The sequence below is a fragment of the Ovis canadensis genome, chromosome 9, assembly GCF_042477335.2.
Source record: "Ovis canadensis isolate MfBH-ARS-UI-01 breed Bighorn chromosome 9, ARS-UI_OviCan_v2, whole genome shotgun sequence".
Classification (NCBI taxonomy): Eukaryota; Metazoa; Chordata; class Mammalia; order Artiodactyla; family Bovidae; genus Ovis; species Ovis canadensis.
In genome coordinates this window covers 60300409-60372497 of record NC_091253.1, presented here as the reverse complement: position 1 = coordinate 60372497, position 72089 = coordinate 60300409, and the positions used below count along the sequence as shown (strand labels likewise).

General features: G+C 40.8%; 1 protein-coding gene across 1 annotated transcript; it reads right to left on the bottom strand.

Moving 5' to 3' along the window:
* Nucleotides 1-35983: 35983 nt before the first annotated feature.
* On the bottom strand, nucleotides 35984-71163 carry LY96 (lymphocyte antigen 96). Its single transcript, XM_069600328.1, has 5 exons — nucleotides 70588-71163; nucleotides 52642-52731; nucleotides 47732-47860; nucleotides 37036-37088; nucleotides 35984-36115 (listed from the first exon to the last, which is right to left on the bottom strand). The coding sequence occupies exons 1-5, from the start codon at nucleotides 70697-70699 to the stop codon at nucleotides 36017-36019; spliced, it is 483 nt and encodes a 160-aa protein (XP_069456429.1). The 5' UTR covers nucleotides 70700-71163; the 3' UTR covers nucleotides 35984-36016.
* Between the last annotated feature and the right edge of the window lie 926 nt (nucleotides 71164-72089).

The following is a 72089-nucleotide window of genomic DNA, read 5'->3' as shown; positions in this document are numbered from 1 at the left end:
GCATATTCAAAAACAGAGACATTACTTTGCCAACAAAGGTCCATCTAGTCAAGGCTATGGTTTTTCTAGTGGTCATGTGGGGAAGTGAGAGATGGACTGTGAAGAAAGCTGAGTGCCGAAGAATTGATGCTTTTGAACTGTGGTGTTGGAGAAGACTCTTGAGAGTCTCTTGGACTGCAAGGAGATCCAACCAGTCCACCCTAAAGGAGATCAGTCCTGGGTGTTCATTGGAAGGACTGATGCTAAAGCTGAAACTTGAATACTTTGGCCACCTCATGCAAAGAGTTGACTCATTGGAAAAGACTTTGATGCTGGGAGGGATTGGGGGCAGGAGGAGAAGGGGACGACAGAGGATGAGATGGCTGGATGGCATCACCGACTTGATGGACATGAGTTTGAGTGAATTCCTGGAGATGGTGATGGACAGGGAGGCCTGGCGTGCTATGATTCATGGGGTCGCAAAGAGTCAGACACGACTGAGCAACTGAACTGAACTGAACCTGGATTAGAACTGCAAAGTCTTTTTTGCCATGTGACATAACTTATTCACACGCTCCAGGCATGAGAGTGTGGACACAAACCATACATGGTGTGGTTTATACGTGTGCCACACACTGTCTTGGTGTTTTACATACATCAACTGATTTGATCATCACAAAAACCAGACGATGTGGCACTTTGAATATCATAACCATCTTGAAGTTGGGGACTAAGGAAAAAAGGTTAAATAACTTGCATAAGGTGACACAGCTTGTCGGTGGCACTAGTGAGTCTAAAACACCAGGGACCCTGACTCCCAAGGCTGTACTCTTTACCTGAAACCACATTCCCTCTATATGGGATATATAAATGTATCCTCTCTTTGGGTCTACATCCATGAACATGTGTTGTCACAAAATGTCAGAGGACCACAGGGATGGTTCAGATTTCTAAAATCATCCTGGGCTCAGCCAGTCTCCTGTCTGGCTTTTCTCGGTATATTCGACAAAATTATATTTTTCCTAAAATTCTTAATACAGTAGTTGTTTAACTAAAACTATTGTACATCAAACTTACATTTACAAATAGCCAATTTGCCCAGAATGGCATTTATTAAAAAGCTAAATAAGGTAATTAATCGTTTGTGCTTACTGCATGCTAAGTCACTTCAGTTGTATCCCGCTCTTTGTGAGCCTATGGACTGTACCCCACCAGGCTCCTCTCTCTGTCCATGAGATTTTCCAGGCAAGAATACTGGAGTGGGTTGCCATTTCCTCCTCCAGGGGATCTTCCTGATGCAGAGATCCAATCCGGGTCTCCCACATTGCAGGCAGATTCTTTACCATTTGAGCCACCAGGCAAGCCCCAACTAATCACTTACTTAATCTTAGATGAGCAATTTCCTAAGAAATATGTGCTGATTGTAAAGAGATTATGAAATTTGGCTTTTAAATACATGTATATTAAGGCTTCCCCAAAATTAAGGAATCTATTTCTAGTGTCAAGGAAAAAAGTTGTCTAAGGCTTACATATGGTCATAAAAGATTCCTGGATGTCCTTTCAGTGGAATTCTGGTGTAGCATATTCTTTTCATTATCTCTTAGTGAGTAACACGTGACCCCGGAATTTAGCAACTTAAAACAACTATTTTTTTTCTGTGGGTCAGGAATCCAGGAGAGGATTACCCAGGTGGTGAGAGCTCAGAGTCTCTCATGAGGGTCCAGGCAAGATGACAGCCAGGACTTTGGTTATCTAGAGACTTGACAGCAGCAGCAGATCATTTTAAGATGGCTCATCTACAAACCTCCCTTTAGAGCTGCTTCAGCATCTTTATAACATGGTGGCGGACTTTTCCAGGAGAGAGTGACCTGAGAGGGATAGAACCAGGTAGAAGCTGCAGCTCCATGAGAGAAGCATTACGACTCTGACTACAGGAGACTCCCGGAACAGGCATATCCACAGAGACAAGAAGTAGCTTAGTTGTTGCCCGGGGCTGGGAAGGTTTGAATGAAATGGGGAGGGGAGTGACTGTTAATGGGTACAGAGTTTTTTTTTATGGAGTGATGAGTATGTTCCAAAATTTATTTGTGTAATGATTGCACAACTCTTGATATAGTAAAAACCGCTGAACTGGATATTTTAAATAAGTTAACTGTATAATGTGTGAATTACAAAATTATATGTAAATAATGCTGAGAAGGAGGAAGAGGAGGAGGAAAAGAGACAAAAAGAGGAAGAAGAGGAGGTAGAGGAAGAGGAAGAGGAGGAGGAAAAGGGAGAGGAAGAGGAAGAAGACAGCTGCAATGTCTTTTATGTCCTGACCTCAGAATCACTTCCATCATGTTGCTGGTCAAATCCAGTCCACACTCAAAGGGACAGGAATTAAGCTCCACCTCTTGAAGGAAGGAGTATCAAAGAATTCATAGGCATATTTTTAAACACTATATAGACCCTCCCTAGATTATTGATTCTGTATGGTCATCTGTCTATTGATTCATCTATCTTTCAACTCTGTAGAAATAAAAGTTAAGATATAAGGCACATGTTCCTGTGCATAGCAATGCAAATAAATTTTGCCAATAGAGGTACAACTGATTTCCCCCTGTAGAAAGGATGACCCCCGATTTTTTCAGTTTATTGGCCTTTAGTTTTGCATCCTGTACTATGTTTACTTCAGAAGTCCTGATTGCCTCTACATTTCTGTCCTTCAAATTCCCTTTGAACTGGTTACAACGTCTTACTGATTCTCTCATTAATTAATGCATTGAATAAAATGTCTGATGTATTTATTTTACATTTGCATAAAAGCCATGTCTTGTAACCTTTTGAAAATTATAATTTAGTTTTACTATTCATGTATGTACCCTGCTCTTTCTGCCCAAATTAGCGTGGAGGGGCAGAGACTGGAACACTCTCAACATTACACAACACAAAAGAAAACAAGAACATTACCTTGGCTAAGAGGTTACACATGTCCAAGTTCCTCTATTCCTAATCTTTATTTAATGTGTATCCAGAGCCATACATACTTTCAGAGCTTATCAGATGTTTGGGATAATAAAATTGCTGAGAAAGAAAATATAATACCCATCTTAGGGTCTCAAGTTTGAGAGGAAAGGTAACTTACCACAACTGTTATTTTGTCTATAATTTACTTCCAAATGCTTCAGCATAAACAAGGTAAAATATGAGTGTTTTTATTATTCCTATTAACTTTTACTAGCTATTATTCTTGATTGTTTCTGTATCACATGATTTGCATTTTGAACAAGCTCAATATATGAAAATCTAGGTTTTTCTGAAAAATAAATGGTATAATGAGAATTTGAGATTCTTCATTTTGCAAAGGATCTCACAAGATTTGATTCCCTTCAAAAATAAACTCTAGCTTCATTTAAAATGTGATTAACTCACAAAAAATTAATATAAAGAGAATATGAGCAAAGAAAAGAAGTGAGAAGGACGAAATGTTCAAGGAATGATGAGTAATCCAATTTGGCTGGAATGAAATGTGTATGTTGGGGAGTTATAAAACTACAATGAATATACGTCTTTTCTCTGAGCTAAACATTGATTTGTGTTGGGTATATACCCAGGAGTAGAGTAGAACTGCTGAGTTATAAGTTGTGCATGGTTAGCTTTAAAGGTATTCTTACAATATACTCTCCCACCAGTAATATGAGAATTCCAAGTGCTTCATGTCTTCCCCAACAGTCATAATTGTCGATTAGTTTCATTTTAACCGTTCTGGCGAAGCTATAATGGTATCTTATTCTGGTTTCAATTTGCAGCAAGCAGAGGTGGCAGCCGGCCAGCGCACTAAGCGCTGCCGAGAGCTACCCCACGTACGAGGTCAGGGGCAGCGGCCTAGAGTGCCAGGCTGCGACGGTGCAGGAACAGCCAAGAAGGTCTACCCCGCATCCGAGGTCAGGGTTGGCGGCTGAGAGAAGCGACCCCGCGTCCGAGGTCGGGGGCGACAGCCGGGAGGAGATACCCTGCGCCGAGGCCAGGGGCTGCGGCCAGGAGGAGCCACCCCTGCGTCTGAGGTTGGGGGCGACGGCCGAGAGGAGCCACCCCGCGTCCGAGGCCACGGTGGCGACCAGGAGCAGCAACCCCATGCCCAAGGCTACGGGCGGCGGCTGGGAGAAGCAACCCCACATCCAAGGAGTGGTGGCTGTGCGGGCGCAGGAGGGCCTAGAAGAGCCATCCCATGTTGAAGGTCAGGAAGGGTGGCGGGAGGAGAGACCCCTCATCCAAGGTAAGGAGCAGCAGGTGTGCTTTGCTGGAGCAGCCATGAAGAGATATCCCACGCCCAAGGTAAGAGAAACCCAAGTAAGATGGTAGGTGTTGCAAGAGGGCATCAGAGGGCAGACACACTGAAACCATACTCACAGAAAACTAGTCAGTCTAATCACACTAGGACCACAGCCTTGTCTAACTCAATGACACTATGCCTGCGGGGCAGCCCAAGATGGGTGGGTCATGGTGGTGAGGTTTGACAGATTGTGGTCCACTGGAGAAGGGAATGGCAAACCACTTCAGTATTCTTGCCTTGAGAACCCCATGAACAGTATGAAAAGGCAAAATGATAGGATACTGAAAGAGGTACTCCCCAGGTCAGTAGGTGCCCAATATGCTACTGGAGGTCAGTGGAGAAATAACTCCAGAAAGAATGAAGGGTTGGAGCCAAAGCAAAAACAATACCCAGCTGTGGATGTGACTGGTGAAAGAAGCAAGGTCCGATGCTGTAAAGAGCAATGTTACATGGGAACCTGGAATGTTAGGTCCATGAATCAAGGCAAATTGGAAGTGGTCAAACAGGAGATGGCAAGAGTGAACATCGACATTCTAGGAATCAGTGAACTAAAATGGACTGGAATGGGTGAATTTAACCCAGATGACCATTATATCTACTACTGTGGGCGGGAATCCCTCAGAAGAAATGGAGTAGCCATCATGGTCAACAGAAGAGTCCGAAATGCAGTATTTGGATGCAACCTCAAAAACGACAGAATGATCTCTGTTCGTTTCCAAGGCAAACCATTCAATATCACAGTAATCCAAGTCTATGCCCCAACCAGTAACGCTGAAGAAGTTGAAGTTGAATGGTTCTATGAAGACCTACAAGACCTTTTAGAACTAACACCCAAAAAAGATGTCCTTTTCATTATAGGGGATTGGAATGCAAAGTAGGAAGTCAAGAAAGACCTGGAGTAACAGGCAAATTTGGCCTTGGAATACAGAATGAAGCAGGGCAAAGACTAATAGAGTTTTGCCAAGAAAATGCACTGGTCATAGCAAACACCCTCTTCCAACAACACAAGAGAAGACTCTACACATGGACAACACCGAAATCAGATTGATTATATTCTTTGCAGCCAAAGATGGAGAAGCTCTATACAGTCAACAAAAAAAGACCAGGAGCTGACTGTGGCTCAGATCATGAACTCCTTATTGCCAAATTCAGACTTAAATTGAAGAAAGTAGGGAAAACCGCTAGACCATTCAGATATGACCTCAATCAAATCCCTTATGATTATACAGTGGAAGTGAGAAATAGATTTAAGGGACTAGATCTGATAGATAGAGTGCCTGATGAACTATGGAATGAGGTTCGTGACATTGTACAGGAGACAGGGATCAAGACCATGCCTAAGGAAAAGAAATGCAAAAAAGCAAAATGGCTGTCTGGGGAAGCCGTACAAATAGCTGTGAAAAGAATAGAAGTGAAAAGCGAAGAAGAAAAAGAAAGATATAAGCATCTGAATGCAGAGTTCCAAAGAATAGCAAGAGATAAGAAAGCCTTCTTCAGTGATCAATGCAAAGAAATAGAGGAAAGCAACAGAATAGGAAAGACTAGAGATCTCTTCAAGAAAATTAGAGATACCAAGGGAACATTTCATGAAAGATGGGCTCGATAAAGGACAGAAATGGTATGGACCTAACAGAAGAAGATATTAAGAAGAGATGGCAAGAATACACAGAAGAACTGTGCAAAAAGGACCTTCACAACCCGGATAATCACAATGGTGTGGTCACTCATCTAGAGCCAGACATCCTGGAATGTGAAGTCAAGTGGCCCTTAGAAAGCATCACTACGAACAAAGCTAGTGGAGGTGATGGAATTCCAGTAGAGCTATTTCAAACCCTGAAAGATGATGCTGTGAAAGTGCTGCACTCAATATGCCAGCAAATTTGGAAAACTCAGCAGTGGCCACAGGCCTGGAAAAGGGCAGTTTTCATTCCAATCCCAAAGAAAGGCAATGCCAAAGAATGCTCAGACTACCACACAACTGCACTCATCTCACATGCTAGTAAAGTAATGCTCAAAATTCTGCAAGTCAGGCTTCAGCAGTATGTGAACCATGAAATTCCAGATGTTCAAGCTGGTTTTAGAAAAGGCAGAGGAACCAGAGATCAAATTGCCAACATCTGCTGGATCATCAAAAAAGCAAGAGAGTTCCAGAAAAACATCTATGTCTGCTTTATTGACTATGCCAAAGCCTTTGACTGTGTGGATCACAATCAACTGTGGAAAATTCTGAAAGAGATGGGAATACCAGACCACCTGACCTGCCTCTTGAGAGACCTATATGCAGATCAGGAAGCAACAGTTAGAACTGGACATGGAACAACAGACTGGTTCCAAATAGGAAAAGGAGTACGTCAAGGCTGTATATTGTCACCCTGCTTATTTAACTTCTGTGCAGAGCACATCATGAGAAACGCTGGACTGGAAGAAGCACAAGCTGGAATCAAGATTGCCGGGAGAAATATCAATAACCTCAGATATGCAGATGACACCACCCTTATGGCAGAAAGTGAAGAGGAACTAAAAGGCCTCTTGATGAAAGTGAAAGAAGAGAGTGAAAAAGTTGGCTTAAAGCTCAACATTCAGAAAACGAAGATCATGGCATCTGGTCCCATCACTCCATGGGAAATAGATGGGGAAACAATGGAAACAGTGTCAGACTTTATTTTGGGGGGCTCCAAAATCACTGTAGATGGTGATTGCAGCCATGAAATTAAAAGATGCTTACTCCTTGGAAGAAAAGTTATGAGCAACCTAGATAGCATATTCAAAAGCAGAGACATTACTTTGCCGACAAGGTCCGTCTAGTCAAGGCTATGGTTTTTCCTGTGGTCATGTATGGATGTGAGAGTTGGACTGTGAAGAAGGCTGAGCACCGAAGAATTGATGCTTTTGAACTGTGGTGTTGGAGAAGATTCTTGAGAGTCCCTGGGGCTGCAAGGAGATCCAACCAGTCCATTGTGAAGGAGATCAATCCTGGGATTCTTTGGAAGGAATGATGCTAAAGCTGAATCTCCGGTACTTTGGCCACCTCATGCGAAGAGTTGACTCATTGGAAAAGACTCAGATGCTGGGAGGTATTGGGGGCAGGAGGAGAAGGGGACGACCGAGGATGAGATGGCTGGATGGCATCACTGACTCGATGGACATGAGTCTGAGTGAACTCCGGGAGTTGGTGATGGACAGCGAGGCCTGGCATGCTGCGATTCATGGGGTCGCAAAGAGTCGGACACGACTGAGCGACTGAACTGAACTGAACTGAACTGAATTGAAATATGGCAAGCACTCTTTTGTGAAGTGCCTGTTCGTAGAATGTGGATTTTACCCAAAGTTTCCTAAAGAAATAAAGGTGTGAGCTATGTTTTACAACATAAAGGTAATTGACAAAGAGATGAAAAAACAAATGTTTGTTAAACCAATATTTGCTGGGCCAGGCAGGGATAGTGGGACTCAGAGAGGAATTTTAACGACCTTGCTAGGTTCCTCCCTGTAGATACACCTAGTTCATATATATATATTAATAGTTATCTACAGTGATGGCTCCCCTTTTTGGAACAAGTCCTCTATCCACATTCTCTAGGCAGTTAGAAGGAAGGTCAAAGTTTCTTCTTGAGTCCATTGAGTCTTGATTGTTCACAGCTTGAAATAATCTACATATCAATACAACTTTTGGGGGCAGCAAATTTTGCTCCCCTACAGTAAATTGATAGCATATTAAAAAACAGAGACATGACATCACTTTGCTGACAAAGGTTTGTATAGCTAAAGCTATGGTTTTTCCAGTAGTCATGTATGGATGTGAGAGTTGGATCATACAGAAGGCTGATCGCCAAAGAATTGATACTTCCAAATTGTGGTGCTGGAGAAGACTCTTGAGAGTCCCTTGGACAGCAAGGAGATCAAATCAATCAATTCTAAAGGAAATCAACCCTGAACATTCATTGGAAGGACTGAGGACTGATGCTGAAGCTCCAATATTTTGGCCACCTGATGTGAAGAGCCAACTCACTGGAAAAGACCCTGATGCTGGGAAAGATTGAGGGCAGGAGAAGGGAGTTACAGAGGACTCGATGGTTAGATAACATCACTGACACAATGGACATGAATTTGCGCAAACTCTGGGAGATAGTGGAGGACAGAGGAGCCTGGTGCACTGCAGGGGTCTCAAAAAGTCAGACATGACTTAGGACTGAACAGAAACAACAGTAAATTGTAATTGTCCTTGTGTGCTTCTATTGACAATAATCATACCACTAGCTGTTATTTTACATGCTACAGGCCCTCTTCAGGATCTGAATTTGCAACGCTTCATGCTGATGCAATTGATGCCAGAGAAGGAAGTCTCACATGAATCAAGCTCCCATCACTCCCAGGTGCCTCACTTTCTAGGTGCATTCCTAGAACCACTTGGAGCTCTTGCTACCACTCTTTCCAATCGTGGTTGAACTTAATGCTTCAAGTCTGTCCCAGAAAGAATGCCTGGTTTCCAGGTCCCACTGCCTAGAAACAGCATTTTCCACTTCTTGTCTTTTTAGCTCTTCTCCCTTCCAATACCTGAGGAGTAGTTTTCCATCAGACTAGGAAATGAAGGGTCAGAAATAGATCAGCCTAGTCAGGGCAAGCTGGGCTAAACTGGAAGAAGCTAGTTACAGCTTTCCAGGTACATCTCTCTGCTTATGAGGGGCTGCAGCCAGTGCTTTAGCAATGTTGTGATGGAGGCAGATATGTCACAAGTCTCTTTTCTTAGCCCCTTTTATCTGCTACCTCCACTACCCCCTGCCCTGGTGTACCCCACACACGTTCAGACGCACATGTTCCTGTGATAATCCTCTTATTGGCCAAAACTGCCCATCTACCAAAATTTCCTCCCCGTCTCTGAAATGATCTTCTCTCCCCAACCATATTACCAAGTATTTTTATTTTCTTTTCCCTTTTCTGCATATTCAGCCTCTCTAAACATCCACATGAGTAAACTTTACTCAGTCAGTAGTTGAACTTCAAAACTCAGTTATTTGAATGGAGAAGTGAGCAAAATTGAACCCTGCTAAAGATTTTAACATTATGAAAGAGAAGCTTCCTAAACTACATGACTAGTGGGAAATACAGGCTCACTGGGTCATCTACAGTCAGGCACGTTTCTGAAAAGCCACTGAACAGTTTATTAAGAGGTCACTCTCTGTGGTGCCCAACTTACAGCGGGAGCAAACTGCTGAGTTCCTGCGTGCTGATGTTGTACTAGGTATCTGCACATAGAAGCCTGGCTCCTACTTTTTGTCTGAAAGCATGCTGTTCTCATCAGCAGTAATGTCAATATCAGACCTGCTCCTGAACACTAAGCAAAGAGAAGCCTGTCACTTCCCTTGCATGAAATTATCGCTTCCTCTCTTGGCCTTCAGAATTATAATTAAATCTTATACAGGAAAATGTGTCTTCCGCACATCAGCCACATTTGTACTCATGTTTAGAACAACCTCTCTTCTTCTCTCTGTTACCCATAATATCTTATAAGTCTTGTATGTGTGTGTGATTTTTGTGGCCGTGCCACATGGCTTGTGGGATCTTAGTTCCCCGGCCACAGATTGAACTCTGACCATGGCTTGAACTCAGGCCCTGACAGTGAAAGTGCCGAGTCCTAACTGCTGGACCTCAGGGGATTTCCCAGGTCTTGTGTATTTTTAAAAGGACATTGCTAATAGAATTAATGGTGGTGGTAATGTTTTGGTGATGGTAATGGTGCTATGATTTCATTAGTAATTAATAATTAGTAATGAAATTCATATTTCATTAGTAATAAAATGGCAACAATATTTTTTAAATGTTAAAATAAGGACTTCCCTGGCAGTCCAGTGGTGAAGACTCCATGCTTCCAGTGCAGGGAGCGCCAGTTGGAACCCTTATCAGGAAACTAAGATCCCACATGCTGAGCAGCCCAGCCAAAAAAAAGTTAAAATAATAGTAACAAAATCTAAATCCCACCATGCTTGATTATTCCCATTTTTTTCATATGGCTTCATTCACTGTGTCCATATTAAATATAGCATTTTATATTGTTAATACTTTCATTATTTCTTAATAGATGAAAAGTAAAACATCTGTATCTATTATTGGGTGGTGTGGGGATAGGTGATTATGGATGAGTTGGCTGTCATTCACACCATGTCTCAGACTTATTCAGTGATCAGTACAACATTTATTTTTACTGACTGCTGAAACACATGGATATTCCTTCAAATAGCAACTTAAAATACCATCCCCAATGTGTGTGTTTCTTCCACACAATCAGAAACTAATTTAATTCTCAGAGGACACAGACAAAGTAGCCCACAAATTTAATTCAGTTCTAACACTATCTGCCTGGAGACAGCATCAGATTCCACAGGTTAGTAGCCAAGTCCAACCAAACTGCACCCACTTCATAGGCCACTTGTAAATCTAGCTTGTTACCTGTGCTTCTGATCAATGGCTGTAAATCAGAAGTTCCCACAACCTCCTCCTCAGTTTGGATTAACTTGCTAGAGTACCCCACAAAACTCAGGAAGCCAGTCTATCTACTAGATTACAAAGGATATTAATGTATATGAATGAACAGCCAGATGAAGAGATTACATAGGGTGAGGTCACCAATCCAGGAGCTTCTGCCCCTACAGAGTTTGGAACCTGAAATGTAGGTGAGTTCTGGTTCAAAAACCTAAAACCTCTCTGGAGCCCTTCCTTTGGCATTTTTATATGGTTTCATTACTTCAGTTCACTTCAGTTCAGTTCAGTTGCTCAGTCTTGTCCAACTCTTTGCGACCCCATGAATCGTAGCACACCAGGCCTCCCTGTCCATCACCAACTCCCAGAGTTCACTCAAACTCACATCCATCGAGTTGGTGATGCCATCCAGCCATCTCATCCTCGGTCGTCCCCTTCTCCTCCTGCCCCCAATACCTCCCAGCTTCAGAGTCTTTTCCAATGAGTCAACTCTTCGCGTGAGGTGGCCAAAGTATTGGAGTTTCAGCTTTAGCATCAGTCCTTCCAATGAACACCCAGGACTGATCTCCTTTGGAACATGATTAAGTCACTGGCCACTGGACCTTGGCCAACCTCCAGCCCCCTTCTCCCCTCCTTTCCAAAAGGCACTTCATTAACATAAGCTCAGGTGTGGTTGAAAGGGGCTTTTTATGAGTATCAAGACACCTTAATTGCTCTTGTTGTGTTGTTCATGTCTGACTGCAACCCCATGAACTGTGGCACACCAGGCTTCTCTCTCCTTCACTATCTCCCAGAATTTGCTCACATTCAAGTCCATGGAGTCAGTGATGCTATCTAACCATCTGATCCTCTGTCACCCTCTCCGCTTGCCTTCAATCTTTCCCAGCATCATGGTCTTTCCCAGTGAGTTGGCTGTTTGCATGAGGTGAGCAAAGTATTGGAGCTTCAGTTTCGGCATCAGTCCTTTTAATGAATATTCAAGGTTGATTTCCTTTAGGATTGATTGGTTTGATCTCCTTGCAGTCCAAGGGACTCTCAAGAGTCTTTTCCAACACCACAGTTCAAAGGCATCAATTCTTCAGTGCTCAGCCTTCTTTATGGTTCAGCTCTCACATCCCTACATGACTAGTGGGAAAAAAACCATAGCTTTGACTAGATGGACCTTTGTCAGAAAAGTGATGTCTCTGATTTTTTAGTGCACTGTCTAGGTTTGTCATAGCTTTCCTTCCAAGGAGCAAGTGTCTTTTAATTTCATGGCTGAAGTCACCATCTGCAGTGATTTATTTCTTTTAATTGCTCTTTACACTTGGAAATGCCAAGGGTTTTAGGAGCTCTGTGCCAGAAATGAGAGGAAGACCAAATATATTCATAGATTTCTTATTATAAATCATAACATCACACCAACTTTCCAGATTCTAAATGGGAAATGTAACCTTTAACTCTTTGCTACTCAACTCTTGTGGAAAGCTCAGATTTTAGAAATAGCATTCAGATAGAATTGCATGAAAGCATTACATTTTACTCCTCATCAAGCGAGTGCCTGAATCTGCTGCCTAACTTTGACTAAAATCTACTGTGTTAAACTTATAGTGCACTTCAAAGGATATTGTTAGAATTTGTCATTTCAAATCTCAAAACAGGAAGTGTAAATGGAAATACATAAAAATGCATGTAATCTCAAAAATCAGAGAAATTTCAACAGTGAGATGAATACTTTTACTTACTAGATTAGCAAAAAAAAATTTTTTTTTAAGTAGAGAATGAATTAAGGAAATTACAAGTGGTTTGGTCTGGCTGGAGTGTCAGATGTGACACCGGAAATAGCAAGAGGGAGTCAGAAACCCAATTTCTTCATTCATGCAGGCATTCAACAAATATTTATTAAGACCTTACTATATATCAAACACAGGGATAGAAGAACAATAGTGAACAAAAATAGATACGGTCCATGCTCTTCTAGAGATTATGATCTGGTGGGATAGACGTCAATCAAATTGAAGTAATTAACGTAGCATTGAAGTCAGGGTTGGCTGTTATGCCATGGGGACCACTAGGTGTCCCCATATCCATTCACTCCATCTGTAGGAACAGATCTCCAGGTTCATCACCAAAGCATATGGCAGCCAAAATAAAGGCTACCTTCCCCAGCCATCCTTACACCTAGGTGTGGCCACATGACCAATTCTGATCAGTGAGAGGTAAGGAAAAGTACCAAGGGCAACTCCTGAGTCATGCGCTTAAAAAGAGTGATTGTACCCTCCCGGCTTTCACCTCCCTTCCAGTAGCTGGAATGTGAGATGGTGGTGCATCATCTTAGAGCAGGCTGGTAGCTAACATTCTAGAGACATCGGCACAAGGAGCTAGGAAGACCCTGGGATCCCGAGAACATGGAGCATCTAGGCAAGTCCTGGGCCACACAGGCACACGCTGTATTGTAAGCAAAAAATAAACTTCTATCATGTTAAAGTCTTCAGAATCTCTGTTTCAGCAGCAGATCTTCCGAACAAATATGTGTTCTAGAAAGAAGAGACTTCCCTGGTGGTCCAGTGGTTAGGACTCTGCACCTCCACTGCAGCGTGCATGAGTTTAATCCCTGTTTGGGGAACAAAGATCCCATGTGCCAGTACAGTTCGGCCAATAAAAAAGAAACTAAAAAATAAATAAAAGAGAGTTCTCTGAGGAGACATAGCCAGGACCTCTGCAGGGTCTGAGAAGATGGGTTTATCTGAAGAGTTGAAGTGAGAGCTTAGGTTGATGGATGGGTAGATTTAACCAGCTGGGGTGGGGTGGTAAGAGTGACCTGGGCAAGGCTTGTTTAAGACACTGAAAGAAGACCACTGTAGCTGCAGAGCCTTGAGAAAAAAAAATGGGTAAGAATGATGGCAATAGCTGATACTGGGTTTTATAGGGCTTGAAAGCTGTATCAGAGATATTGATCTTTAGCCTAAGAACAGCTGGAAGTCATTAAAATGTTCTAAGCAGGAGAATAAGATGATCAGATTTGGGTTTCAAGCACATTACTCTAGTTGGGATTTGTTAGTCTTGGTGTTTGGGTAATATGTTAACGGTTGAGGGAATTCCCTGGTGGTCCAATGGTTAGGACTCAGTACTTTTGCTGCCGTTGCCCAAGTTCAGTCTCTGGTTGGGGAACTAAGATCCTTACAAGTAGTTTGGCACAGCCAAAAATGGGAAAAAAAAAATTGCAATAGTTGAGAGGGAAATTATGGTGCCTTTGCCTAGTGCCCTGTGAGCCCAGGGCACACACACAAGACTGTTTATGGCAATGTTGTCTGTAGTATCCAACATGAACAAGTTACAGTTGCTGGCAGCAACGAAGTGAAGGGGTCTCAGAAACATCCTGCTGATCCAAGAACAGACAGAGGTAAAAGAACACATACAAGGGAGCTCGTGGTGTGTTCTGTGATGGCCTAGAGGGGTGGAATGGGAGGGTGGGAGGGAGGCTTTAGAGGGAGGGGTTATACGTATATATATGTGACTGATTCACAATGTTGTACAGTAGAAACTAACACAACATTGTAAAGCAACTATATTATTCCAATAAAAAATAATAAAAATGAAAAAGAATACACACTGTATAATTTCAATCATATGGTTCAAAAATAAGCAAAATTAGTCTACATCAAATCTAAGGTGCCACTGATGGTAGTACACACCATTACTTTATACTTTTGTATTTATATTTTATATTTCTTCTCCTAGGAAAGAAAAAAAAAGTGCTGCCAATTAAACCTTGCCAGGGCATCATTATAAGCACATCTCCACTTCAGATATTCTCAAATACTGGATTCAATAGTGTGAGGTATATGGTCTAGTGATTCATACATAGGTGGCAAAGCTAAAAAGAAAAGCAAAAACATTATCACAGAAATCAGGATAGTGGTTCCTTCTTGGAGAGAGGGTGGGGTTTGTAACCAAGGAAGGGCACATGGAAGTGTGGAGGGTGCTGGAGAGCAACAGCACTGAATTTCTTAACCTAGAGAGTAATTTATGAGCATTCCTTAAACTGTGTACAAATTTTATACATTTTCCTGCATGTGTGCTGTATTTCACAAGCAAGAAGGAGGGAAGGGAGGGAGAAAGAAAAAAGAGCTAGAAAAGTGGGTAAGACAGATGGAGAATTAGAACTACATTGAAAGATGCAGTAAGTAGGAAGGGCATAAGAACAAAAAACCTGAGGCTGCAGAGCAACGGGCAGGTACGAGGGGTCAAGTCTAGAGGCAGAAGGACCAGTTAAGCAGAGAGAGAGATTTAAGCTTGGTCTAAGTAGCAGCATGAGAATAGAAGAAAGGGAGCAAATGGGACAGATGCCTGAGATTTAAAATGGACTTGACTCTGACTCAATCAATATATTGGTTGACTGAATCATCTTGATTATCAGAGCCATCCTCACAGCCATCATTTGTGGGAGATTACTGCATCTCAGACAAGGGCCCTTTACATGCACTGCTTTGTTAGTCGTCACCACCACCTAAGCTGGTCAATATTATTATCAGCTGTATTTCAGAGTTGAAAATGGAGGCATTTGTCACACAGTTAGTGGCTGAGCCAGGATGCACAGCCAGGCCTGACCAGCACTCCCAAAGTTAATTTACCAGTTCTCTGTCATTGGACTCAGGTCGCAGAAAGCTTTCCTCTTGTGTCTTGTGCACAAAGATTGTGTTACCCAGCACGATCCTTTACTCGGCTTTCAAAACGAGGCCAGCAATTTGATCCACTGAGATCGTCCATGCTTCAGTCACAACACTGAGTCTCTCTACTATTTCTAGCGGAGAAAGGCTCCTGGTCAGCTCTGTGCTCACGCATAAGCTATGGGGCCAGAAGCACTTGTGAGGGCAGACTGTTTGACTTGCCTCTTCGGCTGTGTGGAGAAGTCAAATGGTAAAATACAACTAACACATCTAGACTTATCTAAGTCATGATGTATAAGCAATAGTGAGTATTTTTAAATGCATGGTCAAAGTCAAAACTTCAATGAGATACCACCTCCCACCAGTCAGAATGGCCATCATTAAAATGTCTACAAGTAACAAATGCTGGAGGCGGGGAGGAGGAAAGGGAAGCCTCCTACACTGTTGGTGAGAATGTAAGTTGGTACAGCCACAGTAGAAATCAGTATAGAGGTTCCTCGGAAAACTAAAAACAGAGCTACCATATGATCCAGCAGTCCCACTCCTGAGCATATATCCAGGCAAAACTATAATTCGAAAACATACATGTACCCCTCTCTATGTTCAGAGCAGCACTATTCACAACGGCCAAGACATGGGAACAACCTAAATGTTTATTGGCAGGTAAATGGATAAAGAAGCTGTGTTACATATATACAATGGAATACTACTCAGCTATAGAAAGAACAAAAAAATGCCATTTGCATCAACATGGACGGACCTAGAGATTATCATACTAAGCAAAGTAAGTCAGAAAGAGAAAGACAAATACCATATGATATGACTTACAGGTGGAATCTAAAATACAACACAAATCAACGTATCTACAAAACAAACATAGATTTATAGAGAGAGAGAACAAACTTGCCAGAGGGGTGGGGAGATGGGAGGGAAGCATTGGCAGTTTGGGATTAGCAGCAGCAAACTATTATATACAGGATGGATAAACAGTAAGATCCTACTATATAGCACAGGGAACTATATTCAATATCCTGTGATGAACCATAATGGAAAAGAATATGAAAAAGAATATACATATGTATAACTGAATCACTTTGCTATATAGAAGAAACTGGCACAACATAGTAAATCAACTATACTTCAATATAAAAACTTAAAACATAAAAAATAAAAATAGAATGCATGGTCATAGTCAGTGGATACTCATTAAAATTAAAAAAAAAAAAACGAAGCCAAATGATGTTGTTTGAACCCTCTGATTCTGTGCTGTCATTCCAGGGGGCTCCTTAAGGACGGAAACTGGGGGAGGAAACTGGTTCTTCCATTAAATTAGAACAAAAATCTTTTCACATAGAAAATCCCCAGAGGATGAATGGGTCAGGAAACATGCTTACCAACCCCAAAAGTCTGTGAATTTCTAATACACAACAAACACACAAACAGCCATGTAGGAAAGGAGACAGAGGATTGCTGAAAGAAAAAGTTAAGGGTTCTGAAGGCAAATTTGTAACTTGCTCTTCACGATTTAGCAGAGCCTTCTTTAATAACAGGCTTCCCTGATGGTTCAGGTGATAAAAGAATCTGCTAGCAATGCAGGAGACCTGGGTTCCATATCTGGGCTGGGAAGATCCCCTGGAGAAGGGAATGGCTACCCACTCCAATATTCTTGCCTGGAGAATGCCATGAACAGAGGAAAGAGTCCGCACAGCCTGACTTTCTTAGTAAGGGTTTCCTGGTCTTGTACCAAAAATATATTCAGGAGAGCTTCCTGTCTACTGTTGGTATGGAAGTGGTTTTTCTCACATGTTCATGGAAGATACAAATAGAAAACACTTCCTTGGCTGCCACATCTTCACAGGCTTGTTGGTTCAGAAATTAGGATAAAAAAGTGATGCAAGTTGATGTGGTTAATTCATGACTGTTAAATGGAGTCTGTGCATCCTTTTTCTTTAAATCACACTGCCTTACTGACTAGGGAATTGTGCCCCTAATACATGGCAGAAGTTCAGGTAGATGTTCTGGCAAGGTGTGTCATCCAAATTCAGTAACCATGAAATGACCCATTCTATTAATAGGATTTTGTCAGACGTTGGCTGGGAAGGTGATCCCTGTCTTTGTCAACGCTGACATTCAAGTTCCTATCATGGGGTTGTTCTGGACATCTTCCGCTCACCTCTCCCTTCTCCACCCTCCTCTGTGTCCTGGGAGCTGACCTGTAAGGAGCTTGCTTCCTCGCCTTTTGGTTCCTCTGTGTTCAGCCATCAGGGAGCCCCACTGGGATCTGAGGGAGGTAGCAGGGTGCAGCCTCTCCGTGTGGGGTTACTTCTGGCTAGTCTCGCTGCAGAAAGGATGTAGGGGAATCTCAGCTTCCGTCAGACAGAACTCTCCCCCTCATTTCCTGTCCCTGGTCCCCTACCCTTGACCTAGAGCTGTAACAGAGCCCATCTTCTTCTAGCCCTTGAGTCCTGCACTAATCTCCATGGTCTCCCCACACCTGGGCCTCTGTAAACTGTTTCTTTACTAAATTACCCTAATTCAAATGTGTCAAGTTTTTCGCTAGGACCCTAGCATATGAGCTAAAGGCTTTTAAAGCTTCTCATTAATTTATTCACACTTGGATAACATGTTCTGAATAATAGACCTAGAAATGCAAGTGTCTGTTTAATTTCGAGTCACTGTGCTACAAATAGAAAGGAACATTCTCTTTATCCTTGTCATCGGCATTTTTTGTAGCCTTTGTGTTTTTATTTGTTTTCATTTTCACCTGTTGTTCCCCGAGGGATTTTTATTTTTAGGTAGTGTTAGTGCATCAAGCCACTCTTTCCCATTTGATCTTCGCTTGATTCACTTTTTATCCTCTCTAATTTCTGAACTGACAAGACCTGTGAAGGCATGGCAGCCAGGGAAGTGTTTTCTATTTTTATTCTCCATGCACAGCACCTGGCACTGAATGGAACTCAGGACAGATATTTTGAATGAATGGAGAATCATGTCTATTCCTGATAGCAGTTATTAGGGAACAAAGATCACCAGACAGTACTCTTCTTAAAAAGATGAAGAGGTGTGTCTGGGTAGAGAGCAACAAGCATATAAGAGCTTGTTCAGGGACAATCCAAAGCTGAGACACTCATAGACTTATGCAACTCTGCCTTGGCAGGCGGATACTTTACTGCTGAGCTACCAGGGAAACCCCATTGCCTTGTAATTCCCCTTTAAAAATGCAAAGATGACCACTTTTTCCCCCTCTTTGCAAATTACGCCATTTAAGCAGTCATGAATTAACCACATTAACTTACTTTTAACAAAAAAGAAGAAATGGCTTCTGTCTCCTGTATTTCAGCTGTCTTGCACTCGGTGGATTGTCAGCTTGAAAAATTTCTCTTACATTCTTAACATTCTGCTATTCTCTATGAATAAAACTTTACTTTAAAACGCAAAGTGAGGGTTTGGGTTCATCTCTAATTTTGATCCATATTCCATAAACTCTCTATGCATAAGAACATTTAATACTCAAGTTAAAATTAGAAATGATACAGTTCTTCAAGAGGGTAAATCATGTTTTAGGTTTTCCTGTGCATCAAGCATACTCTACATATGCTTAGGAACTTGCTTCTTTTTAAACTTTCGGTTGCCCTGGGTCTTCCTTGCTGCACCTGGATCTCCTCTAGCTGTGGTGAGTGGGGGCTACTCTTTGTTACAGGCTTCTCATTGCAGTAGCTTCTCTTGTTGTGGAGCACTGGCCCTAGGGGCCTGGGCTTTAGCAATTGCAGCACACAAGCTCAGTAGTTGTGGCATACGAGCTCAGTTGCAACTTGCTTTTTACACTTAATATATCCTGCGAATCCCTTCCTTTCAGTTCATAGAAATCCCTCTCATAGAATTCCATCATGTGTATATACCAACGTTTATTCAACCAGTCTTCTATGTTTGGTTACTGAGATTGTTTCCAATATTTTCCAATTACAAAAAATGCTGCAACGAATCATCTTGTGCATTTATTCTTGTATTATTGGAGACATGTTTATATTGAATTTCCAGAAGTAGATGGCTGGGTGTGTTTCTCCTGTGCTCCGTTGCTAAGTCATATCTGACTCTTTTCAACCCCATGGACTGTAGCCTGCCAGGTTCCTCTGTCTTTGGGATTTCCCAGGTAAGAATACTAGAGTGGGTTGCCATTTTCTCCTCCAGAGGATCTTCCTGACCCAGGGATCGAACCTACATCTCTTGCATCGGCAGGTTGATTCTTTACCACTGAGCCACGAGGGAAGCCCCTGCTGGGTTTGTTATTGACAAATTTCCTTTTGTAAGCCTGGTATCATTTGCCTTCCCAGCAGCAATGTTTCCTCCTAGCCTCACTAACAGAATATATCATCAAGCTTTTGAATCTTTGCCAACCTAAAAAAGGGAGAAATAGTATCTCAATACAGTTTTATTGTAGGAACGGAGACCCCTCCCAGGCCCGAAACTGGGCTCTTGTCTAAGACTAGGAAATGAACTGTCCGAGAAGACACATGTGCTGACAAAGCAAGGGATTTTATTGGGAAAGGGCACCGGGGCAGAGAGCAGTAGGGTAAGGGAAACCAGAACTGCTCTGCCACATGGCTCGCAGTCTTGGGTTTTATGGTGATGGAATTAGTTTCCAGGTTGTCTTTAGCCATTCATTCAGACTCAGAGGTCTTCCTGGTGGTGCATGCCTTGATCAGCCAAGATGGATGTCAGCAAGAAGGATTCTGGGAGGTGGTTGGACATGTGCTGTCTCCTTTTGACCCTTCCTGAACTCTCCCGGTTGGTAGTGGCTTATTAGTTCTGTGTTCCTTACCAGGATCTCCTGCCTTAAAACAACTCATGCAAGTGGTTACTATAGTGCCTGGACAGGGTGGGTGGTTTCAATCAGTGTGCCTGGGTTCCCTTAACCTACTGCTCTCTGCCCTGGCGCCCTTTCCCAATAAAATCTCTTGCTTTGTCAGCACATGTGTCTCTGTGGACAATTCATTTCTGAATGTTGGATAAGAGCCCAGTTTCGGGCCCTGGAAGAAGTCCCCCTTTCTGCAACAGTTTTAACTTCAGTTATCCTTACAAGTGAGCATGAACATTGTTATATATCTTTATAGGCTTTTTAACATATGTAATTCATGAATTGATTCAAAAAACTTGAAGCACCCTTTTATGTGGATCACAACAAACTGTGAAACATTCTTAAAGAGATGGAAATGCCAGACCACCTTACCTGCCTCCTGAGAAATCTGTATGCAGGTCAAGAAACAACAGTTAGGACTGGACATGGAACAATGGACTGGTTCTAAATTGGGAAAGGAGTACATCAAGGTTGTATATTGTCACCCTGCTTATTTAACTTATATGCAGAGCACATCATGTGAAATCCTGGACTGCATGAAGCACAAGCTGGAATCTAGATTGCCGGGAGAAATATCAATAACCTCAGATATGCAGATGACACCACCCTTATGGCAGAAAGCAAAGAGGAACTAAAGAGCCTCTTGATGAAGGTGAAAGAGGAGAGTGAAAAAGCTGGATTAAAACTCAACATTCAAAAAACGAAGATCATGGTATCTGGTCCCATCACCTCATAGCAAATAGATGGGGAAACAGTGACAGACTTTCTTTTCTTAGGCTCCAAAATCACTTCAGATGGTGACTGCAGCCATGAAAGTAAAAGACACTCGTTCCTTGGAAGAAAAGTTATGACCAACCTAGACAACATATTAAAAAGCAGAGACATTACTTTGCCAACAAAGGTCTATTTAGTCAAAGCTATGGTTTTTCCAGTAGTCAAGTATGGATGTGAGAGTTGAACCATAAAGAAAGCTGAGCACCAAAGAATTATGTTTTTGAACTGTGGTTTTGGAGAAGACCCTTGAGAGTCCCTTGGACTGCAAGGAGATCCAACCAGTCAATCCTAAAGGAAATCAGTCCTGAATATTCATTGAAAGGACTGATGCTAAAGCTGAAGCTCCACCTGATGCAAAGGACTGACTCATTGGAAAAGACCCTGATGTTGGGAAAGATTTTGAGGCAGGAGGAGAAGGGGATGACAGAGGATGAGAAGGTTGGATGGAATCACCAACTCAATGGACATGAGTTTGAACAAGCTCCAGGAGTTGGTGATGGACAGGGAAGTCTGGTGTGCTGCAGTCCATGGGGTCGCAAAGAGTTGGACACAACTGAGCAACTGAACTGAACCATCACCCACAATCTGGACCCATTTTCTTTTGCCCAACAATGATTACTGTGATCAATTTGATGTATATCCTTCCTGTTTATCTAATGTCTCTCTATATAAATATACATCCCTGGGACTTTCCTGGTGGTCCAGTGAATAAGATTTCACCTTCCAATGCAGGGGATGTGGGTTCAGTCCCTGGTTGGAGAAATAATATTCCATATGCCTTGCAACCAAAAAACCAAAACATAAAACAGAAGTGATATTGCAACAAATTTAATAAAAACTTAAACAAATAAATATATGTCCCTGTAAAAAGCATACTGTATACTTGGTAGGTTTTTTCTTTTACTTTTTTTAATGTATCATACTGTATATGTCTGTCTGCAGCTTAAACATCTTTTACAAAGAAGTAGAATACTAACACTGTTTCCAATGTTTTAAATTACAGTGTACTAAATAAATACTAGTTTTACTATTTTTGCATTTGCATATATATTTATAAGCCACAAAATTTTTAATGTTTTGGTTAAAAATTTTTATTGTGGTATAAGACACAAAACATAAAACTTATCATCTTAAACACTTTTAAGTGTACAGTTGGGTATATTCACATTGTTGCGAAACAGTTCTTCAGAACTTTTTCATCTTACACAACTGAAAATATACACATTAAACAATTCTCTTTTTCCCTTTGCCAAATTACTGGTAACCACCAATTCCCTGGATTTTACTTTAGATACATCATATAAATGGAATCATATAGCATTTGTCTTTTTGTGATGGGTTTATTTCACATAGCATGTCTCAAGGTTCATTCACGTTATAGCACCTGGCAGGATTTCCTTCCTTTTTAAAGTTGAATCACATTTCTTTGTATGTACATACCACATTTTGCTTCTCCATTCATCCATTGAACATTTGCATTGCTTTCACCTCTTGACTATTATGAATAATGTTGCTCTGAATATAGGTGTGCAAATATTCTCTTTGAGACTCTGCTTTCATTTCTTTTGGATACATACCCAGAAGCAGGATTGCTGGATTATATGATAGTTCTATATTTAATTTTTTAGGAACGTCTTTACTTTTTTCCATAGTAGTTGTTACCATTTTATAATTCCACAAAAAATGCAATAGGATTCCAGTTTCTTCACATTCACAAATAATTTCACAAATAACACATTTTTTTTTTGGTAGTAGCCATCCTAGTGGGTGTGAGGTGTTATCTCATTGTGGTTTTGACTTACATTCTCTGATGTAATGATGTTGACCATCTTTTCATATGCTTGTGGCTATTTGTATGTCATCTTTAGGGAAATATTCAAATCCTTTGCCCATTTTTAAATCAGATTGATGGAGTTTTCGTTGCTGAATTGTAGGAGGGAGTACTTTATATGGGTTTCCCAGGTAGCTCAGTGGTAAAGAATCCACCTGCAGTGCAGGAGATGCATTTTCAGTGCATGGGTCGGGAAGATTCCCTGGAGAAGGAAATGGCAATCCACTCTAGTATTCTTCCCTGGAGAATTCCATGGACTGAGGAGCCTAGTGGGCTACAGTCCATGGGGTTGCAGAGTCAGATACAACTGAGTGACTAAACAACAACAGCAACAACAGTACTTTACATATTCTGAATATTAACCCCTTGTCAGAAATATTATTTGCAAATAGTCCCTCCCATTCATAGGATACCTTTTCAGCCTATTGACTGTGTCTTTTGGTGCACAAAGGTTTTTAAGATTATCCCATTTTTCTGTTATTTCTTTTGTTGCTTATGTGTTTGGCATCTTATCCAAAAAATCATTGCCAAGTCCAAAGTAATGAAGTTTTGCTTCTGTTTTCTTCTGGGAGTTTATAGTTCTAGATTTTGCATATAGTTCTTTAATCCATTTTTAATTTTTGTCTATGGTATAAGGTATGGATCTAGTTTCATTCTTTCACATGTGGACATCCTGTCCTTTCCTCTTTAAGTAGTTTTGGCATCCTCATTGAAGGTCATTTGACTGTATAGACAAAGATTTATTTCTGGGCTCTTTATTCTGTTCTACTGGTTGATTTATCCATCTTTATGCCAGTACCACACTGTTTTTATTACTCTAGCTTTTAAATCATTTAGAAATAAGGAAGTGTGGAGTCCTCCAGTTTTGTTCTATTTCAAAATTATGTTGGCTACTCAGAACTGTTAATATACCATATAATTTCAGGATAAATTTTGCAGCTTAACTTAATTCATTAATATTTCTTGGAGATTTATCCATATTAGTACATCTATATCTACATCAATCTCATTCTTTTAAAATGCTGTATAATCTATATAAACAGTGCCATGATTTACTGCAAGCATTATCCATAATGATTGTAATATTGTTTCTAATTTTCACTGCTTTTGACTGGGAGTGCCTAAGTGTTCCTTAAATTTAAAATAAGTCAGTGGGCTTAGGTGCTTCTTAATGGAACAGTCTTTTTAATGTCATTTTTATCTGAATATAAACATCAATACATACTTTTAAATTTTTATTTAATTGGAGGATAATTGCTTTATAATATTGTGTTGGTTTCTGCCATATATCAACATGAATTGGCCATAGGTATATGTATGTCCCCTTCTTCTTTAGCCTCTCTTCTACCTCCCACCCCATCCCACCCCTCTAAATTATCACAGAGCTCCCTGTGATGTAGTAGATACATACAACTGACCTCCTGTTTACATTTCATGGGGCACAAAGAAATGGGCTTCACCCTGGATACTTACAACTGTTAGCGTTTCTTGAGACAAGAGATAGGTGGGCTCTAGTTAAGGCATTTACAATCAGCCTCCTGTTTGCCCTCTGAAATGGAAGTAACAACAAAAACCAGGTAAATAGCCAGTGTTTGTCTCTTGTAAACACCTTAATGTAATAGTCATGGCAAGGACAAAGAGAGGCAAAATGCTGTTTGAGTAAAGGATTAAGAGATCTCCTCCCCTTTTGGGACAAGGGAGACACTACACATGCGCAGAAAGGCTCCTTGTGGGTCAAAAAGTCAAGGGATAACACCAGGACATAATGAGCCTTGCTCTTCCCAGAAGCCTTTACTTTGAGATCCATCCTGGCTGAAAGGTGCATGTACAACCAGGGGAGGGTCCCAGGGTAGGTCAGATGTGGAAAAAGAAACCAGATAATTGGCCTGAAGGAAGCCAAAGACCCAGAAGAACTGACCTCGCATGAATGACTTAGCCGCTTCTTCACTGTACTCCTCCTCACTCGGGGAGATGCCCACACTCTTTCTCTCTGGGTGTGCATCTCTGCCTTGCTTTTATCTTAGCTAAACAAACCATTTCTTTGTATGCTTTTCCACTTGTTGTTGTGCTACATCTCTAATAATAAACTTTGCACCTGCATTTACAGTTTCTACTTCTGTGATAAATGCACTCTTCACTGGGGGCAGAGATCCAGGGAAAAATAACTTCTAGCCTCTAGCCCTTGCTGGTCTGGTGGTTAGGATATCTGGTTCTCATCCAGGCTGCCCAGGTCCAATTTCTGAGCTGAGAATTAAGAACTTGTTTTATTCTGTTACTCACTGCTGCCTCGCTGACATCACCTGCATCATACAGTAAATTTCCACTGGCTATCTAAATTTACATATGGTAACAATACATACTTATTATAGAAAACTATGTGCAGAAAAATACAAAACAAAAAAATCTAAAATATTCATAAACCTACCAAAATGATAGGCAACACAACACAGATTTGCGAGATTTACAATACAGAGATTAAGTCCTGGATCTTCCATTTACTGTGCAACCCTAGGCAAGTTACTTAACTTCACTAAACACAGTTTACTCACCTATAAAATGAAGACAATCTACCTCTTGGGATTCTATGAGAATTAAATGAGATTATAATTTGTATAGGGTTTACCACTATGGTCTGCTGCTCCTGCTATATACATCTATGCTATGTCCTATACTATTGAATCTCTAGGGAAATGGGTAACTAGATTATGATACATCCAAACAATAGAAACTTATGCAACCATTAAAAATAATGAGGTAGCTCTCTATATACACTGACTTGGAAATATTTCCAGATTCAAATTGAAAAACATATGTAAGTAATCTCATATTTTAAAATGTGCATGTTTATATAGTGAAAGTTGCTCAGTCATGTCCGACTCTTTGTGACCCCATGGACTGATTACACAGTCCATGGAATTCTATAAGTCAGAATACTGGAGTGCGTAGCCTTTCCCTTCTCTAGGGGATCTGGGGATCCCAACCCAAAGATTGAACCCAGATATCCTGCATTGCAGGCGGATTCTTTACCAGCTGAGCCACAAGGGAAGCCTGAATGTTTGTATACATATATATATATATATATATATATATATATATATATATATATATATATGTATATAAGCCTGAATATTCATTGGAAGTACTGATGCTGAAGTTGAAGCTCCAAAATTTTGGCCACCTGAGGCGAAGAGCTGACTCACTGGAAAAGACCCTGATGCTGAGAAAGATTGAGGGCAGGAGGAGACAAGGATGACAGAGGATGAGATGGTTAGATAGCATCACTGATGCAATGGACATGAATTTGAGCAAACTCCATGAGAAAACTGAAGGACAGGGAATCCCGGCATGCTGCAGTCCATAGGGTCACAAAGAGTAGGACATGACTTAGCAACTGAACAACAATATAAAAATAGTTTGCATACAGTAATATACATATAAAACTAAAGTCTAAAATGTTACCCACTAAACTGTAAAAATAGTTTTGGGGAAGCGGTGAAGAGAAAGAAACAAAAAGAGAAATTTCACTTGCTTTTTGCATTTATGAACTGTGAAACTATTACAATGATATACAATATTTTGCAATAAAGAGGCTTACATTTTTTTTGTTTTTTTTTACTCTAAAGAGAAATTCTAACTGTAAAAAGAATTACTATCTTTCAATTATAGAATCATTTCACAGAACATTCCACCTGTTGTTTTTTGAAATTTGACAATTCCTTATGAAGAACAATTTAAACTAAATATAGCAAATAGGTCATCTAAAACCTTCTAACTAGGCTCATCTTAAAGTAATATCAGGAGAGGTTTATATGCAGCTCTGCAGGAGGACTTGTGAGACTGACCTGAATCTTCTGACCTACCTCAAGAGATCAACCTTGCGTAAGGTAACCACCATCTAAGCCTCTCCTGGCTTTTGTTAACCTGGGCCTTCTGGCTTATTTGAAATGAGGCAAAGTAATCCATGTAAATCTCCTAACCTCAGGTGCTCAGGGCCATACAAATTAACCATTATGATCATGGTCTTTTCTTAATCCTAAAGGAAATCAACAGTGAGGGAAAGGTTACTTCCACAAACTGTGAGACTTTCCATTGAGAAATGAAATATTTCCTGCCATATCAGTAAATAAGAATGTCAGAGTCATCAGCGATTTCAGCCCTCCAATATGAGCCCAAGAGCACTCAGGAAGGAGAAAAATATCTGCAGTCTAACAGCCATCAGATTGCAGCCACCCCCAACAGTGAACCCAAGGGAGTTCCAAAGGGAGCACAGGATACTAGCCCCAGGATAGCTGAAATGTGTATGAAAGAAATGATTTTGGTAAGCCCAGAAGCTTGCCTCTTGCCATACTTAGAAAAGCACTATATTTTTTAAACTGGGATATATGAAATGAAATGAAAGCGAAGTCGCTCAATCGTGTCCAACTCTTTGCGACCTCATGGACTGTGGCTTAGCAGGCTTGCCTGTCCATGGGATTTTCCAGGCAAGAATACTGGAGTGGGTTGCCATTTCCTTCTTCAGGGGATCTTCCCGACCCAGGGATCGAACCCTGATCTCCTGCATTGCAGGCAGATTCTTTACCATCTGAGCCACCAGGGAATCCCTGGAATATACGGTTTTCTTTAATTAACAATAATCTTTCAATGTTCAGACTACTTGCCCTTTGTTGCAAAACTTCCATATAACCTGGCTCCTCCCCTCACTTCCTCTGAGCATTTCACTCAGGGTTACTTGAGATGCTTTTAGGATTTTAATTCCCCCACCCTTAAAGTCCTAAAAATTCCCACCAAATAAAACATATCTCTCAAATTTTAGGTTGTGATTATTTTTTAAGACAACACCATAAAAGTTACAATGCTGTCATAAATTAATCAAAATAAAAGAATTGTCATTTTCAGTATTTCCTTGAATTATGTTTGTAGATCAAGAAGTTTCTAAAAACAATTACATTTATGCACTGGAGAAGAGATGAAAATTAAGAAGAACCAAGAGCATCTTTTAAAATAACATCAGAAAGCTAGCACAATGTAATAGCTTCAGGTTACTTTATAACTTTACAAATGAAATTTACTCTTTCACAGGCAACGTGGAAATCCCCAGGAACAATTCTTATAAAACTCAATTGAGGAATTTATTGGAAAATGAAACCAATCAGTTGAAGGGGGCAAGGGAGAAGATTAGTAGGAGAAATACGAGCTCATAAAATAGTTCAAGGGCAGGGAAAAGTTCAGCCTCATAAACTTTTATTAATCATGGGACATATGGGACAAATTGAAATCTGAGACCAGCTAAGCCAGCTTGTTGTTGTTTAGCAGCTAAGTTATGTCCGACTCTTTTGTGACCCCGTGGACTGTAGCCTACGAGGCTCCTCTGTCCATGAGATTTCCCAGGCAAGAATATTTGAGTAGGTTGCCATTTCATTATCACATGGATCTTCCCAACCCAGGGATCAAACCTGCCTCTCCTGCATTGGCAGGTGGATTCCTTACCACTAAGCCACCTGGGAAGCCCAGCTAAGCCAATTAGGATAGTATAAAACACAATGAAGAAATTCAAAGAACAATTATACTGAAAATCCTAAATGACTCCAAGAGAAAGAATAAAAAGTCAATATCTAAGCAATGTTCTTACAAGTCATTTACTTTTTATGAGCAATGAAATAGCAAAAAAAGTGATGTCTGATGACCTTACAAAATTGTCTTTTAAATGACATTGCTACTGGAAAGGTGCTATCTGGTTCACAGATATAGTGAATAGCTGTTTAGACCATTCAGACCATCCAGTGCCAGCTGGATGGTTCCTGGGTCATCAGGGTGCTACATCGGTCCTAGATGAGAGAGAAATAAGCTTCTGTCTGACTAAAGTCACTGTTACATAGGGTCTTTGCCCCAGGAGCCAAACTTGGATCCCAACTAATATTGATGAAGTCTGATTTACTGAAGAAATTGAAGGGTTATTTCACCTGTAAAACAAAGAATTGTGCTCCCAGAACATGGTGTTCTTACCAAGACATTACAATCCAATTAGCTGGACATTTCTCTCCAAAGTTATCATCCATGCTGCAAGAGAGGTTTGTAAATGAGCTGTAAAATCAAGGTGACTCCCCAGCATCCATAACTTAAACTGAAAGACAGCTAATGATTATATATATATATATATATATATATATGTATATATATATATATATATGTATATGTTTAAAATAAATATGCAATGGACTAGTAAGGGATTTTATATATATTATCCCTTATCAGTCCATTAAAATTAGCTCCTCTCTTAGACTGTCCTATTTATGTTTGGGGCACTGTGATTCTCCCTCATCACACAAGCTTGACAACTCAGTGGTCTTTGAATTCTTCTCCTTATGCCCTTATAATAAGCAGTTTCTGCATATGTTAAGACTGTGTTTGGGTTTGGCTACATGTAAGTGAAAGTGAAAGTCATTCAGTTGTGTCCGCTTTGTGACCCCATGGACTATTCCATGGCCATGGAATTCTCCAGGCCAGAATACTGGAGTGAAGTAGCCATTCCCTTCTCCAGGGGATCTTCCCAACCCAGGTTTCCTGCATTGCAGGCAGATTCTTCACCAGCTGAGCCACCAGGGAAGCCTGGCTACATTTAAGAGGAACCCAACTAAGGTCTTCAAAACCAGAAGACAGGAGTGGGCAGTCTAGAGCTGCTATGACATCCAACTCCATAACAGTATCAGAAACTCAGGCTCCTAGTTGTCAGCTGCACAGTTATTAGCATGTGACTTTCATAGAGCTTGAAAGATGCTGCTTCCTATCTGACACCTTCTGTGTCTGTCTTAGCCTAGGAGAGAATGAAGCAAGATAGAATTGCTCCTGCGTTATTAGGTTCTATAAGCCCAGAGCATAGAACAATAACCAAAACAAAATTCCTGCCCTCAGTGAGTATATTTTAGTGGCAGAATCAGATAAACTAGTAAATAAACTAGTAAATAAATTAGACAAACTAGTGAATAAATAGATATTATATGCTGTGTAATCTAGAGAAGGTAGCAGAAAGTGAGTTCAATATTATATAGACTGATCATGGAAAGCATCTCTGAAGAAGTTAAATTTGAGCAGAAAATTGAATGAAAAAATGAATAAATTATGTGACTATTTGGTAGACATTCCATGCTCAAGGGAGGATGATTGAAAAGATCTGAGATTTAAATGTGTTAAATATTTTGGAGGAAAAGAAAAGAAATCATATGGCCAGAATTAAATGAAAGATGCCGAAAGAAGTAGGCCATGAAGTTGGAAGGGTGGACTTGGAGACAAGATGATGTCAGGTCTTATGGGCCATATGGAAGGGTTTCATTCGAAGGATGACTAGATGGTCCATTGGAGGGTTTGGGGAATGAGAGACAAGAGTAGAATAGTAGATGTCAATTAAGAGGGTGATTGCAATGGCCCAGGAGAGAAGATGTGATGGATGTGGTGAGACAAACATGGAGGTCATGAAGGAGCAGGGCTCCTGCTCAGGGATGGGGGTCAGGAGCATGACAGCCCAGCAGTGCAGTGCTTTCTCCTGCCTCACCTCCAACAGTTCTCTTTTTTACCTTTTACCTCCCAGCTGCACCTGAAAAGAAGATGAGAAACCTAAACCTGGAGCCAGACTGTCAGGACCCAACCCCAGTTCTGCCACTTACTAGGTATACAACCTTGCATAAGTTACACTAATTTCTGTGCTGCTTCTCTATCTTTCCAATTTGTAAAATGGGGATAATACTAATAACTATCTCTTAGATTGCTGTGAGGATTAATGCTTTTTTACTTGCAAAATGTCTATAAAAGTGGCCACCATCTGGCATGATAAGCATCAGGAACTATTAGCTGGTCATATCATTAAACATTCTCAACATCTTGAATATGCTGAATCTTCCTCACTTCTAAACCCTGTCACTTCTCTCTCCTATGCCTGGAATATAGCACTTTAATTTCAAACAACTTCCAACTCTCAGCCTCCAAGTCACTGCCTCCAGGAGACCTTTTCCTATCCCCTTGACTAGATTCAGTTCTCCTCTTGTTTCTTGCCCTATCACCCTATACTTCCCCTCCAGCAATGACCCCCGCATCATATTTTACAATAGTCACTTGTTCTGTTGTAAGATTTTCCTACTAGATCAAAAACTGTGACGAGAAGAACCATTCTTATTTGTTTTGTTTCCATGTGTATCTTTAAAGCCAAGCACAGTGCCTGGAAAACAGGAGGCATTAACTAAATACTGAAGAAGTCGATTCACCTAGCAACCTTCTAATATTAGCAAAAGTCCCCAAAGCAGAGAATGTAGTAACCACACACCGGAGCCACATTGTGACTTTCTTGGATCCTAGTGCTTTTGTTTTCACGGGCCCCCATTCTGCATAAAAAATACAAATATTAAAAAGTATATTTTAAAACTGCCTTGGCATAAAGATGAATATAACCGGGACTAGATTCATTATTATATATTCATTGTTATTATACCCATTTTTTAAATTCTTATTTTAAGGGAAATTAAAATTTTAAAACATTTTTGAAGGCCTAGGCATTGTGCCCGCTATGCATAATAGGTAAGTTGCCACACAGTGTCACCAATGGAAGGATTAAAGCCATGAGAAAAACGAAAACAAACTGTAGATACAGAGAACAGAGTAGTGGTTACCAGAAGGGGAGAGGAGGGGAGGGTGAAATGGTAAAGGGGGTTATCCATATTCACACAGATGGAAACTAAATCTTTGGTTAAGAGCAGACTGTAGGGTATACAGAAGCAGACATATAATGTCGAACACATGAAATATATAATGTTATAAGTCAATGCCACCTCAGTTTTTAAAAATTAATTCTAAAAATAAAATTTAAAAAATAAAACAATGGAGAAAGCCAGAAGGGAACAAAGGGAGGGATAAAATCTGAAATTAGGCTGACTTCCAAGATGAGTCAGACCCTGTAGCTATAAATCAACTAGAATGGTTTCAGCTGCAAGTAATAGAGTTCTGATTCCAACTCACTAAACCAACAGCAGGACTATTCAAAGGTAGTCTGGGTCTGGCTTAGTTAATCCAACGACTCAAGTGTCTGCAGAGTTTCAGGTCCTTTCTAATTCTCTATTCTTCTGTCCAAAGTATTGGCTTCATCCAAAGTCAGGTTCCCCTTATGGTCATCAGATGATTGTCAGCACAAATGGAGGCAACATCCCCCTGGTTTATATCCACTGAGACAGATGAGGAATTTTAGTTCTTCCCTGTAGTCTGACTGAGCCAACTTTAGTCAAGTGCCCAAATGGACCAATAATTCCCTGGAGATCACCCCACACTAGCTGATCTAGCAAATCAGGATCCATGGAGCCAGGACTACAGCATACACCAGGCAGCATTGGGGAGTGGGGAATATCTGATAACCCATTTCGCAGCTCTGGAATCCTCTCAAGAGTTGAAGAGTCACAGAAAGAGCTATCACACATGAAGTACATAAAAAATATTTACATCAAGGATGCAAAGAATTTACCTCAAGTATTAAAAAGGTCAAGGAATCTTTCTGGCAAGGAAGGATCTTAAAGGGGAAGATTTGTGGAAGTGGTTTTAGAGGAAGCTGTGCTCTGACCCTCATCCCCAAGCCCCTCCCCTTAAGGGATGAAATAGAGGTAGGTAAAGACCTGCCCTCCTACCTCAAACCTTGGTGACTGGGGATTACACAGGGCACCAGAGAGCATAATCAGTTCAGTTCAGTCCCTCAGTCATGTCCAACTCTTTGCGACCCCATGGACTGCAGCACACCAGGCTTCCCTGTCCATCACCAACTCCCAGAGCTTACTCAAACTCATGTCCAACAAGTCGGATATGAGTCCGACCAACCAATGCCATCCAACTATCTCATCCTCTGTCATCTCCTTCTCCTCCTGCCTTCAATCTTTCCCAGCATCAGGGTCTTTTCCAATGAGTCACTTCTTTGCATCAGGCAGCCCAAGTATTGCAGCTTCAGCTTCAGCTCAGCATCAGTCCTTCCAGTGAATATTCAGGACTGATTTCCTTTAGGATGGACTCATTGGATTTCCTTGCAGTCCAAGGGAGTCTCAAGAGTCTTCAACACCACAGTTCAAAAGCATCAATTCTTCAGGGCTCAGCTTTCTTCATAGTCCAACTCTCACATCCATACATGACCACTGGAAAAACCATAGCTTTGACTAGATGGACCTTTGTCAGCAAAGTAATGTCTCTGCTTTTTAATATGCTGTCTAGGTTGGTCATAGCTTTTCTTCCAAGGAGCAAGCGTCTTTTAGTTTCATGGCTGCAGTTACCATCTGCAGTGATTTGGGAGCCTAAACAATGTCTGTCACTGTTTCCATTGTTTTCCCATCTATTTGCCATGAGGTGATAGGACCAGATGCCATGATCTTAGTTTTTTGAATGTTGAGTTTTAACAGTATGAAAAGGCAAAAAAAAAAAAAAAAAAAAAGAAGAAGGAGAGAGAGAGAAAGAGCTTGATAATGACCCCCAGATTTAAATGGCACAAGATTGGAATCAATGTTTGGGGACTCTCTATTGGTGACATTATCAAATCACAGACCCCCACTCTACAAAATCCAAAAGTCAGCACTCAGTCTTCATCTTATTTAACAGATGAGCAGATCAAAATCATTGAAAGAGCTTCTTCACCTGACTTCCAACAGGCTAGCATTCCAGGTTTTCTCTTACTTCCATGGCCACTCCCTCTCTTCTGCTGACTTCTGCTACACCTCACCCCCAACCCCGATGAGGGAGAACCCCAAGGTTCGATCCTTGGACCTCTTATTTTCTCTGTCAACCCTTCTCTCTACATGTTGGCAACTTCCAAATGTCCATCTCCATCTCCAACTCTCTCCTGAACTTCAAATTCATTTATCCACTGCCTTCCCAAAGTCTCCACTTGGATTAATAGACATCTCAACATGTCCAAAACAAAGTTCTTGATTTTTCTCCCCTAAAACATGCTCCTCCCTGGCTTCCCCATCTCAAGTAATGGCAACTCTATCCTATTTGGAATCATCCCTGACTCCTCTCTTTGTTTCATACTCTACCATCCAACTCATCAGCAGAAGTATTTTTGGAGTTGACTCAACTTTCAGAATATATCCAGCTTAGATTCATTTATCATCACTTCCTCCATCACCTTTCACATAGATTACTCAAAATCCTCTCAACTTCCTCCTCCTTCCTTCCCTACTTAGATGGTCGCAAAAAGCTTCCTGTTTTTTCCCACATCTAAGTAGACAGCTGCCTTTTCAAAATGTGAACCAATGTCATTCTCTCTCAAAGAAACCTCCAGGAACTTTCCATCTCATTCAGAGCAACAGTCAAAGTCCTAAGAATGGCCCATCAAACTCCACAGCACATGCCTACCACCCCCAACACACACACCTCTCTGACAGCATCTCCCCACACGCCCTTCATTTGTTCCTCAAGGAAGAACACACTCCAACCCTGGGCCCTTGAAATCAGCTGTTCTCTCAACTACAAAGACTTTACTTCTAGAAAACCACATGGGCTGCTCCCTCATCTCTTTCAAATATCATCTTCTTGATGGGGCTTTCCTGACCACCCTATCTGAAAGTAAAACCATATCACCTCCCCACGTCCATCCCTACCCTCTTCCCTGCTTTATTGTTGTTCACGGTGCTTAGCACACCATGTTTGCTTCTAAAGTAACTTAGTTGCCAGTCTTTTCCCACAAAAATATAAACTCAATAAGAACTGGAATATTTCGTATCTGGGTTGTTAAATGCTGTACCCCCAGCATCCAGCCTGACATATAGCAGGTGCTCAATAAATTTTTGTTAAATGACTGTGTGAATACTGTTCTACAGATAATGTATTATTTGAATATTTTATAAGAAGAAAATGTTTGTTTAACCATTCAACAAACATGGATTCAGAGCAAATTCAAGCTTAAGTACTATGCTAGGTGCTAGTCAAGAGTGGTAAGCAAAACTGAGCTGACTACCCTGCCTGTGATAACAAAAGGAGTGTTAAGAACTGGAAGGAAGTAACCTAGGTCAACAAAAGCGTATCACAAAGTAAGCCGGCCCCTGCCTGGATGAGATAAAGGTGGGTGGAGGAAAGGGATCTGGGGGACCAAGACAGCCACAGGAGACTGAAAGCCTGGCTCCATGTGACACAGTTTCTGTGCAGTTTTACTCAGGACTGCCCCTGCCCAGTATCAAAAGTGTAATAGGTGTGCTGCACGCTGCCTGATGAGAATTCCCTGAGAAAGTAGCATTTGAGCCAATGAAGATCCACCTCTATTACTGATAAGGGGTAAGGGTCAGGTAGAGTAGATGCATGTAACTGAAGCAGAGGGAACTGTGTGGGTGAAGGCTCTGGAGCAGGAGGGAGTATGGCACACTCTGGAACACAGAGAGCAAGGGAAGGGTGGTGGGAAAAGGGGCTGAGGAGGGAAAAGGTGGGTAGGGACTAGCAGACCCTCCAAAAGATTCCAACTTTATCCCAAATGGGATCAAAAACCTTAGGAGGAGCTTGTTTTTGTTTTCTTCCAGGTGCATGATGAGCTGTATTTTGAAAGTATTATTGAAAGTGCCTCTGTGAAGGATAACTTACCTGAGATACCTGACCAGGTGTAGGGTGGTTAGTCAGGAGGCAGCAGAGGAGTCCAGGCAACCAATGCTGGCAACTTGTTCCAAAGCAGATGCAGAAAATTGAGAGAAGAGGAGCAACTGGAGAGATTACTTTTATTACCTGTGTGCTACAGGCTGAATTGTGAATTCTCATAATTCACATGCTGAAGCCCTAACCCCAGTACCTCTGAAGGTGACTAGATTTGGAGACAGTTAAGGTAAAATGATGTCACTCGGATAGGCCTTAAGCCAGTGGCTGGTGTCCTTATAAGAGATTAGGGTTACATGCCCAGAGGGAAGATGACGTGAGGACATAGGGAGACAAAGGCCATCTACAAGCCAAGGAGAGAGGCCTCAAAAGGAACCCAATCGGCTGACAATTGGATCTCAGATTTCTAGCCTCCAGAACAAAATAAATCTTGTTTAGGCCACCTGGTCTGTGGTATTTGCTATGGCAGACCTAGCAAACAAATACACAGTGCGAAAAATATTTTAAGTGAAGAATAAAACTTTTGAAAAATAAAAGCAAATACTTGATTTATTCTAATTGAAATCAGGGTAATGTATGATAGTAAAGTTCAAGCAAAAGAGCTTTTCTTCAGTGTTCCCCTCGATGGCTTCTGTAATACAGTTGTATTGTCCCTAAAATGAAATACAAGTAATATAAAATGTTAGATGCTTCTATCTTGTAAGACTTTTATAAGAATTTTGTCTTACTAGCAGAAAGCTACTTAATACTTCCTCAGTTTTCTAGACTAGCCTACAAAATTTTCAAACATTAGAAATATTGATAATTTGAAACAAAATATGTATTATTAATGTTTATTTTAAAATAGTTAACCAAAAGTGAAATGTACAAAGTTTCATTGCACTTGTAATGCAAATATCTAAAATTGCCCATCATTATTACTCATGGAGGCAGTTACTGAGTTACACACAATGGTCACAATAATGCTTGCACCCAAAGATTTTCATCATATTAACAATGAGCATTTGCATTACTTTTAGCAACGTATGTCGGAATTTAAAAAGACTTTCCTTGGACTTTCCTTGTGGCACAGTGGTAAAGAATCCACCTGCCAGTGCCAGAGACATGGGTTTGATCCTTGGTCCAGGAAGATCCCACATGCCATGGAACAATTAAACCCGTGTGCCACAGCTCCCAAGCCCACAGGTGTCAACTACTGAAACCTGCTTTAGGGCCCATATTCCACAACAAGAGAAGCCACCAAAATGAGAAGCCTACACACTATGACTAGACAGTAGCCCCCGCTCATTGCAACTAGAGAAAAGCCTGCACAGCAACAAAGACCCAGCATAGCCAAAATTAAATAAAATTAATTTTTTAAAAAAGGGTTTCCTTTGGTGTAAGTTTTCTATTTTTCCATATTCTACAGAAAGAATAAATAGCAAAATATACAAAATCAAAAAAAGTTAAAAAAAATCTTGAACATCTTAATCTTGAATCAATATTTTTAGAAGTTGTGGATTGCTTTTTTCAAATTCTTAACACATCTGTTACAACAAAAGATTAAAGAAGTACAAAACAACTTGAACAATACCTTAGAAAATCGTATTTCCTTGAAGGAGAATTGTATTGTTGTGTTCACAGTCTCTGCAACCAAAATGCAAAAAGTTATTGGCCAATATTAGGTAATTTTGTTTTTTTGTAGTATGACATGCATGCAGGAGATGTAAGAGACACAGGTTCAATCCTTGGGTCAGGAAGATCCCCTGGAGGAGAGCATGGCAACCCACTCCAATATTCTTGCCTGGAGAATCCCATGGACAGAACAGCCTGGTGAGCTGCAGTCCATAAGGTTGCAAAGAGTCGGACATGACTGAAGCTACTTAGCACACACACACAGTATGATATATACCTTTTATAATTTTACTACTGGCAAAAGTAATCCAAGCAAAATTGTAGAGAAATAACGAATCTTATCCCCTGTCTATGATTCCCCTGTGGCTTCCTCTGCCACCCTGAGCCCCTCTCAGTATCAGCCTGTATCTCATTCCCTAGTGGACACAAACTTGTAAGGCCCACTGGTCTCAATAATGAATGAATGAATGATGAACAAGCTAGCGCTAATATGCTTCATCCCACGTTACATGTGTGCATGTTTATTGTTGCTGCTTCTCAGCAGGAAATGATCAAGAAAAATCTTCCTAAAGGTGGAGGAGAGTTTTGGGAGACAGCCAGGATATCAAAGCTCCTTTCAACCCCACCGCTGAGAAGCCTAGGAAAGCAGTCACTGTTGAAATGCATAGCCATGGGCCTGGCCCCACAGAAGCTGTGGGAAACAGAAATTCGGGGAAAACCACTGATCCAGTCAGAAACAACAAAGGAGTGAACTTAAAGAGCAGGGATAGAAAGAAAAATGCTTTGAATCTCTAACAAAAGCAATAGTGACCAAAAATCTTTAAAAATTTTTTTATTTATTTGTTTTTATCTTTGGCTGTGCTGGGTCTTCATTCCTGCACAGGCTTTTCTCAAGTTGCAGTAAAGCGGGGGCTACTCTCCAGCTGTGGTGCATGGGCTTCTCATTTCAGTGGTTTCTCTTATTGTAGAGCATGGGCCCTAGAGCATGCAGGCTTCGGTAATTCACACACAGGCTTAGCAGCTGTAGCACATGGGTTCTAGGACATAGGCTCAATAGTTGTGGGGCACAGGTTTAGTTGCGCTGAAGCATGTGGGGTCTTCTGGGACCAACAACTGAACCTGTGTCTCCTGCATTGGCAGGCAGATTCTTTACCACTGAGCCATCAGGAAAGCCCCAAAAATCTTTTTTAAAGTAATAAAAATAGCCAAATGCAAACTATAATGATTACTGTTCTCTGAGTTGGCCAAAGACAATCCTTAATAGCAAATGATTGAATAATGTCTGCATCTATACCTTCTTTTTCCCAAATAAGGATTTATTTATTTGCTTCTGGGAGTATTCTTATTAGGGGTGCTCATACATTGAGAAATTGGCTCTTGAATTCAGTAAAGTGACCATATCTTAATGATCTCAGGATCTTTCATTTAAGATTAATCAAATTCAAATTTAATCATTCAACAAATATTTATTGAAAGCCTACTCTGCACCAGGGACTGGGGAGACAAGGTTAGTACAATACCATCCTTCCCCTCAAAGAGTTAAAGTCTCCTGGAACACAGACATGCAAATAAACCAGTACAAATTCACTGTGCAATGAAAAGATGCAGTAAGGATGAAGGCAGGATAGTTTTTGACTAAGAGTGATACTTCTGGGGCCTGACCTGCTTGAATTTTAATCCCAGCTCCTCTACTTATTCAGTATATGACCTTGGGCAAGTCACTTAACTTGTCTGTGCCTCAGCGAAATGACAATGGATAATAATGTCTATTTCATAAGATTACTGAGGGTGTCGAGTGAAAAAAATGCACAACCTATAGTTGAGAACTATATTTTATACGGTAGACATACTGAGGACTTAAGCCCAGAACACAGCCTCTCAGATAGCTCAGAGGGACTGCTCCAAAGAGATAAGGGAGGAGCCAGAATACATAGGGATTCTTGCAAAAAAAAAAAAAAGCTGAGGTAGTTGGAACATCAAAAGATTCCTATTAAAGAAAATCTACATGTTCCTATTAAAGAACATCTCAGGTTCATGAATTTAGCACTTTTCTATGTATGGGAAGATGCTCATCGAATCTTTCCTCTGATATGTACCTCAGATATGCCCTAGATCTGAGGGCCAGTATCATGGGCCAGTATCTTGTTCTCTCCATCCTCAATCCCCTCACAGTCTACTTTAGAGGGAAGGGGTGGGAGCAGCTGCAGTGGCTGATGGCTTAATGGCCACAATATCCTCTGTTTACTGATATGGCAGGTGACATTCTTTGTAGACGAAGAGCTATAGAAGTTAATACATGTAAGTGCTCAGAACAATGTCTCATTAAATATTATTAACATTCAAATGTTATTATAATATTAAATGTTACTCCTTTCTACAACCCCCATCTTGTGAATAATAATGATGATGTTATTAATATTATCAATGATGTTATTAATATTCTCATTGGTGTTAATGTTATTATGACAACTGAACTGACATAAAAGATGGGAAGGTAAGTAGGGGGTATATTCCAGGTGGTTGGAAAAAGAGGAGCAAAGGCAGGAAGGTGAAAATCAATATTCTGATAGTTTACAAGTATGCCTGAAAGGGGCTCAGTGTCATTAAAGCAAAGAAGCAGCAAGAGTGCGAAGAAGTAAAATTGAAGAAGTTAGCACGAATTGACTCAGACTCCACAGGAAGAGAATGGTGGTGATGGGGAAACAACCAAGGGTGTGAATTAGTCAGATTTTGTTCAGAGAGTTGAGTCACATGACTGTGCAGTAGCTGGATTTAAGGGGACACTGAAAGTCAGGGAGACCAGTCAGAGCCCAGGAGGCAGTGATAATGGTGAAGAGACAGGAGGTAAAGACCCCTCATGACCTCCACCCCAGGTAACCTCCTTCATCACGCTCTACCTAGTTATCCTGCTGCTTTCCTTGAGAGCACGTACTATAAAATGAACCTTATTTCATTTTCATCTTTATCTTCTTTCATGACTTAGTGACCATCTTATTTCCTCCACTGCTCTACAAACTCCATGAGGACAGGGGCTGTGCTTTGGTCACTTCTGAATTTCCAGTTCTTGGTACTACCTGGTCCCTGCATACCTGGCTCCAAGACCAGTTACATAATTTGCAAGGCTAAGCACAATCTGAAAATAGGGACCCGGGGACTTCCCTGATGGTCTAGGGGCTAAGACTCCACTCCCAGTGTAGAGGGCCCAGGTTTGATTTGATCCCTGGTCAGGCAACTAGATTCTACAGGCTACAAGAGACCCAGCACAGCCAAATAACCAACTAAACATATTTTAAAAAAAGAAGGAAAATGGGAGGGGGCACTTATTTAGAAAGCTGGGGAAACATCCATTAAAGATACTAAAATATGAAGTTTTTCCCCTCTTTCACAGTCTGTCTTTCTCCCTCTAAATTTGCCACAATAGTTTTTTAATCTTTTTTTCTTTCAGTTTTACTGAGATGTAATTGACACAGCACAGATGTTTATGGTGTAGAGCGTAACAACTTAACTTACACACGGCGCTAAATAATTACCACAGTAATTCATCACCTCATAAAACCAAAAAAAGTCTTTTTTTCCCTTGCGATAAGAGCTTTCAGGATCTACTCTCTTAGCAACTTACAAAGAAACCACACAGCAGTGCTAACTACAGTTACTGCCATAGTTTTAATTTGCTATTTAATCTACTCAAAATAAAACAAAATTTTAAATTATTAGCATGAATTTTACCATTCCTCATTATATTGTATAATGTCAGTTGTAAACACAAATATCAGAGCATTTAACTCCAAGGCAGAATCACTGAAGTTTCACAATTTGTATTTCATGGGTCATCCCCAGAAAGTGCCTGAAGCTGGTCAGAAGAAACTGTTACAAGCCAGACTCAGCAAATTCAGAAGGAGGTTGAGAAGGTCCCCCAGGCATAGAAGAATCTGAGGCAATGTTCTCTGCACCAGTCACAAGGTAAGTGTAGAAGTTCGCAGGCACCCAGGGGCTGCTCCATAATGATGGGAGATGGCGTGAGAGTAGGGGAAACCTGTGCAAACTGTGGGCCTGACAACTAGTTGACAGGATCCCCCTGCTGCTGCCAGATGCCTCATTCTCCAGAGGAGGGCTGCTGCTGCTGCTAAGTCGGTTCAGTCGTGTCCGACCCTGTGTGACCCCATAGACGGCAACCCACCAGGCTCCCCCGTCCCTGGGATTCTCCAGGCAAGAACACTGGAGTGGATTGCCATTTCCTTCTCCAATGCATGAAAGTGAAAAGTGAAAGTGAAGTCTCTCAGTCGTATCTGACTCTTTGCGACCCCATGGACTGCAGCCTACCAGGCTCCTCTGTCCATGGGATTTTCCAGGCAAGAGTACTGGAGTGGGGTGCCATTGCCTTCTCCTCCAGAGGAGGGCAGGGAACCCAAATCAGGCATCTTTCTCTACCACAAGCCTGCAGACCCACACATGACCCTCAAAGGCTTTGCAACCTCCATAAAATACCTCCATAAGTTACCTGCCGTAGGGGAGACTGTCTGGTCCTCATCTAGTCACCCACTAAACAGTGCCATGGTGCGGCCAGTCCAGGTGGGATGGTCACTGCATACCTCACCCCAGACACTGCAGGACACCGTGCCTGACCCTGACCCTCCCAGCTCCAGGCCTCCACCAGGGGTAGAGGGTAACAGGTGCCACCAGATGGGACAAGATGGGGGATGCCAAGAAGGGACCAGGGTGCTAACAGGGCAGTGAACAGCAGGAAACCAAGAACCTGTCCGGGGTAGGTGGGCACATATACCACTGTCCCATCACACTTTGTATACAAAACACACACTCAAAGATAAAATGGCTAAGAATCTCAAGACTGCGATCCCAGAATAGTAAAGCCTTAATGTGAAGGCCTCCTGAGTATACGGCCCTGCTTGTGAAGTGAACACTGCCAACTTTGTAAGAGAGAGTGATGGATGGGACTACAGTTTGAGGAAGAAATCAAGAGTAGCTCCCAAGGGACTTTTCTGATGGTTAAGACCCCATGCTTCCACTGCAGGGGGCATGGGTTTGATCCCTGGTCAGGGAACTAAGAATCTGCATGCTGTATGGTGCAGCCAAAAAAAAAGTAACTCCCAAATTTCTACTTGGGAAATTTGCCTGAATGTCTACCAGGTCAGGTGAGAAGAAGGAGCTCTAACCTCTTCTGTGGGGCAGCCCTCTTTTTCAACTGTTTTTCTTTCCAAGAAAGACATATCTCCCATTCTCCTCTTATAGGGAGGTAATGTGAAGCCTCTTGAAGAAGCCAAGACAGAAACAAGGCAGAGTCAGAGAAAAGGAAGACAGAACCTCAGCTTAGACTCTTCTCTGCTCTTCCCAAAAGGTATCCACCTAGTTCACTGGTGGTCCAGTCCCGGTTTCCCTGCAACTATGCAGCACATAGGACCCAAGCCTCAGATGGTGTTATGGGTTGCAAAGTGTCCCCTCAACAGATATTCAAATCTAAACCCCCAGTACCTTGAACACAGGCTTATTTGGAAATAGGATTTTTGCAGATGGTCAAGTTAAGATGAGGTAATTAAGGTGGGTCCTAATTGAATATGACTGTGTCCTTATACGGAGAAGGCAATGGCAGCCCACTCCATTACTCTTGCCTGGAAAATCCCATGGACAGAGGAGCCTGGTAGGCTGCAGTCCATGGGGTCGCAAAGAGTCAGATACAACTGAGAGACTTCACTTTCACTTTTCACTTTCATGCATTGGAGAAGGAAATGGCCACCCACTCCAGTGTTCTTGCCTGGAGAATCCCAGGAACAGGGGAGCCTGGTGGGCTGCCATCTCTGTGGTCGCACAGAGTTGGACACGACTGAAGTGACTTAGCAGCAGCAGCAGCAGTGTCCTTATAAAAAGGGGTAATTTGGACATGCAGACCAACATGTATAGAGGGAAGACCACACAAGGAGATACAGGGGAAAGATGGTCATCTACAAGGCAAGAATCTCCTCGGGCCCTCTGAGCTAGGAGGGAGGCCTGGAGCAGATACTTCCTAAACAAGAGGCTTCAGGGGAAGCACAATCCTGCCAACACCTCGGTCTCTGACTTCTAGCTTCCAGAGCTGTTAGACCATAATCTGTTGTTCTAAGCCATCCAATTCTTGGTACTTTGTTACAGAAACCCTAGCGAAATCCTGAAAACAGGGCTAACAGACATTAAATTTAAAATGCCTTTGAAATATCCATTTATTTATTCAAAAATGCATTTTTTAAAGAAATGAAGGTGTGTGTGTGTGTATTTATGTGTAAGAAGTGGAAAGATTATGTGTAATTTTTATCTCCAGTTCAGTTCAGATCAGTTGTTCAATCGTGTCCGACTCTTTGCAACCCCGTGAACCGCAGCACACCAAGCCTCCCTGGCCATCACCAACTCGTGGAGTCCACACAAACCCACGTCCATTGAGTCAGTGATGCCATCCAACCATCTCATCCTCTGTCATCCCCTTCTCTCCTGCCCTCAATCTTTCCCAGCATCAGGGTCTTTTCAAATGAGTCAGCTCTTTGCATCAGGTGGCCAAAGTATTGGAGTTTCAGCTTTAACATCAGTCCTTCCAGTGAACACCCAGGACTGATCTCCTTTAGGATGGACTGGTTGGAACTACTCTCATCCAAGGGACTAGCAAGAGCCTTCTCCAGCACCACAGTTCAAAACCATCAATTCTTCGGCGCTCAGCTTTCTTCGCAGTCCAGCTCTCACATCCATACATGACCACTGGAAAAATCACAGCCTTGACTAGACGGACCTTTGTTGGCAAAGTAATGTCTCTGCTTTTTAATATGCTGTCTAGGCTGGTCATAACTTTCCTTCCAAGGAGTAAGCATCTTTTAATTTCATGGCTGCAATCACTGTCTGCAGTGATTTTGGAGCCCAGAAAAATAAAGTCAGCCACTGTTTCCACTGTTTCCCCATCTATTTGCCATGAAGTGATGGGACTGGATGCCATGATCTTCGTTTTCTGAATGTTGAGCTTTAAGCCAACCTTTTCACTCTCCTCTTTCACTTTCATCAAGAGGCTTTTTAGTTCCTCTTCACTTTCTGCCGTAAGGGTGGTATCATCTGCATATCTGAGGTTATTGATATTTCTCCCAGCAATCTTGATTCCAGCCTGTGCTTCCTCCAGCCCAGTGTTTTCTTGATGTACTCTGCATATAAGTTAAATAAGCACGGTGACAATATACAGCCTTGACGTACTCCTTTTCCTATTTGGAACCAGTCTGTCATTCCATGTCCAGTTCTGACTGTTGCTTCCTGACCTGCATACAGATTTCTCAAGAAGCAGATCAGGTGGCCTGGTATTCCCATCTCTTTAAGAATTTTCCACAGTTTATTCACTTGCCCATATTCTCTAAGTATCACATCCTAAAAATGTATGACCTTTGTAACAACAACAAGTCATTGAGTATGTTCCTTACTCATTTGATTTGTGAAATTTCGAAGGTCTGTTGATAGCATCAATGCTTCTTAAATCAGAATGTCCTGATCTCTAGGCTCATGTACTTAGCTGCCAAGTGAGTTTCTTTATCTGAATGTTCCCAAATTACCTTGAGCCCAACATGCCAAACCAGAACCCACTATCTCTCTCTTTAAAAATCTGTCCCTTCCTTTTACACACATCATTTCCAATCATGGCATGTCTATCCATCCAATCAACACCCTGGAGCAGTTCTTGGTTTATTTGATGTTTACCTGCCACATCAAATCAGTCAGCAGTCCCACCATTCCTGTCTCCCAAAATACTCTCTTTTGTCTCCTTCTCTTTACTCCCAGGGCCTCCCTCATGGTCCCTGACACAGCCTCCCAGCTGCATTTCCTTCCATCCAAGTTTCTTACCTCAGCCAAAACCCACCTCCTTCTGAGACAGGCTGGGACCTGGGAACCTTTGCTATAGTATCTACACCTGGACAAATGTCTCCTCTAGCAACAAAACAGAAAGAAACTATAAGGGACTAAAAATAATTGCAAGCATGCGCAGTTGGGGCAAATTATGCACAATAGGATACAAAAAGGCCAAAAAACCCAACTGCCATTTCTGAAGAGCCAGGAGCAAAAACAGGATGTTGGGAGCAAAAACAGGGTATTGCACTTCTGTCCCCTGCACTCAACACCACCAAAGGAGTAGGCAAACTACCTAAGTAACTCCTCTGTCCTATCCCGGTGTGTTAGGTGCTCAATCATGTCTATCTCTTTGCTACCCAATGGACTGTAGCCCCCCCAGGCTCCTCTTGTCCAGGAATTCTCCAAGCAAGAATACTGGAGTGGGTAAGAATACTGGAGTGGGTAACCGTTTCTTTCTCCAGGGTATCTTCCTACTCTCAGTTCATATAAGGAACCAGCTGGCCCCTCCTCAGAGAGTGAGCAAAGGAATTTGTTACTTATTTTCACTTCCCCTGGCTGCAGCAAGGGCCCCAGTGAAGATTTGCTGAATTTCCTGCCTAGCCTCTTATCGTGGGTAACAGTTCCACAGGGACACTAGTTATCTGCAAAAATGGAAACCTTGTTGGGTCACCCCTACCCACTAACAACAAGATTCAGACTGGTATTTAACCCATGAGTTACACTACCCTGGCCCCTTTTCTAGGCTCATCTCCAATTTCCCACAAATACATTCTGCTCGAGCTACAAAAAAGCTACTCTCCAGGGACTTCCCTGGTGGTCCAATGGCTAAGACTCCAATTCAGGGGCCCTGGGTTTGATCCCTGGTCAGGGAAGTTGATTCCACATGCCACAACTAAGACCCAGTGCAGCCAAATAATTAAATAAAAAACTTTTTTGAAAAAGCTACTCTCCAAATAAACTATATTCTTTCCTGGCTAGACAAATTTGCGTATGCTGTTTCTTCTCAGGGAATGTCCTTTTTCCTTACTCTCTAGGGTTCTTAGATTTAAGACTCTAATAAAATAGTCTCTGAAGCCTCATGAGTTCTCCTGTCACAGTAAGTTGATAACTATGCAATTAAAAGAGCATCTAATCTATTAGCATTTATGACATTTCATTGTAACATTTGTTACCATGACTATCTTTCCCAGAACAAGGTGACCCAAAGAAAGAGAACCTACGGATGGACTTTGAATCACCACAACTGAAATCATGATTTGCTCAGACTAAGTTCAGCAGATGTTTGTGGAAGGAAGGGAGGGCAAGTGGGAAGAAGCAGGCAGTCTGGGTTGAGTCTGATACATCTTCAATCATAAAAAAGTGAGACTTTGAAAATTCATATAAATGTTAGCATAATCCCACAGAGATTAAGTAATTGTAAAACTGTTGTATGAGAGAAAAGGACACTTTTTAAACAGTAATCTGCCAAGAGAATATCTTTCGCTTTTTTGTTGTCATTGTTGCTTTTTTGGTGTTTTTTGGGGGTTGGGTGGGGGGTGGGTTTTGGCCATGTCATGCAGCTTGTGGAAACTTGGTTCCTTGACCAGGGATCAAATGCATGCTACCTGCAGTAGAAGTGCAGAGCGCTGACCACACAACCACCAGAGAATTCCCAGGGATTTCTTTCAGAGAGAAAGAAAGTATGGTCCAGTGGAAGAGCAGTTCTTAGAGGCTACTCCATTACCAGATCTCCAAAAGACCAAGGACACATTGCTGAACCACTGCAGACATTGGTTTCCTCCCTTACAAAAATGACAGGACTATAAAGTCAGGAACAAAAATGCACACTTAATCACCATAATTCTTGAATTCTCACACTGAGCACGCTACTAAAATTTTTTTTAAACACAGATTCCTAATTTTATCCTTAAAGCCACATAAAATTGGTTTCCTTGTCCCCATTTCTCAGAGGAGGGAAGTGAGGTTGAGAGAAGTCAAATAACACCCAAGGCCACATTGCTGGTCAGCGGAAAAGCTGGGACACTGGCTCAGGTCTTTATACTGTGAACCCAGACTCATAACAATGCCAGTTTCACAATCTGTATGTGGGGTGGGGGTGGCAGACAAGTTAGAGATGAGGAGAGATGGTTAAGCTATCTTAAAGCTTCATTTGTGTAGCAAGAGATTGATTCACTTAAAAACATTTTGTTTGCGGAAGGGGGCATGCTGCTGTGTTGTGGGATCTTAGTTCCCTAACCTGGGGTAGACTTTTCTAATTGTTTATGCTTTCCAACTTTTAGTAATGTGAAAATATAATATATAGAATTTTTTAACTATTTAAAATACTACCTTAAAAATTATTATGGAAAAATTCATAGGTTTGCAATAAGTGATCTTTAAGGTCCTAAACTCTGAAATTTTATGATCCTGTGAATAACTCCAGGTGAAAAAGAGGGAGAAAAGACATTGAAGGAATCAATGTAACTGCATAGAAAAAGCTACCGTGTTTTTATGAAAAATAATGAATGCAATGTTTAGAAAACAAGAGCCATAACAAAGGGTAAACATACAATGTTAAGCCAAACAAGGTAAAAATTTCAATATCTCTTCAAACATACCCAAATAAGTGTCATCTTAATAATAATCCAATAACATAATTGTAAAATGTTGTTTAAGCTGTTAAAAGAAAAACATCAGGTGGAAATGAAGAATTATTATTAGAAAAGGAACTTCACATTTTTAAAGTTTTTAATTTTCACAGCACTCTCATAAGACATTATATTCTATTCTGATAGTAATGTGAATTGAATGCTTACCTCCCTTCAGAGCTCTGCAAAAGGAAAAATCATCATCATATCCTCGGCAAATAACTTCTTTGCGCAATGGGAAATTCATGTGCTTAGTAGATAGATAGATATTGAAGTATAAGCTCCTTATATCTCTTCCTTAAAGAGAAAAAAATTCATTAGCCCTTCAAATAAGGTATTTTTTAATAAATGTTTAATAACCAACATTGACTGTATACTTAAAATATGCCTTGTGCATTTCCTACATTATTTCACTTAATCATCATAACTACTTGTAATATAGATATCATTATCCTGTTTTGTAGATGAGAAAACTGTAGTTCTGAGAGGCCCACTAGTCAATTGTAATCAAATAGAATGTTCCACAGTGAGAATTATCTGTGCTATGCCAAACAATAGAAGAATCTATACTTTTGAGAAAACGATCAAACTGAAAATACAAAATTTCCAATTGTTGTCACAGTTCCACTAGGAGATTCAAAAGAAAGGGAAGGGAGAGGAAATAACAATAATCATAATCAATTCATGCCCACATTTTAGTAGTTTTGATGAACGATTTCTTGGAGGATAAAATTGAACCCTTTGATTACAACTTAAATAGATCAACTTTTTATTATTTCCTTAAGAATCTCCTTATTAACAATGAACATGGAAAATTCCAGGAAGAAATGCATTTGGCTCATCTCTTCTAAGTTATTCAGTTGGCCCAACTGGACAAGATGTACAGTCTCTTTTATAATGAAAACAAGTATCGTAACCACTCCTTTGTGGAAAATATTTTCCTAATAAGGTCACCATGACTCATTGCAGTCGTAGTTAAAAAAAAAAAAAAATTCTATCTTTACCTTGAACTTGACTATGCTTAACAGAACTGTCACCTCCTTTCTCAAAACACTGTTCTTCCTTTGGTGTTGGTGCTGCCATTGACTCATTTTTCTTAGGGTTCTAACTTCAGTGCTTCTGAATTTCACACTGCACACTCTCCCCAGCTTCAAATACCACAAAGGGTAATAACTTCTAAATCATTGTGTTTGGTTTCAACTTTTCTTTTGAGCACCTGTCCTCTGTCTTCATTCAGTATCTCTACTCAAATGTCACTTATTACCACCCCCAATAGATCTCAAATTGATTTCCTCATCTTCATTACCAAATCAGCACTAGAATTCTTAATCCTGGTAAATTCTCCTGGCTTCCCTGGCAAATTCTACTGGCCTCCTTTCATCCCCATTAATTAATTAATTATTGCTCAGTCGTGTCCGACTCTTTGCGACCCCATGGACTGTAGCCTATCAGGCTCCTCCATCCACGGGATTTTCCAGGCAAGAGTGCTGGAGTGGATTGCCATTTCCTTCTCCAGGGGATCTTCCCAACCCAGGACCACTATCTTAATGCAGGTCCTCATTACTCTGAGCCTACAGTACCAGCAAACTTCCTTGTTTGTCTCCATTTCTCTACTTTCAGGGTTAAATGTAGAGAAGGAGAACATCATACAGTCTGTTTCAAATAGTGGCCCTCATGGTCCACTCAATGCTCTTGGACCTGAACCTCTCTCAAAGCAGGAATGTGTATGGAAGTTGAAGACCTGTTTTCATGGGGGATGTCTTGAGAAAGAGGCACATGGTAGCATGGCATCCAATGATGATGCAGAACAAAGAGCCTTCTTCCATTTCTGTGTGGAACACACTGATTCTAGGCTTCAGTCGTTCCAAAAAAGAAAGTGTTACTTTGACATCTCAATACTTTACATCTTGAGAAGCGTCTTGCCCTTAGACATCACTGTGGTCATGTTAGAGTTCACTGTGGTCACTGTGAACAATGGTTGAAGTGAAGTATCACTTGCGTGCCTCAGCAGGTCAGGGATATCAATATGGATATTGGAGTGGGAGACTGGGACATGGTGGCTCTTGGGGCTTTGGTAAAGAGGACTGTTTTTGAGCTCACCTATGACAACTTTGGGAACTTCTGGAAATAACTTTGAGGAAGGTGTATGATCCAGCTGTATTTGTCAATTAGTTAATAGTGGCACACAATTCTATTAGCAAGGCTATGAAGTCTTAAAATAAATGATTTCCATTCCTAACCTATTTTTGGTTCAAGATTACGGTTATAGCTCTTACTGAATTTAAGCAGAGATAGGGCCACAAAAATATGGTTGATTTCTATTAATATGGCCCACAATTTCACACAGATGTTCTAGTATATTCTAGGGAAACCCGGGTCATAAAAGGAAAGCATTATAAAAAATATGACCAAAAATAATACTTTAATTACTGAATTAATATAATGTCACATAAATGTCATATCTACTAAATGATTAAAGTATTTGTGGTGGCCTTGGAGGTGTACTGCTCAAAACTCCCTTCCAAAGAATCTATGAGGAGGAGGGCAGCAGGCAGAGAGCCTCCAGCTACCGCACTTTCATTCAGAGACCAGATGCTCACAGTCTGCTCCTGTAACGACGGTAACACTAGAACCAGTCCACTCCTGCCTGTCATGGGACACGTGTGACACACAGAAGGCTCCCCACTTACCTTGCTGAGGGTGTCTCAGGGATTCATTTTAATCTGATGATCATCTTACCAAATTCTCCTTTCTTCTCTCTCATTTCAAAACTATGAGGCCAAACCAATACCTCAATCTGAATCTTCTCCTTGCCTGCTCTGGCTTCCTCTTTCCTTTACTGTTCATAAGAATTTCCCTCCCCAACCCCGACACCCTGCAAAAAATCCCTTGTATGTCTAATTCTTTCTTGGTATCTGAGTTTCAGAGAACCCTAAGTAAAACTGTGTTGTATTATTATTACTTGGATCTGGAAGGTCTGTTTCCTGTGTCTAAGGGCAATGGGCTTACTTGAAAATGAGGTCATTCATTATGTAAATAATCACTTCTGCAAACACACACAAATACCACAAAGGCCAGAAAACAAAACCTGAGAAAAAGAGGAAGAAATTGTAGGGCTTTCATTGGGCAAAAATGTAGATTATGTTAGGGGATTAAGGCATACATGCTACTATGTGTAAAATAAGCAACAAGGATATACCATACAGCACAGGGAAATATAGCTATTACTTTGTAATAACTTTAAATGAATTATAATCTATAAAAGTACTGAAACACTATGTTGTACACCTGAAATTACTATAATATTGTAAATCAACTACACTTCAGTAAAAAAATAAGTTTAGATTATTGCTTTCACCCTTGGCTAAGAAAGTAGAGCAAACGGTTCATTATTCTTTCCTCTGTGCTACCACTAAGCCTTACTGCTATCATTTCATTTATGGTAATATATTATCTACAGCTCTGTCTCTCCTATTGCACTGAGAGATTCTTGAAGGTCAAGAGAATGTCTTATTTATCAATGAATTTACAGTACATACCATAATATTTGAAATAAACAACACAATTACTCAGTATTTTTAAATGAATAATGCAGAAACAAAGTGTCAGGATACAGGTTAAATGATTAGATGCAGGAAAATTAAAACATAAGTTTATTGTCTATCATTTCTGGATTCTCAACTACCCTTTTTCCTATAAGCTGGAGAACTAAACTCAGGAATAAATGTTTCTTAAGCTTATTTACATAAAAGCACTTTTTTAAAGTATAAACTCCAAATATAAGCTAGGATGTAAATGATAATGGTGATGATGAAAAACAATAATGACAATGACGATGATTACAACTGAAGTTTCCTGGGATCTTTACAGGCCACAACTGACTGGTAGGAAAGGATGGAAGTTAGTTTGGGGGGATTTTTTGGCTATGCTGTGTCTTCACTGCTGCACGTGGTCTTCCTCTAGTTGTGGCAAGCAGGGGCTTCTCATTGCAGTGGCTTCTCTTGTGGCAGAGTATGGGCCCTAGAGGCATACGGGTTCACAAGCTCTAGAGCACAGAGTCAGTAGTTGTGGTGCACAGACTTAGTTTCACAGTGGCTTGTGGGATCTTGCCTGACCAACCAGAGATCGCACCCGTATCTCCTGCATTGGCAGGCAGATTCTTAACCTCTGGACCACCAAAGAAGTCCCAGGAAGAAAGTTTTGTGTATTTTCATGGAGCCTTAGATCCAGCCCAATGCTATCACCATCATCCAATTAACTTTTACTAAGATGATAGCAAATAAAATCATAAAGAGGAAAAAGAAGAAATACCACAAAACGAAGCAAAAAGCATTGCTCCTTTTCATATCATCATCACCATATTTTTTTTTTTTTAAGTTCACGTTTAGGGAAAAAAGTCCTGGATTGCTCATATACAAATCTTTGACTCATGAAAACCCAACTTTACTTATCAGCTGAATAGCTAATAACTGACAAAGGATATAGGTAGTAGATGATTAGAAGTTTCAAATTGTTTCCATTTTTACCATGCCATTATATATAATCCCTCCGCATGAGTGTGAGCAAGCCTAGTGACTTGATTCTAAAAAATAGAAAATAGCAAAGATAATGGGGTGGCACTTTCATCATTGGGCTGTATAAGACTGTGACTTCTATCTTGTTAGCTAACTGTCCCCCTTGTTAATTTCAAGGACACAAGAAGCTATGTTGCAAAGGCCCAGAGAGCAAGGAACTGAAATCTGGCCAACAGCCAGACAGAAACTGAACACTGTCAACAGCTACCTGAGCTTAGAAGTGGGTTCTTTCCTAGTTGAGCCTTCAGAAGAAACCCTGGCCAACATCGTGACTGCAGCCTTGGGGGAGACCTTCTAAAGCTGACACAGCTAAGCCATGGCCAGACTACCGACACACAAAGACTGTGAGATAAACAATATGTATTGTTTTAAGCCATTACGATTATGATAATTTGTTACATAGCAATAGAAAACTAATACACATACATTTAGAACTTCATCATTTATCACTGATATTTATGGAGCCCTTTTAATTGATCTACAAGAACAAAATTTTGGACTTACTTGGAATGTAGTAGAGATAGAGTATTCCACGGCTTCCCTTCAATGTTATACAGGGCTCAGAACGTATTGAAATAGGAAATTTCAAGTTATCTAAATGAAATAAAGAAAATGTCAATAAAATTAAAATAATTTAAGTCATTTATAATAAGTATTCTGAATATCAGTGTCCCCCCCAAAAACTACCTTTTCCACTAAAATTTCATAATGAGCAAAATTGGGAGTAGTTAAAAATATCATCCTCCCCAGAAGAGTGAAGTCAGCCAGGTGGCAGATAAAGTCTTCCTTCCCCCTACAAACACACCAATACAGCAACAATTTATAGACAATTTCCCTTTGTGAGAAATCGGAAACCAACCAACAGTTTCCTGCATCCCAGAGAATGTAAAACCAGACTCACCAAGTCAGTAGTGAGGTTCAAGACATCTCTCACCAGAGACACTGCTCCTGGCTTAGCATAATGAGGAAGAGATACCCTACCCCTCAACTTCACTCAGAAGGGAATAGATGGTTTATGCATTTAGAGCCCCAAATTTTCCAAGGAGATCCCCAGAGGACTAAATAAAGAAAGTCTGAATAGTCTTAGAACTAGGAAGGAGACTGAATCAGCAACTGCAAATTTCCCAAAGAAAAGTCCAGGGCCAGATGTCTCCACAGGAGAATTCTACCAAACATTTAGGTCAGAATTAACACCAATTCTCAAACTGTCCCCCTAAAAATGAAGGAGAGGGCACACTTCCAAACTCATTTTATAAGGCTAGCATTGTAAAGCCAGACAAAGACACCACAAGAAAAGAAAATTATAAACCAATATCCCTGATGAATTTACATGCAAAAATCCTCACAAAATACTAGCAAATTGAATTCAATAGCGCATTAAGAGGATCACACACCATGACTAAAAGGCATTTTTACCTGGGATGCAAAGGATAGTCCAACATACAAAAATCAGTTAAACGATATGCCACATTAATAGATTGAAGAATAAAAACCACATGACCATCTCAACAGACAACAAAATTCAACACCTTTTCATGATAAAAACTCCCAACAAACTTTAATTAGAGGAAATGGCCTCAACATAATGAAGGCTATATATGGAAAGTTCATAGCTAATATCATACCCAACAATGAAAAATCGAAAGTTTTTCCTCTAAGATCAGGAACAAGACAGGGATACTCACTCTCAACAGTACTGCAAATCCTAGCCAGATGAATTACATAAGAAAAATAAAAGGCATCCACACCAGAAAGGAAAAAGTAAAATTTTCTGTTTACAGATGGCAAATTTTATATATAGAAAACCCTAAAGACTCCATTAAAAATTGTCAGAACTAATAAAAAAATTCAGTAAAGTTACAGGATACAATATCAAAATACAAAATATCAGTTGCATTTCTATGCACTAATAATGAACTATACAAAAAGGAAATTAGGAAAACAATCCCATTTACACTATCACCAAGATTATAAAATATCCAGGATTAAACTTACTTAAGGTAAAAGACTTGTGTGTTGAAAACTACAAAACATTGATGAAAGAAATTAAACAAGGCACAAACAAATTTAAAAAAATCTTATGTTCATTGAGCTTCCCTTGTGGCTCAGCTGGTAAAGAATCTGCCTGCAATGCAGGAGACCTGGGTTCAATCCCTGGGTTGGGAAGATCCTCTGGAGAAGGGAATGACTACCCACTCCAGGATTTTGACCTGGAGAATTCCATGGCAGAGGAGCTGACAGGCTACAGTCCATGGGGTGGCAAAGAGCTAGGCATGACTGAGCAACTTTCACTTCACTTCCTTGTTTAGAAGAAGTAATGCTATTAGAATGTCCATTTTATGCAAAGCAATCTACAGAATCAATACATTTCTATCAAAATCTCAATGACATTTTTTTACAGAAATAGAAAAAACAACTCTAAAATTCATATGTATGGCACCATAAGGATGTTAAATTTGAGGAACAAATCTGGAAGCATCACATTCTCTGATTTCAAACTATATAGCAAAGCTATAGTAATCAAAATAGTATGATAGTGTAAAAAATATGGCCATATAGACCAGTGGAACTTATCAGAGAACCCAGAAATAAATCCACATGTATTCTGCAAACAAATCTTTGACAAGGATGCTAAAAATGCACAATATTTAAAGGAAAGTCTCTTCAACAAATGGTGCTGGGAAAACATGCAAAAGAATGAAACTGGACCTTTACCTTATACCACAAACAAGAGCCAGTTCAAAGGAGATTAAAGACTTAAACATAAGATTCAAAACTATAAAAACCCTAGAAGAAAACGGGAAAAACTTCATGACATTGGATTTTACAATGATTTAATGGATATGACACCAAAACAAAGGCTGCAAAAATATAAATAAACAAGTGGGACTATATCAAACCAAAAATCTTCTGTACAGAAAAGGAAACAATCAACAGAGTAAAAAGGCACCCTATGTAGTGGGAGAAAATACTTGCAAACCATATATCTGATAAAGTGTGGATCTCCAAAATATACAAGGAATTCCAAAAATTCAATTGTATTGAAACTAACATCTGATTTTAAAATGAGCTAAGGACTTGAATATACATTTCTTCAAAGAAAATATGCAAATGACCAATAGGTATATGAAAAAATGCTTGTCACTAAGCATCAGGAAAATGCAAATCATGAAACCAGAAAGAGATGTCACCTCGCACCTCTTTTCTTGTTTTGGTAGTAGTCAGATTGGCTACTATCAATAAAAGAAAAGAAAGATGACAAGAGTTGAAAAGGATGTGGAGAAACTGGAATGTCTGCACATTGCTTGTAGGAATGCAAAATGATACAACTGCTATAAAAAACAGTATGGAGATTCCTCAGAAAAAATTAAAAATATTACTACCATGTGATCCAGGAAACCTACTTCTGAGTCAGTTCAGCTCTGTTCAGTCACTCAGTCGTGTCTGACTCTTTGCGACCCCATGAATCGCAGCACGCCATACCTCCCTGTCCATCACCAACTCCCGGAGTTTACCCAAACTCATGTCCATCGAGTCAGTGATGCCATCCAGCCATCTCATCCTCTGTTTTCCCCATCTCCTCTTGCTCCCAATTCCTCCCAGCATCAGAGTCTTTTCCAATGAGTACTTATCCAAAATAACTGAAATCAGGATCTTGAAGAGACATTAGCATTTCTACATTCATTGTAGCACTATTCACAATATCCAAGGTATGGTAACAACCTAAATGTCCCTCGACAGATGTATGCATAAAGAAAATGTGGTATATACATACAATGGGATACTATTTAATCTTTTTATTTTTATTTATTTATTTATTTTGGTTTTTTTTGTTTATTTTTTTAATTTTTTTAATTTTTTTATTTTTTAAATTTTAAAATCTTTAATTCTTACATGCGTTCCCAAACATGAACCCCCCATCCCTCCCCACAACATCTCTCTGGGTCATCCCCATGCACTAGCCCCAAGCATGCTGCACCCTGCGTCAGACATAGACTGGTGATTCAATTCTTACATGATAGTATACATGTTAGAATGCCATTCTCCCAAATCATCCCACCCTCTCCCTCTCCCTCTGAGTCCAAAAGTCCGTTATACACATCTGTGTCTTTTTTCCTGTCTTGCATACAGGGTCATCATTGCCATCTTCCTAAATTCCATATATATGTGTTAGTATACTGTATTGGTGTTTTTCTTTCTGGCTTACTTCACTCTGTATAATTGGCTCCAGTTTCGTCCATCTCATCAGAACTGATTCAAATGAATTCTTTTTAATGGCTGAGTAATACTCCATTGTGTATATGTACCACAGCTTTCTTATCCATTCATCTGCTGATGGACATCTAGGTTGTTTCCATGTCCTGGCTATTATAAACAGTGCTGCGATGAACATTGGGGTACATGAGTCTCTTTCAATTCTGGTTTCCTCGGTGTGTATGCCCAGAAGTGGGATTGCTGGGTCATAAGGTAGTTCTATTTGCAATTTTTTAAGGAATCTCCACACTTTTCTCCATAGTGGCTGTACTAGTTTGCATTCCCACCAACAGTGTAGGAGGGTTCCCTTTTCTCCACACCCTCTCCAGCATTTATTGTTTGCAGATTTTTGGATCGCAGCCATTCTGACTGGTGTGAAGTGGTACCTCATTGTGGTTTTGATTTGCATTTCTCTGATAATGAGTGATGTTGAGCATCTTTTCATGTGTTTGTTAGCCATCCGTATGTCTTCTTTGGAGAAATGTCTATTTAGTTCTTTGGCCCATTTTTTGATTGGGTCGTTTATTTTTCTGGAATTGAGCTGCATGAGTTGCTTGTATATTTTTGAGATTAGTTGTTTGTCAGTTGCTTCATTTGCTATTATTTTCTCCCATTCAGAAGGCTGTCTTTTCACCTTGCTTATATTTTCCTTTGTTGTGCAGAAGCTTTTAATTTTAATTAGATCCCATTTGTTTATTTTTGCTTTTATTTCCAGAATTCTGGGAGGTGGATCATAGAGGATCCTGCTGTGATTTATGTCAGAGAGTGTTTTGCCTATGTTCTCCTCTAGGAGTTTTATAGTTCTGTTCTTACATTTAGATCTTTAATCCATTTTGAGTTTATTTTTGTGTGCGGTGTTAGAAAGTGATCTAGTTTCATTCTTTTACAAGTGGTTGACCAGTTTTCCCAGCACCACTTGTTAAAGAGATTGTCTTTACTCCATTGTATATTCTTGCCTCCTTTGTCAAAGATAAGGTGTCCATATGTGTGTGGATTTATCTCTGGGCTTTCTATTTTGTTCCATTGATCTATATGTCTGTCTTTGTGCCAGTACCATACTGTCTTGATGACTGTGGCTTTGTAGTAGAGCCTGAAGTCAGGCAAGTTGATTCCTCCAGTTCCATTCTTCTTTCTCAAGATTGCTTTGGCTATTCGAGGTTTTTTGTATTTCCATACAAATCTTGAAATTATTTGTTCTAGTTCTGTGAAGAATGTGGCTGGTAGCTTGATAGGGATTGCATTGAATTTGTAAATTGCTTTGGGTAGTATACTCATTTTCACTATATTGATTCTTCCGATCCATGAACATGGTATATTTCTCCATCTATTAGTGTCCTCTTTGATTTCTTTCATCAGTGTTTTATAGTTTTCTATATATAGGTCTTTAGTTTCTTCAGGTAGATATATTCCTAAGTATTTTATTCTTTTCGTTGCAATGGTGAATGGAATTGTTTCCTTAATTTCTTTTTCTACTTTCTCATTATTCGTGTATAGGAATGCAAGGGATTTCTGTGTGTTGATTTTATATCCTGCAACTTTACTATATTCATTGATTAGCTCTAGTAATTTTCTGGTGGAGTCTTTAGGGTTTTCCATGTAGAGGATCATGTCATCTGCAAACAGTGAGAGTTTTACTTCTTCTTTTCCAATTTGGATTCCTTTTATTTCTTTTTCTGCTCTGATTGCTGTGGCCAAAACTTCCAGAACTATGTTGAACAGTAGCGGTGAAAGTGGACACCCTTGTCTTGTTCCTGACTTTAGGGGAAATGCTTTCAATTTTTCACCATTGAGGATAATGTTTGCTGTGGGTTTGTCATAGATAGCTTTTATTATGTTGAGGTATGTTCCTTAAAAAAAGGAAATTTTGCAATATGCTACAATATGAATGAACCTCAAGGACATTATGCAAAAGGAAATAAGCCAGTCACATAAGGACAAATACTGCATAATTCCATGTATCTAAAACAGTAAAATTCATAGAATCAGAGAGTGGCTAGTAGTTGCCAGGGTCTGAGGGGAAGGAGAAATGGGGAGTAACTGATCACAGGCATAGAGTTTCAGTCAAGCAAGTGACTAAGCTCTAGAGATCTGCTATACAACTTCATGCCCACAGTCAACAATAATGTACACTCAAAAATTTAAGAGGGTAGATCCCAGGTAAAGTGTTCTTACCACAGTAAAATAAAATTTAAAATTCTGTACAAATACAAAAAAAAATTCCCTATAATGTAAATAGATTAGTGTTTTAGTGCCCTTATAGTGAAAGTGAAATCACTCAGTCGTGTCCGACTCTTTGGGACCCCATGGACTGTAGCCTACCAGGCTCCTCCCTCCATGGGATTCTCCAGGCAAGAGTACTGGAGTGGGTTGCCATTTCCTTCTCCAGGGGATCTTCCTGACCCAGGGTCGATGCTTTAACCTCTGAGCCACCTGGGAAGCCCTTATTTTTGCCCTTATATTGTTAAGATGTAGTTTGAAGGTAGTGAACTACTTTAAATTGTGTGGAAATGGGTGAACTCCTCAAAATATATTTTCATAAAATTACTTGTTCCATTTTCACACTTTTTAACCTGTTCTTTTCTACATTGCTCTTCTTTTCTCTACTCTCCTTTTTGTATGTTCCACTGGTTAAAAATAGAAAATACACATCAAGTAGAGTTCTAGTAAATGTTAAGTGATTGAATACATGAATGAGTGAATGAGTTAATAAACAAATCTTCCTAAATAAGAAATTTCAAGAAGAGCTTATAAAAGCACCGAGGAGGAGGAGAAAGAGACTAAACCAGTTTTATTTAATTTGCCCCTAAATGCAACCCTTAAAAATTAATGTTAACATCTCTCATTCAATGAATTGACTTTCCCTGCAATAAAATTCTCACAGAATGAGCTATATTAACAGTCATTTCACCAAATCATGGATGTTGACAAATACTTGATGAAAGATGCTCATTCCTGGACAATTATGACCAAAGAAAAACACCCCAAATCTGCAACAACATAGATGAAATTTGAGGGCATTATGCTAAATTAGACAAAGAAAGACAAACACTATATGACTTCACTTTTATGTGGAATCTGAAAAACAAACAAACACAGAAAACACACTAAAACAAACTCAGAAAACAGACTGGTGGTTGCCAGAAGCAGGGGGTGGAAGGTGGGAGAAATGAGTGGAAGGGGTCAAAAGGTACAAACTTCAGTAATAAAATAAGTAAGTAATGGGGATATAATGTACAGCATGGTGACTATAGTTAATAATACTATTTTGCATATTTAAAGGTTACTAAGAAAATAGATCTTTTAGGGGCTTGTGGGAGGAACATGCTTGTGGCTTTCAGATTCTTGGTGCCCCAACCAGGGGATGAACCTGGGTCACCACAATGAAAGTGCTGAGTCCTGAACACTGGACTGCCATGGAATTTCAAAAAAAAGGTAGATCTTAAAAGTTTTCAGCATAAGAAAAAAGATTTGGTAACCTATGTGAGGTGTGCATGCTAAGTCACTTCAGTCATGCCCAACTCTTTGCGATCCTATGAACTGTAGCCCACTGGCTCCTCTGTCCAGGGGATTCTCCAGACAAGAATACTGGAGTGGGTTGCCATGCCCTCCTCCAGGGGATCTTCCCAACCCATGTGTCTCTTATGTCTCCTGAATTGGCAGATGGGTTCTTTACCACTAGCACCAACTGGGAAGGCCAACTATGTGAAGTGACGGATGCTAACTAAATTTATCATGGTGCTCATGTCACAGTATATACAGATATCAAATCACATCGTATACGTGAAACTGTTATAATGTTATATATCAATTATATCTCAAGTTTTTAAAAAATGCTCAGAGGTGAGTGAATAAATATTAATTCTCAGTCACTAAGTCATGTCCGATTCTTTTGCGACCCCATGGACTGTAGTCTACCAGGCTCTTCTGTCCATGGGATTTCCCAGGCAAGAATACTGGATGGATTACCATTTCCTTCTCCAGGGGATTTTGCCAATCCAGGGATCAAACCCACATCTCCTGCTTTGGCAGCCGGGTTCTTTACTGTTGAGCTACCAGAGAAACCCAACTGAATAAATACTGTCCATATATTTATTGAATTAATGTAAAGTCATTAAACCTCTGGTGACTCAAATGGTAAAAAATCCACCTGCAATACAGAAGACCCGGGTTTGATCCCTGGGTTGGGAAGATCCCCTGGAGAAGGAAATGGCAGTATTCTTGACTGGAGAATTCCATGGACATAAGAGCCTGGTGGACTACAGTCCATGGGGTCATAAAGAGTCAGACAAGACTAAGTGACTAACACTTTCACTTTTCACTTTCAAAGTCATTTAAATAAATTTTTAGGATATTTAATGATATAGATGTTTGTGGCATACTATCAGGTTTTAAAGCTGCTGGTTACCCAACAATATACCCAATATGATTCCATTTTTACTGTTTTTAACATGTTATTATACACCTAAAAGAATATTTACCAAAATAATAAATTGTTCATAGTGGTTAACTCTTAACTGATTGACTTATGTGCCTTATTGTCTTCTTTTCCACCTAGATTTTTGAAGGTTTGCATAATTAGTATACTTATTCACTTTCTTACCATTGAAAAGGTTGACATGGTATTGAAACATGGGCACTTTCACATGCATTGCCAAGCACAGTGCAATGTGTCTCTTCTTTCTCAGTGATAAGCTTGTAGAAAACCATCAGAGCAAGTCAATCAAGACCCTGGAGTAAAGCTGGGAACAAGTTAAAAGCAGTGAATCACCAGGACCAATTGTCATAAGGGCAATTCTCCACTTTCAGTTAAGGTTCCTAATGTCTGAAGCTGGTCTGATCATGATGAAACCATCAAGTCAATCCAATCAGACAAATGGTCAGAATACCTCTATAGGTGCTCAATATTGAGCCAGCACCACAACAAGGCAGGGTGGAGTATAGAAGTGTAAGCTTAATCTTTACATCAGGAAGCCTAAGATTTTTCTAGAACGACAAGACCACCATACATTTTTAAAAAATTAGATGTAAGACTCAAAAAAAAAAAATCACCTAACAGTATATAATAAGTGATTCATTTATTTGCAAAGGTTTGGGAACTAATGTAAAATAGTTTCATTACTTTAAAGTCACCATGTTTATGGTAGAATTCTACATTTGGTTTAATAAATATAGAAAGTAATGACCAGGTCCAGCATAGAATAAGAGCCTCCAGGTTCCCCTGCAAATGTATCAGCATTGCTATTCCATTGTAGCATTTTTCCCCTGAGCTCTGCCTTAGAACCCTTCTTAACATTCCAGGCAACTGCAGTTAGCACAGGAAATGAAATCAGTGCCACTCTGAGTGTCGGCAGTAAGTACTACTGGAGATCACGAGAGAAAGCATTGGTTGGAGTTGAACTATCACAGCACTTCATTTTACTCCTTTAGCAGGATTTCCATTACATAAATATGCAGTTCCTTCTGACAGGCATGACCTTGTCCTCATCAGTCTGTAAACTCCTTCACATACCTTCAGTATGTACTCAAATATCAACAATTCTGTTAAACCTTCCTTGACTCCTCCACATCTTCCCAGCCCAACAGCCACAAACACACTGTCATTCACAGTACTTGATCATCCTTGAATGGTCATTCAAAATGTTTACTACAGTTATTTGCTCACACATCATTATTCTTTGTAAAAATAGTGCAAGCCTTGAGGGAAGGCTCTATTCATTTTGCCTCTGGCACATAGCTTACTGTAAATAATAAATGTGTGCTTATTCACTTCTTAGCACCAAATATTGCTCTAGGCACTACAGAAACAATGAACAATTGATAAATGCACATTCTAGTAAAGAAATCTAACAGGGCCCTGAGAGAGACTGAGCAGGGACAGAGAAGTCGGGGGAGTGGCAGTGGGGAGAGATACCTCAACTACAGTATCCTTTAAGTGAGTGACAGGAAGCAACCAACTCTGTGGACGTTGTGATCAGGAATGCAGATTCAGTGGTGGCAATGACTTTGATATGTTCAAACCACAAAAATAAACATATATGCATATATATACAAATAATGTTTCATGAGATACATATAATAGGCAAATTCACAGAGACAGAAAGTAGAGTAGAGGTTATCAGGGACTAAGCGGAGGAAGAAACAGGGAGTTACTTTTTAATGGGTACAGAGTTTCTGTTTAGAATGATGAAAATTCTGAAAATTGGTGATAGTTGCAAAGCAATGTGAATGTATTTAATTGTAAGTTTTATGCTTATGTTGGTAATACAAATAATGATCATAATAATAATATAGGTCAATGTAAATGGAAAATAATAGGGGGTGGGAATCATAGGAATCAGACAGGTAGGCAGGGCCATCTTGAAGGGTCTTAGAGGCCTTAGTATAAAGTTGGGATTTCATTCTAACTGTAGTGAAAAGCCACTGGGGGTTTTAAGCGATCAAAATAGTCTTATGTAACTTATTTACATTTTCAAAAGATCTCTCTGGTCTCCATGGTGAGAACTGATTGTATGGGGGAAGGAATTAAAATGGAGAGAGGCCGGTTTAAGAGGATGTTGCAGAGGCCAGAGAAAAGAGATGAGGATGGCATAAGTGGTGAGAAGTGGACAGTGAAAAACGGTCGGCTTTAATCATTTACAGTGGCCACAACATGGAAGCAACCTAAATGACCACTGACAGAGGAATGGATGAAGAAGATGTGGTACATAAATACAATGGACTATGACTCAGCCATAAGAAAGAAGGAGACGATGCCATTTGCAGCAACATGAATGGATTTAAGAGATTTATTATACTAAGTGAAGTAAGTCAGACAGAGAAAGGCAAATATCATACCATATCCCTTATATATGGAATATTTTAAAAAACGATACAAATGAACTTACTTAAAAAGTAGAAACAGACTCACATACTGCAGAAACAAATTTATGATTACCAAACGGGAAAGGTAGGAAGGAAAGATAAATTAGGAGTTTGGGATTAACATATACACACTCTATAAATAAAACAGATAATCAACAGGGCCTGCTGTATACAGGGGATTCTACTTAATATTCTGTGATAACCTATATGGGAAAAGAAATTGAAAAGGAATCAATATTTGTATATGTATAACCAAACTACTTTGCTGTACCTAGCAAAGCATTGTACATCAATTATATCCCAATATAAAGTAAAAATTAAATTTATAAAAAAGGTAGTTGGGGAATTCCCTGACAGGCCAGCGGCTGAACACGTACATGTACCAGTGGTTAGAACTCAGTATTTTTACTACTGTGGCCAGGATTCAATCCCTGGTTGAGGAACTAAGATTCCACAAGCCAAGCAGCACAGCAGAAAAAAACAGTAGTTGGCTTTAAAATATGTTCTGGGGAAAATGAAAATGGAATCATTGATAAATGTGAAAGTTAAGGGAAAGAGATAATTAGGGATACCCCTGCTTTGGGGGCTAAGGAATTAGGTGGATAATGTCATGAGGAAGATTTTGGAAGAAACAAATGTGGAAAGGAGTATAAATGAAAAGTCCTAGCTCCAAATGGCTATTAGACTTCCCAGTGGAATGCTGAGTCTGTAGAATAATAGATGAATCCTGGTGATATGTATAGTTAACCTTCCTACTGTTACTGAAATGCAAGTCCATGCACCCAATGCACAATGAGGCCAAATAATACAAAAACAGTCCTGAGTGTTCATTGGAAGGACTGATGTTGAAGCTGAAACTCCAATACTTTGGCCACCTGATACAAAGAGCTGACTCATTTGAAAAGACCCTGATGCTGGGAAAGATTGAAGGCAGGAGGAGAAGGGGACAACAGAGGATGAGATGTTTGGATGGCATCACTGACTCAATGGACACGAGTTTGAGTAAACTCTGGGAGTTGATGATGGACAGGGAGGCCTTGTATGCTGCAGTCCATGGGGTCGCAAATAGGCGGACACGACTGAGCGACTGGACTGAACTGAACTAAATACAAAAATGGAGTCTGGGGCAGAAAAAAGTTTACTGCAGGACTATGCAAGGAGACAGGTGGCTCATGCCTTTAAAAACCCCAATTCCCTGAAAGCTCTCAGGAAAGCCCTTTTCTAAGAAAAGAGAAGGAAGGTTGTGGGTAGTTGTTGCAAAGGTCTTGGTGTCAGAGCCTTTGCTCTTCAGGTCAGGTAACCATGTTCCTATAAACCTCCATCAAATGAATGTGATCCTGTCCTGACAAGAGAGGCCAGATCCCCAGACAACTTCTACCCCGCTGAAGTCCAGTCCTGGCTGAGAGGAGGCAAATCTCAGCTGCAGGCTCCCTCAGGGCCAGGTCCCCGGATGCTGCCCAGCCATCATCACTGAGGGAGGCAAACGCCCAAAATCCAATCTGCCCTCAGGCCGCCCAAACATAGGGGGCAAGTTCCCCAGACTGCATCCCAGGCAGATGGCTGCTGCCACAAGGTCACAGAGATGGGGATGCAGGAGAGGTTCACTGCTGCTTCAAGGCCTAGACCTGGCCAGTGTGTGGCCTTGGTGAGGACTCCAGAGCCTGGCAGGACACAGCCACCAGCCTGTTCCTGGGTCCCAGCTCTCACTCTGGCCCAAGGCTGCGTGAGCTAGAGGGCCCCCGAGGGAGAGGGGAAAAGGCTGGGATCAGTCTCTTACCTCAGACTCAGCCAGACAACCTCCACTCTGCCGCCCGTTGGATGCTGCTACTGCTGCTACTGCTGCTAAGTCGCTTCAGTCGTGTCCGACTCTGTGCGACCCCATAGACGGCAGCCCACCAGGCTCCCCCTTCCCTGGGATTCTCCAGGCAAGAACACTGGAGTGGGTTGCCATTTCCTTCTCCAAGGCATGAAAGGGAAAAGTGAAAGTGAAGTCGCTCAGCCGTGTCCGACTCCTAGTGACCCCATGGACTGCAGCCTACCAGGCTCCTCCGCCCATGGGATTTTCCAGGCAAGAGTTCTAGAGTGGGGTGCCATTGCCTTCTCCGCCCGTTGGCTGAATGGACCACTAATGGTCACTGGTTGATAGTTGGTCACTTGGAGGCGGGGCCGCTGCGGCACCGACCAATGGCTGAGCAGGACCACTAACAGTCCGCTCAGAGGCAGGTGAGGCAAGTAACCACCAAGGCCAACCGGCCACATACTAAGGGATGCACACAACAGTGCTCTATTATGCTGTGTGTGTGTGTGTGTGTGTGTGTGAATTCAGTCGTGTCCAACTCTTTGTGACCCCATGGACTGTAGCCCACTAGGCTCCACTGTCCATGGGATTCCCCAAGCAAGAATACTGGAGTGGGTTGCCATGCCCTCCTCCAGGGGATCTTCCCAACCCAGGGACCAAACCCACAATCTTCTATGACTACTCCAATGCAGGTGGATTCTTTACTGATGAGCCAACAGGGGAAGCCCTCTATTACACTAACACCAGTAAGTAAGACAAAAGTCAGGAGTTCCTTGAGGATGCCAGCTATATTGTTTTTGTTTTTTTTTTAATATTTATTTGCCTGCACCAAGTCTTAGTAGCAGCATATGGGATCTTTAGTTGTGGCATGTGGGATCTATTTCCCTGACCAGCAATGAAACCCAGACCCCCTGAGTCTTAGTCAGCGGATCACCAGAGAAGTCCCATACCAGCTATAACTTAACATGCACTCTCAGCATTCCTCAGCATAATAACTAAAATAACTAAACATAATGCCTATTAAAGACATTAATAAACAATTAAATTCAACTTACTTGACTAGTCTCTGTAAGGTAGGTAGGACTTTTAATGGACCTCAAAGTTTTCCAAAGAACAGAAAGATAGAGAAGAATATTTCAGGTTAGAGAATAGTAGAAATATAAATAAAGGTCAGTCAAGAGGCTGGCCTGCTTGGGGTCGGGAGCTGGGGGGAAGACGGGGAAGACCAGATGCCAAGATACACACACTTAGCTGGGAGGACCATGCAGCAACCACACATCCAATCAGTCAGCAAGTCCAGTGGCTCCATCTTCAGAACACAGTAATCCCCTACATATGAACAAGTTCTGTTCCAAGAGTGCATTCATAAGTCCAATTTGCTCTTAGGTCCAACAAAGTTAGCCTAGGTACCCAATTAACATGATTGGTGATATAGTACTGTACTGTAGTAGGTTTGTAATACTTTTCACACAAATAATACATAAAAAGCAAACAAAAAAGGAAACATTTTTAATCTTATAGTATAGTACCTTGAGAAGTACAGTAGTACAGTACAACAGCTGGCATATAGGAGCTGGCACTGAGTGAACAGGCAAGAAGAGTTACTGAGGAGGGAGAGGAGGTAGAGCTGAAGGAATGTCAGCAACAGGAGATGGAGGGCAAGCTGCAATTTCACTCATGCCTGATGTTGATGGAACACATGTTCGCATCTCTGAAAGTTTGCAATTTGAATGTTCGAATGTAGGGGACTTCCAGCACCAACCCCACCTCATCACCTCCACTGCTCCCGCTCTGGCCTGAGTCACCAATCTCTCATTCACTTGGACTATTTCAAGTCTCCCCACAGGTTGTCTGCTTCTACCTTTCCCATTTTGCAGATTACCAATCCGTGAGACAGACCAAGCTTTGCTCACAGTAAAAGGTAAAGTCATCTCCTGACTTACAAAGCTATCATTCCTTTCCCATTTCCTTCTATGATATCATCTCCTGCTACTTCCCCAGCACTCACTCCATGGCAGCCACGCTGGACTCCTTGCTATTCCTTCTTCACCACCTCTAGGCCACTGAGCTTGCTCTTTCCCCCACCCCTTCCCCTGGATATGGTTGTGGCTCGCTCCCTTTACTATTCCTGTCCTGGCTACATGTCACCTTCTCAGGCCCTCTTTGGCCATCCTAATTTAAAATGCAACCCCTACTCCCATCTTTGCACTCTCTATCCCCTCCCTCACCTTACTCTTTTCTCATAGCAGTCACCACCATCTGACATGCTGAATATTTCACTGATCAAACCCCCAGGAGGTCTGGGACTTTTGTTGTTCACTTCTACTTTATCCTCAATGTCTAGAACAAGCACATGCCAGATGCTCAGGGAGTACTGGCTAAATTAAATAATCCATGAGTTCCTTAAATTTCAGGATGACCTACAACCAAAAACATGTTACAACTGAGTCTGACAACTCTAGGCTACAGGACAGTGCATGTCCAGGACTGTGTGGACTGACTCGCACAGCCATGTTTCCTGCCTTTTCCAGAGTTGGAGAATAAAACAGCCAATTATTGCCATTTCTGTATGTTACGGGCTGAACTGTGCTCTCCCTAAATTCATATGTTGACATTTTAATCCTTAGAACCTCAGAATGTGACTGTCTTTGGTTGTTGTTTAATCGCTAAGTTGAATCTGACTCTTTTGCAACTCCATGGACTGTAGCCCACCAGGCTTCTCTGTCCATGAAATTTCCCAGGCAAGATTACTGGAGTGGGTTGCCATTTCCTTCTTCAACTGTCTTTGGAGACAGTGCCTTTAAGAGGTGATTAAATTAAAATGAAGCCATTAGAGTAGGCTCTAATCCAATATCATCAGTAACCTTAGAAGAAGAGATTTAGACATACAAGGAATCCCCAGGAATGAGTGCACACAGACCAAAGGTCATATGAACACATGGTAAGAAGACAGTCATTTATAAGCCAAGGAGAGAGTCCTCAGAATGAAACTAAACCTTGAACTTGGATTTCCCGCCTCGAGAACTGTGAGAAATAGATTTCTGCTGTTTAAGCCACACAGTCTGTGCTATTTAGTTACAGCAGCCCTGGCAAACAGGTATAACATGTATGCCCAGTAGTTCGGCCAAATGGGAATCACTCTCACAGAAAGGACTGAGTTATTGTCACCAACACCCTGACAATAACACTGGAGGGATCAATGCTCCCAACACATGATGTGCTTCCATCTTGGCCAGGATGGATTCTCGAACGCAAGGAAAAGTTGATGTCGGGGGAGAGGGGTCAGAGAGGCCCGGCAGCCAGGAGTCTTGCTGTAGCTCTGTACCCCAACCTGCTCCCCGTGATCCCTACATCCGTGGGGCAGCAGAAAAAGACCACGAAATTTCTCAGCGTTGTAGAGAAGCAGGTAAGATCCCTCCTCAAGGGACTTCCCTGGTGGTTCAGTGGCTAAGACACCAAGCTGCCAATGCAGGGGACCTGGGTTTGATCCCTGATCAGGAAACTAGATTCCACATGCTGCAACTGAAAAGAACCTACGTGCTGCAACAAAGATCAAAGACCCTGAGTGCCACAACTAAGACCCGCCTCAGCCAAATAAAATAATTTTTTTTTAAGAAAAGAAGATCCTTTCTCAAAAAAATCAAAAGACAAATTGAGTTGGTGTTACCAGAAGATTAAAAGTTAAATAAATTGGGACTTCCCTGGCTGTCCAGTGGTTAAGACTTCACCTTCCAATGCAGGGAGTGCGGGTTCAATCCCTGGTCAGGAAGCTAAGATCCCATGTGCCTTGAGGCCAAAAAACCCAAACATAACAAACAGAAGCAATATTGTAATAAATTCAATAAAGGCTTTAAAAAACGGTCTACATCAAAAAATACTTTTTTAAAAAAGCTACATAGATAATATAAAGTGTTACATAAATAAAGGCTGTATGAAACACAGCACAGAAAAGGTGGTATAATGAGTGTGTGTGGAGCAGAGAGAACGTTCTCTCTTTGGTTCTCTCAGCACCAAAGCAGAGAGAAGAGGACTGAGTGCACTGAGGAGGTCCTGGGACACAGGAGTGTGAACTGACCTTCCGGGATGGGGAATTTTCAGGGATAAGTTGAGCAGGAATTCAGTACAATCACAAACAGGAAAAAAGCCATCAGTCTGAGACTGGTCACACACTTGGGCTTTGTTCCCACATCTGGGGTTACTTCTCATTCCCCAGGAGTAACTTTATATTAATATTTGCCAGAGTGTATTTGGCACACTCAAAAAATTAGAGAAAATAAAACTGAACATTGGGAGATTAAATAGGTTTCTTTATTACAGAACTTCTCAGAACTCAAAGTACATTTGTAAATCTCCCCCAAATGATTAGACCATAAATCCTTTTTTCCCATGAGAATTTCAACTAACCAGTATTTTCAGGAGCATCCCTTTAAAACTTCCTGATATTGCTAGTTGATAGAAAAGGCCAACCAACCCATGGTGCTTTGGTGCAAAGCACCAAACCAAAACAGCAGTCAAGCTCCAAAGCTGTGCTTTCAGACCAGCAGATATTTGTAGAGAAAGGGGGGGAAGCAAAATAAGATAGAACAAAACAAACAACAGTGATCCAACCAGTAAATAGCATTCGACTGTGGCTGATTTCTTTTTTTAAGTAATTAATATTATTGTTTCTATGTGGCTCTGGGCTAAAAATTCTACCTCAAAATAATCCTTGCAAAATGGGTTTGAAAATCACTTTCACTTTACAGATTAAAAAACTGGAGCACAGAGAGGCTGAGGCTTTGCTGAAGATCACACAGATAGTAACTGACAGAATCAGCCTTACACCCAGTTAGGGAGCTTATACCAAGAGCCTTTAACACAGCAGCCTGAAACATTTGAACAGAGCAGCTGTTATACACCCGACACAGTGCTGGAGGAAAAAAAAAAATCACAGCCTGGAGACAGAACCAATTCGAAGAAGCAGCTAGGATGTTCTACCTTCTCAAGACGAACCAGTCGATCTTATGTTAGTCACTCAATCGTGTCTGACTCTTTACAATTTTATGGACTATGGCCTGCCAGACTCCTCCGTCCATGGAATTCTCCAAGCAAGAATACTGGAGTGGGTAGCCACTCCCTTCTCTAGGGTATCTTCCCAACCCGGGGATGGAACCCAAGTATCCGGCATTGCAGGCAGATTCTTTACCATCTGAGCCACCAGGGAAGCCCCCAGTCAGTCTTGGGCTGAGACAAAAATCTCAGAAGCAGATGTTCTGCCAGAACAGGGAAGAATCTGAAACTGGGTTCAAGGTAAAGATAGCTGACCACAGGAAAGGACAGAAGTGCTTGAAAGTCAAGAGAAACAGTTCAGAGACTCATGAGGTCTATGATGGATGGAGAAAATCCACAGAGGGCAGGAACCAGATATCCCTTTTGCTGCCAACAGCCTCCCCAAGAGCTGGAACACACGGTCGTTTCCTGTGTCCTGGTGACAGCAGAGGAAGGTTCCTGTGAAAACACCCTTGGAATGGTTAACCTGTTTTTGCCTTTGTACTTACCACAGTAGTCGTACCAAACGGTGGCGTCAGAGGAGTTGCAGACCCAACGTTTCTCCCTAGGTTCAGTAAATATGGAAGAAAACAAGGCGGAAAAAAGCACAAATGGAAACATGATTCAGTCTCTCCAAAACTTTAAAAATGTAAGGAGAATCTGTAACTAATCTTCAGACTCTTCCCCTTTATTTTTAGTAAAGGGAAAAAAATGTAACTTAGTCATCAGTCACATGATTTCTGAGTTCCTATCCAACTGTTTCCTCTTTTGAATGTGTGTGTGCACGTGTGTGTGTAATATTTGAGTACTTCCTGCAAGAGGAGAGGAAAATTATTTAGAATGTACTCTTTGACCGTGTGATACAAATGAGAGCACAGAGCTTTAAAAACAAAACGAGGTATTTCCTGGTCAATAGTAACAAAACCCGTCTTCTTAAGAAACTCAAAAGCCCAGCATTCTTTATCCCTCTGTATTGCTATTCTCTCCCACAAGTTCTTTTTCTTTTTTCCTTTAAACCCTAAGCACACCCTCCTATTCTTTCTTTCTTTATGACTGTGCTGCTTGGCTTGGAAGCATGAAGTCCTAGACAGCCAGGGAATTTCCTCTTGCAAGATCTTTATACATCAATTCTTATGGCCCAGAGAGCAAGACCTTCAGCTCTGAACTGAACAGTGTTCATGCACAGTGTTTTTGCTCGGCAGCAGGTTGAGCCAAAGGGTAGAGACTGGCTGGATGAGACCTCAGACACAGGACACTAGCCAGAGTCCTGCATTATGGGCATGGGTCCCACCATGCTTGAGAATGCCCTCACTTTAGCCAACTACAGGTACAGGGAATACCTTGAAATAGTCATCATTTTGGGTGTGGAATGTATTTCATTCCAAAACTCTCACTCTGCTCTAGAAAAACAGCTAACCCTTTAGACGCTTTGCTACCTGAAATCCTTTAAAAGACAATGGCATGTGGCTTAGTAGCCAAAAATAACATAAAGTCAGAGCCTTCAAATTTACAAGTTTAGAGGAAAATAATCATATTTGTAAAAGGTTTTTTTTTACTGAAGAATGGTCCTACTTTACCGTTTGTTTTTTTAAAGGCAAAAATTCATGGGGTAGGGGTTGGGCTAGTGAAATGGGGAGTTGCTCAGTTGGTATTCTTTCAGGTTGGCAAGATGAAAAGTTCTAGAGCTCTATTGCACAACAAGGCAAATACAGTTAACACTAGAGTCTTTGTTCCTTTTAGTGTGTTTTGAGACGACTAGAAGCCTGCATGGGTGTGTCCTCTTTCTTCCCCCCACTTTTAAAATACATTTTTATATTATGGAAAAAGCACATAAAAATTACCATCTTAACCAATTTTTTTTTGGACACAACCAGGTATGATCTTAGTTCCACTAAAAGGAATAAAGAACCTAGAGAAAGCACTGTTTCAGGTCTGAGGCAGAAAAGGTATAAGAAGATCATATACCTAGAACATCTTACTGTATTAGATAACCAATCTGATGACAGTCCCA

Coding starts and splice junctions, on each gene's coding strand:
- LY96 (XM_069600328.1), bottom strand. CDS start 70,699: ATGTTTCCATTTGTGCTTTTTTCCGCCTTGTTTTCTTCCATATTTACT. Junction 52,732..70,587: donor CGTTTGGTACGACTACTGTG/GTAAGTACAAAG, acceptor TATTTCATTTAG/ATAACTTGAAATTTCCTATT. Junction 37,089..47,731: donor TTGCAGAGCTCTGAAGGGAG/GTAAGCATTCAA, acceptor TTTTGGTTGCAG/AGACTGTGAACACAACAATA.